General features: G+C 46.7%; 3 protein-coding genes across 10 annotated transcripts in view; 2 read left to right on the forward strand and 1 right to left on the reverse strand.

Moving 5' to 3' along the window:
• Positions 1–2,148: 2,148 nt before the first annotated feature.
• Positions 2,149–24,156, reverse strand: LOC119857073 (inner centromere protein-like). 6 transcript variants are annotated; one of them, XM_038405432.2, is made up of 18 exons: positions 24,024–24,156; positions 23,158–23,271; positions 19,296–20,071; positions 18,012–18,063; positions 17,030–17,063; positions 15,531–15,648; positions 14,562–14,655; positions 12,779–12,917; positions 12,569–12,703; positions 11,150–11,161; positions 10,109–10,218; positions 9,650–9,770; positions 7,554–7,649; positions 6,630–6,760; positions 6,331–6,418; positions 5,886–5,996; positions 3,151–3,310; positions 2,149–2,513 (listed from the first exon to the last, which is right to left on the reverse strand). In XM_038405432.2, exons 1-18 carry the CDS (start codon positions 24,152–24,154, stop codon positions 2,299–2,301), a joined length of 2,637 nt encoding a protein of 878 aa, XP_038261360.1. In that variant the 5' UTR covers positions 24,155–24,156; the 3' UTR covers positions 2,149–2,298. The 6 variants fall into 6 exon arrangements, with proteins under 6 accessions (XP_038261360.1, XP_043371932.1, XP_043371934.1 ...); XM_043515997.1 differs by having other exon boundaries at positions 6,630–6,793; XM_043515999.1 differs by having other exon boundaries at positions 6,630–6,793; positions 23,904–24,036.
• A 613-nt stretch (positions 24,157–24,769) lies between these two features.
• Positions 24,770–52,570, forward strand: LOC119857074 (inner centromere protein). Of its 3 annotated transcripts, none has more exons than XM_043516002.1 (18): positions 24,887–25,315; positions 26,160–26,270; positions 30,735–31,495; positions 36,176–36,227; positions 38,235–38,268; positions 39,709–39,805; positions 40,523–40,574; positions 42,146–42,263; positions 42,352–42,486; positions 42,813–42,824; positions 46,567–46,676; positions 46,757–46,877; positions 47,853–47,975; positions 48,786–48,961; positions 49,270–49,381; positions 49,655–49,750; positions 51,172–51,331; positions 52,228–52,570. In XM_043516002.1, exons 1-18 carry the CDS (start codon positions 25,179–25,181, stop codon positions 52,440–52,442), a joined length of 2,622 nt encoding a protein of 873 aa, XP_043371937.1. In that variant the 5' UTR covers positions 24,887–25,178; the 3' UTR covers positions 52,443–52,570. The 3 variants fall into 3 exon arrangements, with proteins under 3 accessions (XP_038261364.1, XP_043371937.1, XP_038261363.1); XM_038405435.2 differs by having other exon boundaries at positions 24,891–25,315; positions 49,652–49,750; XM_038405436.2 differs by lacking the exon at positions 42,813–42,824 and having other exon boundaries at positions 24,770–25,315; positions 49,652–49,750.
• Positions 52,571–70,395: 17,825 nt separating this feature from the next.
• The window catches only part of ODF3 (outer dense fiber of sperm tails 3), a 25,742-nt gene continuing 25,739 nt past the window's right edge, over positions 70,396–70,398 (forward strand). The window contains exon 1 of the mRNA XM_038405049.2: positions 70,396–70,398. This exon is cut by the window's right edge and continues 180 nt beyond it. The gene's annotated coding sequence lies outside the window, so the exon portion shown is untranslated.

Here is a 70,398-nt window from a genome sequence, read left to right on the forward strand (position 1 = left end):
TAGAAAGCACTTAGCTTGTATTACACAGCTCAAGGCAGGACTGCTCTTTAGAACTCCCCCACCTCCAAAAACGCATCATAACCTTCTCTTCTCTAGGGAAAGTTTTACAGAAGTGGTCTACCAATGCTTTCCTACTATCACTAACACTTGTTGAGCTTCACTAGTGCCACCAATGCTAGGAACTCCAGTGTAGACAAGGTTCCTGCAGCTGCCATCATTTTCACCCATGGGTGATTTATCTGGAGCAGAATTAAAAGGCATGGAATTTGGAAGAACGTAAGTGGAAACAGACCTAGACCACTGCTTCTCTATTGCCAGCAACAGGGTTGGGTGAAGTATCATTTACAAGTTTTTCCACCATTGTTGTATTTCCCTAGCATAGACAAGGCTTTTGTAAAGCAAAGATCTGTGTTTCCAAAGACACCCTCTGCTTTGCTAAAGTTTAAAATGACATTATCCCCACCTCTGAGTAGGTATGGCACAGCAGAACTTGTTCTTCTGTCTTCCCTCCACTTCACCAGCAGAATGGATTTACATTCTTCTTTAATTTAACTTGGTTGCCCAATGCTCTCTGTAGAAGGATGACTGTATATATCTCTCAATGATCTAGTTCACAACTGTGTAAGCTGGCAACTGGGTTAGATAAGCAGGAACGTTTCCTTGCCATAGGGGCTCTGGCTTATTAATGAAGCATTCAGCCAGCATTCAAACAAAAGGCCATTAAAGCTTTGTACCTCTGAGCCACATGTCAAGATAATTTAGGGAGAGCAAAGTGATGCTGAGCAATGAAGCCAGCCTTAGTAACATTACTGAGCCACCCTTCCCTGCCCTCAGGCTCTGCCGTTCAAATCTAGTTCAAATCTGAGCCAATATAGCGGGAGATTCTGAAACAGATCTGAATATTCAGCTTGACAGTTCCCAGCTCTAAATTACCTCTGTGCACTACAGGGGACTGGGAGAGGAGCTGTACAGAGATGGAGCCTGCAGGTTTTGTTCAGTATCTTCCTCCTACGAAGCACAGAACAAACTGTCCTCCAGCCACTCCCCAGGGACAGCACAGACAGTGGCAGGGAAAGCTTCCAATAAGACTTAGTAACCTCTGCAGCCAAAAGGAGTTTGGCTACATATGGAGAACACTTTCTAGAAACTGCTAGTGTATAAGCAACAAGCTGTTGGACACAGGTTTGTATGTTGTAGAATGATTTTTGCTCAAACATCCACCAACCACATTGGAACCTGGCCCACTGGTACATTCAGAGCAGTACAGTTCCACTCTTTCATAGCATCCAGTTATGGGTCATCAAACAGGTAACTGATGAGACTAACTGCATGGACTGCTGCACACTTGGAACATTTCACTTTGATACCTGATTTGAGCAGGCAGTAAGAAGCGTAACTCCGAAGATGCTCCTTCAGCTCTTAGGGTTTAGAAAGAAATCAAGAAGAAAGTCTATATATATCAACTGGGAGCTGTTAGAACTGCTTTTGAGTTGAGTGCAAAAGCAGCATCTGGAATTTGTTTTTAGGTTTGTTTTTTTTTGTTTTGTTTTAAAACAAAACACTGGTGATAAAATTCATTCAGGCATATCAACAGTCCAAATAAAAGTCACTTCCAGCCTAAGACCCAGCATGAAGATTTCAGATCAAAAATTAGAGGGCACTATAAAAGCTGTACATTTTAACTACTAAGGAGCAAGTGAAGAGCTCAGGCCATGAAGACAGAAAGTCATACTCATCTGAGATATAATCCTCCATGCAGCTCTTTTATTTGGGCATTTAGCGTACCTCAAAAAGATAAGCTATGTAATGCTTTCAGTTGTCTGTTAAGAACATCTGCACTGCCACCTACAGACACACCATCAGACAGGGGTTCTCAGAGTAAATCATAGATTATTAGGGCTGGAAGAGACTTCAAGAAGTCATCTAGTCCAACCCCCTGCTCAAAGCAGGACCAACACCAACTAAATGAATTGGAGTGGTCTAGAAGTGCCACACAGCAGCATGTATACACATAAGGGAGGGGGATAGAAGGAAGTAAAGTGACACTGAGGGGGCAGTGCTGTAGTTTAGTAGGGCCTTGTCTTCCCCACAGCAAAACTTGAAGTTTCAACAAAAACCCACCCCAGACAGGAAGGAAAGTGGCCCTGATTATTTTAACACAAACTTTTATTTAAGCTTTTATTCTATGCAAATATTAAAAAAAGCCAAAACAGATCTTAGAAAAGATTTTTTTTCTTTACACAAAGCCCAGGACAACGTGGAAATGGAAAGTGGACAGAAGAGGGACACTCTCCTTCCTCAGTACTTTTTCAGTTTGTAGGGCAGGCCCAGTGTAGACTTGGTACCGGGAAGGGGTGGTGAGTGCCAGACAGCAGAGCTAGTGCGTTTGAAATATCGCGGCTTGTTCTTGTAGAAAATGTCCTCCAGTTTAGGGCTTATGATCAGACCAAAGAGTGTCTCGATATTTGGAGGGTTGTAGTATTGGTATGTAACAGCTTGATTAAGCTGAGCCCCTGGGAAAATAATCACCATGTTACACTAACAGTTTAAGTAGCAACTCAGTACGCCTGTTAAACCTCACTCCCTTGGTACCATGATTACTGTGAGTCAGTGCATGAAAGCCAAGATCTAAGAGCAACCCTCCAGCTTCTATCGCCCTGCAGAAGGGCCTTACAGAGCCAGTCCTGGAAGAGATTTGGGGTGGGCATGGCAGATACTGAATTCTCAGTACTGGATCAAGGTTTTTCCTGGCTTCATATAGAAGCTTACATTCCCCCTCATGCAGAGAATATAATTGGTTTCCAAGGCATCTTTCACATTCCAGGTATCCCAAGTACTATGGAAAACCCATCACTGAAATAAAGGATTGCCTGGCACTGGTGAACTCCCTAGCCCTCCGTTTTCAGATAGGGCAAAAGCGCTTCAGCTCTAGGGATGGGCACAAGGGATTCTGAATTAACAGCTGAACAATAGCACCTGCTCAGACTACCATTCAAAGCTAGTACCACACGGCACTGCAACAAGTTGAAGTCTCATGCACTTCTGGCCAAAACTGTGGCTTCCTCTACTTCTAAGCCTCCCTGAGAAATCTGGGGTCTTCCATATTCTCATAGATGAAGTTTCAGTGGGTATAACAAGATCTGCACATACCAGTGGCCCAGACAGGGATGGGCTTGCGCGGCTGGCTTTCATCATCTGTGGAGTCATCACTGTTCAGATCCAGCCCATAGTTATTTGGATTTACCTTGGGAAATCTGGGTTCTTTTGAGCCTAAAGGGGGCCCTTGATAGGAGTCAGAGACAGGCGATTTCTGAAACCATATAGAAAAGTTAGATACATAGCCTTAAAAAACAAAAACAAAACAAAAACAAAACAAAAAAACAACAGTTACCTTATAATGATACTTCTATGTACTAGTGCTGATGAGACAGCTCGAGTTTCCAGAAAGAACCCACTGTTGATTTTGATTAGTCTATTAGTTATTTATGATAGAAATATCCCAGGTTCTAGGAGCAGGAGATTTACATTGTGTACTCCAAAAATCACTGGTGCCAACAGCAGGTGGTAGGACAGGAAATATACAGTATTGCTGCTATCCATACAACACTAGGCTTGAATCACACATTACTGTTCTGCCATGAGTCTCCATGGGCAGGAGAATTAAATAGATACTCTGCCCTGGAGGGAACAAAGGTGAAGCATGGAAGACAGGAAGTTGCAATGGTATGATTCTGGCAGTCAATGTCACGTTCATACCTGATCTTCAATCCCACTCCAAAAACACCAGCTCCAGAGATCATTCCTGTCTGTTTATGAGAAGGCAACAATAGCCACATGATAATTCAGAAGGAATACACTGCTTAAATAATTTAGGCTGGGGTTTTCAATTGATCCCAACTTCCTTAGATCCTTGTGTAGAAAAAACAGCATTCTTCCCCTGCACACCCTGTAGGGGCTGAGCAGGCTGCTTTGGCTGTGCTTCCAACCCATGCCAACGGAGAGGATTTGTGGAGGCAGGAATTAAGACTTGAACGTGGATCTCTTGTCTAGTAAGCTACCAGGCTGTGCTGAAGCTTAACATTTTAAGCTACAGGACTGCTGTATACAACACTGTTTACTCAGTTTATCTGAATCATATCAGACATTTTTTATATCAGACATTTGCTGTTCTATAATTAACCTAAACAAAAACAAACACACAAAAAAAATCAAACCAAGTGTAAAGACTCATCTAAAGCCATGTGTTGCCAACAACATTTTTTAAAAATGAACTGTATACAATCAAAAGATCAATCATCAACAATATCCTTCTTGGAACAGCAGGAAGTTGCCCTATTTTTCACCCTCTAGGTGTTCAGCAGTGGCATCTTTCGTACAACAGGAATAGTATGGCTGGAAAGTACAACTAAGAGCAGCAACAGCAATTACTCTGATTGTAAACTCACTGATGCTTGTGTCCATGCGGTACACTATACAGGACTGAGCACCATTAGCTCACAGAACCTGTTCCTTCCATCTCACTCCCTCCTCACTGCTGCAGAGGCAAGGAAGCTACTCATCACAGCCTGGTGGTGCTCCTGTTCTACAACAGCAAAATCTCCTGAAAAGCACACACACCTAAGGGGCTTCGTACAACCATAAAGTACTTCGGGAGTCGGACCTTTTTCCAAACCAAGGGAAGGAGTCGCTGACTCAGTGTTATGTATCTTCCCCACCCAAAGAGAATGTAAGCCTCTTGTATTATTTGTCAGATACTACGCATAGGGGAAAAAAGTCAACATTTGAAGAGCCACCCACTTATCCACCTTTGAATTCCTTCTTAAAGTCTCACTCTGCTGTGATGCCTCTCCCATACCAGACGGAAACGATTTGCAGGCAAGTGCCAAGAAGAAAATTGAATTTTTCTGATAGTCTCTGTTCATTGTATAACTTCATTCCCCTCACCCTCTCCATTTGTCCACTTGTCACATCCCATCTCACCCCTGGACTGTAATCTCTCTGGAGCAGGGAGTGTCACTTGTCTGTACAGTGCCTAGTACTGTGGGACTATGACAGGTATTCCTAGTGATAATAAAAGCCATAAGAAGACATGAAGTTTTAACATTCCACTCCTGACTACAGGTAAGTGCAACACCTAGTCATTTTTAGAAATAAGTGTAAGGACCCATAAGACAGTCACTTTAGGCATTGAAATTGGCTTGAGAGTTAGCTAAGATCAGGAAAAAAAATGGCTTTGTTCCAGCATGGCTGAGCAGGGACAGTGTGTCAAAATGAGACCCACCACCTGCTGAAAGGACATTTCTTATGTGAACCCAATAAAGATTCCCTCATTTTTTCAGTGAGCTATAAAATACAGTCACAGAATACAAGACAAGTCAAGTTTCAGATGGTATCAGTCATCAGACAATCAGAAGTTATGGAAGAGGTAGTAGCTGGCTGCTTGAAAAAGCAAAGCTGATCCCATTGTGCCCCAAGTCTGGTGAATCAAACTGAAAAGCTAAACACTTCTAGGCTTTAAACACAATGACGTTTTAACGCCAATGGTGGTAGTTAGAGTTCAAAGCAACTGGAGACACGTGGAAGTTTCTCAACTACCTGGTGTCACTAGTGAGAGGCTACAATACAGCATAAACTCCCAGGATTCCTCAGGATCTAGCGCCATCATGTGGCCATTTCCCATCACTTGTTTTAAATTCCAAACAAAAGAATTATCTCCATTGTTTCTGTGTTGAGCCAAGTTTCTTATGGCTGCTCAGATAAGAGACATCCTTCCTCTCTTTGAAGGAGAATGTCCTATATAAAGAGGAAGGGCCTCCATGGACCCAGGAAATTAGAGCCCAGTAGACATTGGAACCTATCTTTGCTCAGGCTCTTGGCTCACTCACCTCCACTGTTATATTCAGCCATTTACTGGGAACAATAGCAACAGATTCTGGTGGCTTGGTTTTATTTTCCTGCAGTTGCTGCTTTTCCTGCTCTTCTGGACTCTGTTCCTCCTGTTAACAAGTCCAAGTTATACACAGATCACCCTGCTTTCATTCCCATTGAATCTGACTTGTCCTATATGAGAGGCCCTAGTCTCCCATTCATCCCCTCCCTCAGCAGGATGGGACAGTACCCAATAAAGGGGATAGACACTCTCCACAGTGGAGGAACAGCAGCAATTCTTTGTTAGACTCCAACGCAGCCTTTTACTGATTTGGACATTAGGTAGGCCTCAGTGCTACCCTACACTAGGAGAATGCAGCTGGTAAAGCTAAAGTCATGCTCAAGGCCACAGACATAAATAGAATAAAGTCCACTGCATGACACAGAGTCTCAACTCCCTACCTTCTTTTGGTTTTCCTCCTCCTCTGTAACCACTGCCAGCTCCATCTGCAGGTGAAGGGCCTTCCCCTTCTCTTGCTGTTTGTGACTCCTGGCAAATCAAAACATAACCAAGTCAGTGAGAAAGGACCCAGGTCATTTCCCATTCAGGATGCTCCAATACCAGCCTTCTGCACCCAGAACCCTCTGCTACAGCCCATCGCTCACACCCTTCTCCTAGTACTGACAAGATCTGCTTTGCCATGTTTGTCGCTCCACCCCCTTCCCTCTTCTCAGGGGTGTGGAAACAGGTCAGCTCTCACCTCTCCTTTGCCTGTTCCACCTGTTGCTGCTCTGCCAGTTTCTTCAGCTCCGCAATCTTCCTCCCTTTGTCCTGCTGTTCACCTTCTCTCCTCTTCTGCAGTAGCTCCTGCTGCTTGCGTTCATCCCCCTCCTGGAAAGGCAAAGCAAGTCTACTTCTTCTATGCTAAATGGGGAGGGTGGGTGAGCTATGGGTCAAGTGCCCTTTCCTAACCTTAATGCTACCTACTCTGACCCATCTTCATCACCACCACTAGTTTCTTGGACCATAGTTGTGCAGCCCCCACTTTGCCCCCCATATTTGCTGCTATATAAAGAGGGATATCACCACCCCCAGCACCTATTGCACCTGGGTATAGGTGACAGCACAAAGTTACCCATCTCCAGAATTCATTTAGTCATGGAATTGCTAGGAAGTTAGGAAGTCTGGGATGGAATTATGCACCTGAGCTTTCCTAGTCCCTTACAGGAAATGGAGGGCCGAGTGTTTGGGAACTAATACCTACGTCTGAAAATTTCAGCCCTGTGGGAGAGGTCAGTAAAAATACCATGCACATCTATGGTGCTATGCAACTCATAATGGTGAGGTGCATTAGAACAAACTTGGTGAGTGACCTTACACTGGGAAGGAAAGTAGTGATAAGGCACCTCAGTCACAAAAGGAGTAGGAAATTGGGGGGAGGAGGAGGGGAGGAGAGGGAAAGACAGAGACACTGTGTGTGTGCGCGCCCCTCTCTCTCTCTCTCTCTCCCCCTCCCTCCGTGTGTGTGTGTGCGCGCGCGCGCGGAGGTAAATCTATTCTGACACACTCCTTGGCCTGTTCTGCCCTCTGCCCCATATGAAGCACACTGTGCAGATTTCCCATCATTCTGTTTTTCCCCCCATGAACTCTTCTCCTTACAGATGGTACCTAATCTTGCTCTTACCATTTGCAGCACTTTCTGTTTTCGGGTCTCCACATCCCCAGTTGTCTTAGCTATTTTTTTCTTCATCTTTTCTTCTACCACCTTCTCTTCTCGCACCTGTGAGAATCACACACATCAGGTCTGAACCCTGCCCAGCCTTATACAGGACAGTCTTGACATGTTTATCTACAATAGAAAGAAGAGTCAGGAGCTCTTCAGGAGTGTGAGGCCCATCACATCCGATAGGGGAAGATGCCTTTCTCTGGAACGGAGTGAAAGTCCAAAGTCCCAGTGAAGCGTGTACATATTTTAAAGGCAGATGGCACCCAGTGCAGCGAGTTCAGCCCCAGTCACAGTTCACAGGAGGAGAAGACCATCACCAGGAATACCTGGAAAGAGTACATGAAACAGCGTTACACAGAATCCAAAATACAGGATGCCATATTGCTACATGGCCTTCATCAGAACAAGGGAAAGCCAGCAGGAAGATGGGCTTCCCTTTTGCTTAAGGTACAGTTTTCTTGCAGGCAAACTGATGTGCAAAATGAACAGGGGACATGGAGGTGAGAAGACCACAAATGCAAGATTCCTTCACTTTAGCTGAGTGGCCTAGCAATAAGCAAGAACGTGTGGAAAGAAACATGTGGTTGAGAGAAGAATACTGAGGACTGTATGTGGTTCTGGTTGTTAGTAAAGGGGAAAGATGCAGTCCTTTAGTCTTTGCCAATAACCTTGAAGGATGGATCCTGAAAAGATCTGCTTTATGCCCCATCACCCAAAATGGGAACAAGCTCTGTAGCCTGTTGAGTTTTCGTCCCCATTTGGAAGAAGAAAGAAAAGGGGGAGAGGAGTTCAGTGAATGTCAATCTTCTCCCAGAATTTAAGCCAAACCAACCAAGCTGGATCCCCAGGCTCTTGGGCTGCCCCTAGAACAGTGGTTTTCAAACTTTTTTTCTGGCAACCCAGTTCAAGAAAATTGTTCATGCCTGTGACCCAATGGAGCTTGGGTCACAGCAGCACCTACTGATGAAGTGTTGGAGCAGCAGCAATACCCTGGATGCAAACAACAGTCAGCTCTGGAGCATTCTGCATATTCTCCCTGGTCTCTGTCATATGAGCAGTCTGCAACAGCGTGCCTCACAGAAGTGGTATAAATAGAGACATCTGTCACACATGCACCTTTCAGCAGAGCTGTGCGTGGTTGTCAGTAGGCTGGAACCAAAGAAAGCAGCTCTTCCACTAGGAACTATTGCATCCAGGTGCAGGGGCATTGGCCTTTGCACTGAAGGTGGATTACAGGAGTGGCCTACATGCTTTAGAGCAGTGTAAATAGAGTGACCTCCCTACTTCAAGTACAGGTCTGTTTGGACCCAATTTTAGGCTTGACCAGGACTGGAACCGAACTCACCTGATCCAAACCTAAGAGAGTTGAGTTGTTCTCTGACCTAAGCGCAACCCTTCCCATGAACCTGACTCAGCACCCACAGGGCCAGCACTGCAATGACTGAGCACACCCATGGCTGCATACTGTGGAGTGAGCGTGCCAAGGAGCTGCAGTGCCCGTCACTCCGCCGTGCACACACAGCGCAGTGAAGTGGTGGCAGCTGGCAGGAGTGGGGCACACAGCTGGCACCAGACTGACCCTACAGGCAGGTGGATGAGAGCTGAGCCAACCCAAATCTGAGCACCCCACTCAACCTGGGCTCAACACTTGTATTCTGGTTGCAGGGCACTGGGCCTGCTGATAAGACCTTGATCAGCAGAACAAAAAAGACACCACTACTAGTCCTCAAAGAGCTTAGAGTACCATAGACACTGAAATCCATGATAGGCATAATTAACACTGTTGCATAGACTTGACAGAGCAGAGCTTTTCCCTGTTGAACAGAGAACTACAGATAGAGCAAAAAATCACTTAGGACCTAATACCGAGTGGCCTCATTACCCACTCATGGCCTCTGGGGTCAGTGTCACTAGCATCAAGGATTTTAGTAACTGCCGATATGGTTATCACACAGTGAGGCAATCCATCGCTATGCCCTACTGGGTTCACTGCCCATTGCCATGAGAAAATCCAACTGTCCCCAGGGGCTCTATTTCCAGGTTGGGTTTCTTACCTTCTCGCTCTTCTCCTCAGTTTGAGAGAATTTCTGTTCCATTCGTTTTTTCTTCTCCTCTTCCATCTGCTCCACCCGTTCCCGAGCCTGCAGTGCCTTCCTCAGACGCTCTTCACGCTTCCTGGGGGATGAGTGGGGACAGTTAGCTTTGGCTGCACTGCGGATTTGCCCTGGTTACAGCTATCAATGCCCCAGCACTGGAACAGCTCATGCACTGGTGCAAACCCCCAATGCAGAGTGTAAGAGCCTTTCATTGGCTCAGCCTACCCTTGCTTCAAACTGGGTAAGTGCCACTGGCCCCAACAGCAACTGTACACCATTTACACTAGATGTTTGCACTAACGTAGCTGTAGCTAGATACCACTGGCAGTAATCAGGGCAAGTAATCAGTGTAGACAAGACCTTGAAGTGATTCAGAGCTAAGCCAGAAGAGGAGCAGGTGGAGGGGCAGCCACTCACAATTTCATCTCCTCGAGGCGCCGTCTTTTTTCCTCCTCCACTTTCTGTCTTCTTTGTTGCTCTGCCTCCTGCTTCTTCCTCAGGCTTTCCAGCCGCTGCCGCTCCTTCTCCTGGGGTGGGTGGGAAGCTCAGATTACACCCAACTGCTAGGGCTTTTTTCTGCCCCAGGCTACTTGGGCACAGGAAGCCAGAGACAACACACTGGGGAACTGCAGCTTCAGTCAGAGATACATTCACACTCTCTCTGGAATAGGCACATGTGTTAGGAAAGAGACAGTGCTGTTTTGGCAGCAGTGCTAGTTCAACCACTCCATTTCCTGAAGAAAAGGCACTCGGAGGGTGAGTGGGGCAGTTCCTGTGAGTAAGACACCTCAGGCCCAATATCCAAACAGAAACAGTTACTGCAGAGGACGCAGTCAGGCAAAGACAACATCAGTGACTGTACTGCTGTATTCACTACAAACCATCTAATGCTACTAGCCAGCGTCAGTGCTACAAACATGAAGATTCCTCCATTTTTCTGAGAGCCCTGAAGAGGACCCCTTTATATCCTTTTTAGACACATGGGTTTTAGTCTAGAAGATAGAACGTGAGACCCTTTAAGTCATCTAGTTCATTCCTAGTGGCCATACCATGATTGTTCCCTACAGTATATTCTCCAGGGCTTTGACCAGACTAGTTTGAGTGACATTAGTATCACTTTCATCATTTCCCTTGGAGATCATTTTACACACCATGAGATGTCCAATAGCAATCCCCTTCATCAGAGATTCTCAGTTTGTATTTGCTATGGCTGAGCTTTATCCAGGTACTCTTAGATCCCCTCTGGGCCATTCTGAACAATTATACTCACTTCCTGGTGAACACACCATCCACATGCTGCCCAGTACATCATTTCGCTCTCAGGTGAGACTCGGAAGAAATATTAGTTCTGTGTGCAGATTAGCGACGAGATTAAAGAGCTGACAGTGCCCATTACAGAGGTAATAAATGTGCCCACTATGAACCCACAGACCCTGTGATTAAAGAGTCATTACTTACAACAAAATCCCCCTGTTTAGATATAAAAGGAGAAACAAGGATTACTGCTTCTGGAACTAGCCAAGTAAACCTAGAACCACAACGATTGGACTCTAGTCTCATCTTGCCCAGTGGTTAGTTATGATGATCCAACAGCTTTGGTTCTCAATGTGCTGCTTGTCTTACAACTGTCCAGCAGCCTGCTGGGCAGCAGAGACCCAATTTCAAATTCAAAGAAGTGTCCACTGACCCTCCTAGAGTTTGGCAGTCCCAGTATATGAGGAGTTTGGGCTGAACGTGACAGGGTAGTCAAGATTTCTCTACATGCATAGGAAAACTTTAAGGAGTTGATGTTCAAGGTCACAATATGTGTTGAGACTTTGATATCAGCTAACTGATAAGGGTAATGGAAGACCAGATTCATTATGATTCTAAGGTACTCCTATTCCATGAAGGGATTATAAAAATACACATTTTCAAACATGCAAAAATACATCCAAACCTTTGTTTCCCTGCATGATCTTCCCCTCACCCCAATGCAACTGCTGATGCCACCACCACTACCCCAGGACCAACCTATACTCCTGTGGGAATTCTGTGCCATGCAGAATTTTGCAGAAATTTTATGCAGAATTTCCTTCCCCTCCACACAGAAATCAGCTACAGAGATGTTGGCCACCACTAGGGGCCGCTGGACCAGCTTGCAAAAAGAAAACAAGGCCAGGGACTGAAGGGAGTGATCTGGAAGGTTCCCAGCAGCTGCAGTTCCTAGCACACCCTGTAGGAAGGAGGTGGCGGCATGCAGGAAACTCTGTGCAAGCCCAGGACCCAGCATCAGGCTGTTTCTCCCTCTGGATCCCTGTGCCTGTGTGGTTTTTTGGTGCAGAATTCCCCCAGGAGTACTAGGCAGCCATAAAGACAACTGCTACAGGGGAAACTATCCAAACCCAGTACTTAGCATGGAAGAGATTGTCAAAAGGATTTTCAATGGGTTAAGCTAAAAACTACAGGCAGTCAGTTTCATGCTGATGAAAGATACCAGCATAGCAGTGCGCTCCTATACATCCCTTACCCTGACACGGCCTATGCTGTACTCTTCCTGGGGACAGAGGACTTTGCTCTCCCATAACACCAGTGCATCTCAATCTGGAGGGAGCATCTCCAGACATCAAAGGGGAAAATAATCTTCATGGCCCATTCAGTTTTTAGCCTCTCTGCCAAGACCACAGAGAGGAGAGTTTGGGTGCTGGATTTGACATTCAGGTCAGCATATTAGAATGGGAAGAGTTGTGATTTAAGTTTGTTCCTTGGTACCGTTCCTCATTTGGAATCTTGAATCGCTTGTGATGCAGATTTGCAGTGCACATTTCAAAGCGGACAACCCTGCCCCACACATTTGCTCTTCCCTTCTCACCCTCAGGGAAAAGGGATCGTCTCTACCTTGGAATCAGGTCGGGTCGGAGTGTTGCGTTTGATAAGGTTTTTCATGACACTACTGTGCCCTGCAGACCCTGGGGTCACGAGCAGCTGGTTCTTCTGCACCGTCTGCAAAAAGTGTTTGAATGGACGCATGACCTACGAGGAGAGCAGAGGGCATCAGAAGGGGATCCAGAACAGGGAGAGTGATGTGGGGCCATGGAATCTACTTACCTTGCTGGCTGGGCTGGGCGAGGCTAGAGTCTTGCTGGCAGGAGAAGAAGTGGTCTTATCATATGAAGGAGAGAGGTCACAGTCTTCTAGCTGCTGCCCAATACACAGCTCATCCACTGCTTGCTTATAACTCTGTCTCCTGAAAGAATAAAGGGTGGGTTATATTGATGCAGCATAGGAAACATCATTCCTGGCCTCCACTTCAGCCTTTAATTCATTTTATACATCCCCTCCTGCCTACTCAGCACCATCAAGTGATTCATAGATATTAAGGTCAGAAGGGACCATTATGATCATCTAGTCCGACCTCCTGCACAATGCAGACCACTGAATCTCACCCACCGACTCCTGCGAAAAATCTCTCACCTATGTCTGAGCTATTGAAGTCCTCAAATCGTGGTTTAAAGACTTCAAGGAGCAGAGAATCCTCCATCAAGTATTAATACAGTTATTCTTGTACAGGTGCCAGAACCATTCATGTTGTCAGCACAATGCTGGTTAACTGTTGCTACAAAGCCAGCAAGGGGAACACACCACACTGCTTTTTTTGGTAGGGCCTATTTTTAATTTAAAAAAAAAAAAAAAAAAAAGAACTTTGTTGCTCAGCAACTAATAGATTAAAAAAAATATTTAGAATCTGAAGGACCTTGTTCCCTCTGATTGCCGGAGTTTTAAGAAGGGTCACATTTGGAATCTAAACTACTGGGACAGTTAAAAGATTTTGTTTTAGTATTTATAAATGGAAACATCTGCACTCCCAATGACTAAGCATTTATCTGCGACACCTATGTGAACATACCACATATTCAGAACACACAGCCATGAAGATGCTAGAAAAAGGGGATGGGAATAGGTGCAAAGGATGGAGGGTTACTAGACTTACAAAACAATAGTTGAGATAGCCTATTCTCCAGCCCCAGCTTCAGGAAGTGATAGATGTGAGTTTCTGATAGATGCGAGTTTGTCACAGCCAGCATCAGTAACGCAAGGTGGGCCAGGGCATGCGGCATAGTTGAAAATGTGTTGTGTACGGTCCATACCCAGCACCATGCGAAAGGTGTTAGTTTGCTTTGAAGAGTTTTTGTACATTAGCTTATTTGTAGTGCCAGAATTTGCTGCCACTTTTCCGAGGTACCCCAACTACAGGAGATGCTGTAGATTTCACAAGATCAAACAGAGCCTGAATAGGGGGATAAGGTTGAAAAAGGACAGAATTGAGAGCAGTAACTGCATTTAAATTGGCTTTAGTGGATCTTTTCTATCATTCTCTTGTGTATGTATGAGAATCAGCAGCTGGGGAAGCGAAGGAAAGAGCCAAGCCATTAGATATTTTAGGCACTTGAGAAAAGTCTGTTCAAACTATTCTATGACGTTGCAGCACAGCCATCCTTAGCCACGCCACTCCTCCCCTCCAAGCAGCACTTAGAGACTTACACAGTTCCTTACTATGTCCCTGGGGGGGGGGGGGGGGAAAGAGGGTACTATTCCCATCCCCAAAATGGAAAGCAGATATAAGTGACTTGCACAGAGTCGTACCTAAGTTCCAGTCCCATCTGGGCCTAATTCACTAGGCCAGGCCACCTTTCAAGAGACCCTATTTTGTATTAAACCGATGAAAATCTATTACCCAAAAATGTTGGCACATTCTGTGGATTTGAAACCCTCTTTGGCCAATCATACCAAAGCTTTCAACCAAGGTACTTGACAGATTACCACTTAGTCATTCCAGATCACTAGTCTATTCCTTTTCTCTCCCCCAGCCTGAGGCCAAGGAGGAACATACCGGATACTCGAGGGCTGTTCTAGTGGCTTGGCATTCTGGGGCTGCTCCTTTCTCCCTCTGCTCTGAGAAGTGCCACTCTTTTTCAAATGGCTCTCTGTGAAGAATACTATAGTTAGTTCCACATGAAAGGTTTCCTACAGCAGAGGTCCGATGCCAGAGGTTCTTGTCTTCATGGCTCCCAAGACAAGCCTGATAAGCATAGTGCAGAACACAATTGCTAAGAGCTGTGCCAATCAGAAACCTTATACTGAGATAAAACAGGAGCACACTAGCTATTTTAAACACAGGTTTTGTATCTGTGCATTAACCAACATCAAAGAACAGTATTAGAGTATGCACTTGTATGATCACACGCCCCTCTGTGTGGAGACCCTTGATGAGACAGATAGCATGCTAATCCATTAAAGGATTTTGGACACTCCACCCCCACCCCAATAAAATGCTCTAACAGGATCCTCCAACCAATGCCTCTTATGGGATTACACATTTCCTACAGTAAAAGCTGATCTCACCTCATAACTCCTCATTTTGCAGCCCCTCCCATCTCACTCTGCCTCAATCTCATCTTGTTCTGCCTCAGTTTGTTTCATGTATCTCAAGATAGTGTTACTAGTCCAAACACTAATTACTTTTGCTCTTTAACACTAGATACTGAACTAAACTGAAGCTTCAAGGTATTTTCTTCTACAGTTCCCCACCCATTAGTTGCTCAGACTGAAGTTGTTTGTACAGACTCTGTCCAATTGCTTATTTATATTTTGCACATTTATGAAAACCCCCGCTGAATGATCTAGCACAGGACAAATCTTACTCCCCTCTGGAGACAGCAAAGAGCCCTTGCAGGATAAGTTTGGTCAGTAGGTGGCAAAGATGCAGGACAGACTATCAGATCTTTCATAAACCCCCAAGGGACCTCCACAGTCCCATGCTTCCTTGCTGCTCCACCAACACAGTTTCAGCAATATTTACCTTTACAGTTTCCTGCCTGCTGCTCTGCCCCATTTGGTGGTTCAGCCTGAGCTGACAGTTCTGCAACAGGGCTACCTTCACTTGGAATAATGAAGGTTTTCTGCAGGTGTTTTGGAGCCTGTGGGAGAAGGAAGCAGACTTTAGCAAGACTCGCCCTGACAGAAACAGGGCTTCAACAAGCATTGTGTGTCCTGGGAAGGGGGAAAAGAAGGATTGCAAAGCCAGTGACTCTGGATGCACTCTGCACTGGTTGCAGCCCTGCTGCTAACAAGCCAGGAACTGCTCTTTTCCTCTTTGTAATGGCAGGAGGGCAGACCCACAGAGTGCTGTTCTGGCTACTACGGACACAGGATGCCTGCTCATGGAGCAAAGGCACAGCAAGGTGGGAGTGTTACAGATATCACCCCCAAAAAGCAGAAGAGTCAGATTTGTCCTTCTTCCACTGGGACTTTAAGGTCAAGATTTTTATAGACTGACTAGCAAGTCTGGGTGAAACAGCTTAGAGAGGTCTGATTTTCAGAGTCGGTGCTCAGCAATTTTGGGGGGGGGAGGAAGAGAATCCCTTCAAGAGTTTCTAGATGGACACCCACAAACTGAGGCATCCAAGATCACTAGTCACTTTTGAAAATCTTGTCCAAGCACCTTTAAAAGTCAGTTTTAAACAGCCCTAGATTGAGGCTGCCAGCCAGCTAGTGAGGGGGGCAACAGCCTCCCTGCACCAGAAGGATTAGAAAAGGCACAATCTCCATAGGCATTAGCACCTCTCCTCTCCTTATAAAGAAGGCCCTACACTGTAACACTCACGCCACACAGCTCCCCTGCATAGACACATGTGAGAAGTCAGGAAAGCAAATGATTCAATCAGAAGCCTACACAATCTGGGTGCATAGGTCTTCAGAAGGGTCTTTCAAAGCTCAATGGAAGCAAGTTGTAAAACGATGCTGACTTGTGAAATGAAATTATAAAATGTTCTGATACAAATCCCTAATTTTACTCATTTGTATTATTATAGCGCATAGAGATTCCAACGGAGACTAGGGCCCAGTTATGTTAGGTGCTGTACAAAACAGTAGGGCCCTAAGGAGCTGACATTATAAACAGACACAGAAGGGTGAGTAAAAGCGATACAAAATAAAAGCAGAAGATTAGAAACCAAGACATGGAGGATAAGGGACAGATTTTTTAAATACAAATATCGATAAAGATCTGTCCCTAAATGACTCATCCAAGGTAATACAGGAAGTCTTGTATTTGAAGCCAGGTCTCTGACATCATAGTCTAGTGCCATAATATACTAAAACCCAAGTTGAGGTGCCTTTACTTCCTCAGAAATTTTGACTCAGACAGTTGAGAAAGAAAAATCCCAGACACATTCTCCAGTTTCAGTGACAGTGATTCTATCAGCTCAGCAGAGAGATCTAGACTCAGGAGCTGGCAGCTAAGAAGCAGTACAGTTAACTTACTGCATTTGTCCTAGGAAAGCCCGACCTGGGCCTTACCTTGTCACATTCAGCATTTGGTTCCAGTTCAGGCCTGAAGAGAGAGAGGTGTTTTGACAAGTTATCTGCTCTTACAAAGGAAGTAAGGAAATTATGGGTTTTATTCTTTTGGTGCCTCTGTCAGAGGCTTCTGGGCACCTTGGAAGAGCACATTATAGGTGACCAAGACCACAATCTGACTGTCTGCTTCAGTATATTAATTTTATCTAAGTGTAGTGGGGACAAGATATTCATTCTGATCAATGGAGGAACTGTTCGCACATCCTGGAGTCAAGACTCATGCACTGAAGTCTAACTCCACAATCTTCAGGCAGAGAGTGAATTTACTTTAGCATGAGACCCACAAACATAACCCTGTTTGAACGGGCCAGATGGGGATGGCATAGTAAGTTGCTGAGCTATATGCTAGTGAGTTTATGCCCCTTGTAAAAGGTCTTAGCATTGCTCAGGTCAATCGGTAGGATATGACAGAGCCCTGAGGCACAGACAGATGAGCCTGCCCTACCCTGCAAGTCTTGGAGACTACAAACTGCACCCCTCTCCAATTTGGTGATGGGGGTGGAAAGGGAAATTAGTTCACACGGGTCAGGAAGTTATTAAGATACATGGGACACAGCAAACCGGAACTATTCACAGACAGAGCCTAAGGGAACAGTTTCTCAGTTAAGCTGGCCAATGTCTTGCAGCGCACTGTCATTCTGCACAAGCTGAAAACAACGGTTCAGCCTTTTTAGGTAGCTCAGTGTAGATATCGGAGAGGAAGAACAGATCATACCAGTCTTGCTGTTAGAGGCTTGCAAAATGGTCAGAGAGTCTGACGAAGGACCACAAATACACAGCATAAAGAGTTTAACTACCAACCCCAAGCACAGGTGAAGGTTACAGAACAAAGTATTCATTTAGTGCCTCGGCACTGGAACGACCTGTACAGTTTCCTGCAAGATTTTCCATAGCTTCTACCTATTTGACAGAGCAGCCTCACCTGACATTGCTGGTTGCATCTTCATCCACAAATACCTCCAGGGAGCTGTGGCCTGTAAGAAAAAGGATAAAGCAAGACACTAGCTAGCTTGGTGGTCTTAATCGGATGCATCCTATAAGCAGTTATTCCTGTCCAATACAGCCCCTCTCTCCAAGGGACATATTGCATTCCCACCCATAGATTTCCATACGAGCTCAAAGCACCCTTGCTTGACTTTCTACAGCTAGAAGTTGCTACATAGTGCGATGAACTTGAGAAGCACCATAATGGCCCAAAAACCATTTCAGTACCTCCCAAGCTTCCTTCCATATCTGCTGGAGTAACTCTGGAAATACAGAAAGATGTACTCAAGTCTATTATGGAGAGGTCACTAGTAATTCCATAGTTGAAGCTGTGGAGAATTTCAGTTAGAAAAGGGTTTAACTCCTCATTGGGGAAGAAAGCAAGTGTGTTTTGTATTTTTGGTAACTGCCCCCAAAGAATAAAGTGTGCAAATTCAATATTCTGCGGCATTAACAAGGAACTTCAGTAGGTTAGGACTCGGCAACTACTATCTGAAGTTTCAGGACTGATGTTTCTCTTGCCCATCAATTTACACATGGCTTTAACTTTAATTGGCTCTCCTCAGTGTCTCACATATAGGTTAGGTTTCAGAGTAGCAGCCGTGTTAGTCTGTATTTGCAAAAGAAAAGGAGTACTTGTGGCACCTTAGAGACTAAAATTTATTTGAGCATAAGCTTTCGTGAGCTACAGCTCACTTTATGAAGTGAGCTGTAGCTCAGGAAAGCTTATGCTCAAATAAATTTGTTAGTCTCCAAGGTGCCACAAGTACTCCTTTTATTTATTCATAGGTTAGGTTTCTTTTTTTTTAGTTACAGTTTTTACTATTACTGTATGATGACAGCGTGCCATAGCAATTAGTTTTCTTTGCCTAAAATCCATGCGTTTCAGCACTTAACTGACGCAGCTGGAAGCCACTTTGCTTCTACAAGCAAGAGAGTTTAAGGAACTGAATATCAGCAGACACTTTCAAAGCCCAGAGACTGTGCAGGAGAGGGGTGGCCTGGAATTTGAGCTAGAGAGACAAGAGGACTGTTAGGCCTTGAAGCTTTAAGACACTGTAAGGTGAGCTTTAAAAATTTCAGTTGTACTGCCCCTGCACAAGCAGCATTGCAGGTGGCTCCAAGTCCCTCTGAGTCAAACAACACACTGATGGACAGACAGAGCAGAGAGGTTCTGAATAAAAGGACACAGCGAATTGCTTTTCAGAATTCACAAACTTACAGCTCATATGGCTGGAGGCTGAAGAGGACTCCTGAGCTGCTTTCTTCTTAGAGATAGCCCTGCTGATAGATTTCCGGATCATGCTCTCTCTTTTGCTGGCCAGAGAGTACTTCTCTGCTAGCGAGGTCCTGCGGTGCTTATGGGACTTACCCCTCTGACTTCTGCGTGCAGAGGGACGGCTCGATTTGGAGCCTGTTGAGGTCCCTGTGCTGTCCTTTAAGTCCTGGAAAAGCTCCTTTTCTGGCTCCTGAGCAGAAACAACATTCTCAGCTCCAGGCTCCTCATTTACAGCAGCTTTTGGCGTGGATGTCTTTGCTATTCTAAAGTTGGGGTCACCCCGGTCTCCTCCTGTCCCCTTTGCCTCAGGAGTGTCAGGGATCACCAGTGCTGAGGCTGTAGACATAGGCTGAAGTTCAGTAACCTTAGGCTTCTTGGGAGCTTGGTCATCTATACTCAGGGAGATGATCTCCAAGGCCTGGTCTATTATTTCAGGCCTACTCCCCTTCAAATACAAGTCAGCACCACTGTGGTTGTCGACATGGATTTCTGTCAAGGGAACCCGCCCTTCTACTAACAAGATAGTTGGTTTCTCAGCCACTGCCTCCAATGAAGCAGGAAACTCTGTTTCAACCTTGGAGTGGAATCTTCTTGTTGAAAATGAAGCATTGACTCCCTGTTGAACATCACTGGGTTTTTCCAGTCCCTCTTTGCTTCGGAGCCTTTGGGAAACTTGCTTAGAGGATGCTGGCTTGAGGCTGCTTCTCCTTCTCGATAACCTTAAAACAAAGACATATTTTTAAGTCAAATGAGGCAGGATTTTTCTCTCCAGCCATTTCAGAACCTAAAACTGACATCACTGATTGTAGACATGACTCAGTATTTTTTACATGCAACTATGCTTATTTTCCAGGTACAACTATTTATAATGAGATTAAGTTAATAAAACACTGCACCAGAACTCGGGAGACCTGGATTCTATTCCCTGTTCTTCCTGCTGGGCAACACTGGCTAGGCCTTCCTTTGGCTCAGTTCCCACCCCACATCTATAAAATTGGTATAATGATACTTATCACTTTTGTAAAGCACTTTAAGATCTACTTATCATAAGAGCTAAATAGTATCACTATCAAAGTGTTTAGAAAGATATTATAGGCTGAAGACCCCCAGTTATAAAAACAACCATTCCATTTAAAACCTCATTGTCTTTTCCTGGATCATCTCTCACTCTTTACTAGGGATACTAACATGCAGATAGGATCTCGATCCTCAGGAGTCCCAGTTGGGGATACCATGAAACATGGGGCAGCTTGCTAGAAAGAAGCAAAGCGGATAGGCTCCAAAGAATTAAATGTATAGCACTTGGACAGGAAAGGGGAACATAAAATCATGCAGCAGTATCTGAAGGGGCAATGCTGGGTATGTGGGAGGAATAAGTACAAATAGGATGAAGTTGCCTAAAGAATTTTTACCCGCATTATCAAAAAGCTTTTCCTGCAGAATGAGGTCTGTCTCCAGCATCACAGCTTAAATTAATCACAACTGACTCAATGTACAGAGCAAGCAGTGAGAGCAAGTGAACTTCTGAAATGAGATCTTGATTGCACACAGAAGTGTCCTTGTGTTACTTGAGAGAAACAAAAAACCCCAGCATCATGTGATCAGATCTTTTTCTAAATGGAAAAACGCAGAGTTCAGGGATAATTTCCTCATATACCTTGAGATTTCCTTAAGCGGGAGGGAATGTTTCTGGAATGTCAATTTGTCACTCTTTAGAGAGAGGCCTAATTTTGAGAAGGTGGGTTTACAGCCTTTAAGGGGTCTCAAGATGGGCATCAAAAAAAAAAAAATCAAGTCAGTTTTGAAAATCTTGGCCTAAGTGACTAAGCACAGGGAAGTGTGAATTTCTTTAAGACAGCACTCTTTTTTGAGGGGCAGGAGGGTACTAACAATGTAATTAAGCAGCTAGCTTCTATCTGGACATTTATGATTCCTCCCTGCTCTAGGCTCTGGGCATGTTCTCCTCCCCTCCCATTCTTTACCATCCAGTTTCAGCCTCATATTTAGTTCAAATCTCTCCTCCCTTCCTTCCCCCCACAGGTTTAACTGTGGTTACTGAAACAATACTGAGCACAAGGTATCCTATGCTTGCAGCAGTTCAGCTGCATACAATGCAGACAGCTCGTCAGGTGTAGGCAGTTTTTCCTATTGTACACAGATCATCAAAAACACGTACCCCTCAAATGTCAGGTATCAGACAGCACACCTATCCTAGATGGATTAAACCAGGGGTGGCCAACCTGTGGCTCCGGAGCCACATGCAGCTCTTCAGAAGTTAGTATGCGGCTCCTTGTATAGGCACCGACTCTGGGGCTGGAGCTACAGGCGCCAACTTTCCAATGTGCCAGGGGTGCTCACTGCTCAAGCCCTGGCTTTGCCACAGGCCCTGCCCCCACTCCACCCCCTCCCCTGAGCCTGCAGTGCCCTCGCTCCTTCCCCTCCCGCCCAGAGCCTCCTGCACACCATGAAACAGCTGATCAGGAGGTGGGGGGAGGGAGGGGGAGGTGCTGATCAGCAGGGCTGCCAGTTGTGGGGAGAGCTCACTGAGGGCTGCTTACGTATTACTGTGGCTCTTTGGCAATGGAAATTGATAAATTCTGGCTCCTTCTCAGGCTCAGGTTGCCCACCCCTGGATTAAACTTTGTGAACTTTATAGAAGTGGATTGGAAGGATAGATCTGAATGGAAATGACTGGTACTTTGCAAATGAGATACAAGATATAAGGTTACAGGCCTACGGAGTGATAGAGAAAAGAGTCAATAGAGAATTTAGAGGGCACAGCAAGGCTGGAGCAGGCAGCCAGCAAACATCCTACTTACAACCCATAAATTTAGTTTTTGCATCAGAAAGTAAGATGAAAATGGTTGCTGGGCCATAAAGAGAGAAGGAGGGTTTGACAAATATTTGAGGTATTAAGATTTCCTGACTCTGTGGTTTTGTTTTCCTATTTTCAAGCGTTTCTTCCCTCTGTAGTGCATGTGTGTTTTTCCCCCCACAGAGCAATCAATAGCAGAAACTGACAAGTGATACAAGGATAACAGTGAAACTGACTATACACAAATGCTGTCAAATACACAAAGTAAACAAACTGAGAAAGCCTTAGGGTAAAGAAGACTAATAGAAATTGACACATTAAGTTGATAGTGTACCCTTAGTTTAACAATATTTGAGAGAGAAGAGATGTTGGCTTTTTCCACAGTTTTCTTCTTAGGAACTATTGTTCATCTTGAAGGACAGGCGTATAAAACCCCTCTTCCTATATTTTTTTGGAATCACACCCTAATTAAAAATGACATTTAAAAAGCCAAACATAATCAGCTATGTTAGACACTTAGCTTATAAAAGTGGATCCTAGAAATCCACTTTAAATTTAAATCCATGCCCTTTGAATACTTCCTGATTTCTCTCACGTTGGGCAATTAAAATAGAAAAGTCAGTTTCATTTTTAATTTATAGCTTCTAAAAATTTCACTTTCAAGTTATCATGCATTAACACAAAGGATTAGATTGCAAGCAGTTGAAATAATGTATTTTTTAAAAGCATTCATTGAGATAAAAAGACCTAGGAATATTTCTATTTGTCTTACGTTACTGTAAACCACAAGCTTATACAAAACCGAGATTTTGAACTAACTTTGACCTGGTAGAGTCACATTAAGTATATTAATAATGTTTAAGTTAGCACATGTATTTAGTTATCGATACAGGTGTGTATATATATTTTTTTAATGGATAGTTTACTTTTGCCTCTGGCTTGTTTGGTTCTGTAGTCTGTTGGCACGGGAGCTCCAAGATAACCACCTACCTTTTTCTGGTCGGTTCATTGTTCTCGTCCTTAAGAGATAAGGAGCGCTTCTTCCTACGATATTTCTTCTGTGATGGTGTTTTGGGCATCAGCTCAGGTTCAGTGCTTAAGTTGCTGTTAAAAAAACAGAACACAAGAGAAGGAATTTATTTCCTTGCCTGAACACCATGCTGTTCAACCCTTAGCAGCAGCATGTTGTTCATTACAGTGGGAACAAGGCCAAGAGATGCCAAAAGTCCAAGATATCTAGGGAGGTGATGCAATCTCCATCCTTAGAGGTTTTTAAGGCCCGGCTTGACAAAGCCCTGGCTGGGATTATTCAGTTGGTGATGGTCCTGCTTTGAGCAGGGGGTTGGACTAGATGACCTCCAGAGATCTCTTCCAACCCTAATCTTCTATGAAGTCTTTCTGATCAGCAGGTTAGGGACAGTCTAGCAAGACCACAGACACTGAACACTACAGGCTAAAACAAACTGCCCAGCATACAGATAAAGTAAATCACTAGTAAGCGGAGGCAAAAAAAAAAAAAAAAAAAAGTTATAGTAGCAACTGGAAAAGCCAGGCTCCCCAGTGGCCTTTAGTTTGAAATCTCACTGAGACTGGCATTAAAACCAGTCCCTGAGAACTCTCAGTTGCAATGGTTAGAAGTTCCCACTGGCTAATCCTATAAAACAGTAGGAGAAAAAATGTCAAGCAAAGGCTGCTTTCCACAGGGGAACATTTGCACAAAGGGGCTCAAGACTCATGGGACGCACTGTCGCACACATCAGAAGGATCCAGAGTACTGACAGCTGAGAGAGAAGGAACAGCCTGTGGATGAGCCCATCAGAGACAGCTCCACCCTTCTGCCACCCTGATGGTCCTACCTATCGAACATCTTCATGGCCTCCTCCTCAATTTCCCGCAGCCATACCAAGTGCTTGTGCTCAACATTGCACAAGAACTCGGACAGTTTCTGACAGCAAACCTCCAGCAGGTGAGTGGGACCCTCGGCCATGGCTCTGCCTGAAACACAAGGGAGCGTGGGGGGGGGGGGAGAAGCGGGTGTTCATTAGCACCTGCCTGCAGCACCGTTCACCTGGGACGTCAAAGCCACCCGCACTTTCCCCCCAGCTACTCCCCACAGGGCGGGCAAGGATACATTGCCTCAGTCCACACTGGAGGCAGAGGGCGCCCACCTCCCTGCCCGGCCCTAGGGCACAGGGCTTGGCCCCGGCTGCCAGGGATCCCCAGCCCTCACGCGGGGGGTGGGGGGAGAGGGAAACAGGACCCAGCAGCTCCATCTCCCTGCTCAAAAGAGAAGAAAAAGGACCCAGGCATCCTGCCCTAGCCCCGCCTCCCTCAGTCACGGGGATGCAGAGCCCCACCAGCACAGCGCGCGCACAGGCAGGGGAAAGGGCGCCCCGTGCAGGTAGCTCCCCTCCCCCCCGCAGGTACCAACCGTCCCCCAGCCCGGGCTCTTCTCTGCAGCAGCTAGTGCATTCCCCGCAGAGAAGACCTCCAGACCACAGAGAGAACGGCTAGAGCGGCCCCCGTTGGGCTTTGAGGGAAACCACGTTCTGTCTCAGACACCACACAACCCTCCGGATGGGTCAAGCGATCCCTTCGTTAACTGGCACACCCCCCGACCCCCAGGTCATCCGAGTCCGCGCCAATCACAAAGCGCCCTGCCCGAGCGCCATATTCATTGGCTCCCGCCTCCGTCCGTCACGGCTGGGAGGGGCGATACTGCTAGGATCCCGCCCCCCTATCCTTACCAGCGAGCTCCTCCTTGAGGCGCCGCATCGTAGACTCTCGTGGCTAGAAAGGCCTGCTTTGGTCTCTATGATGCAGGTTGCGTACGCCCCCTTTCCCCTCGTGGGGCGCTATGTGATTGGGCAGGAAGGGTGTGACGACACGCGTGTCGGCTGACAGTTAGATTTGAAAATTGAGGCGGGTAGCGGCGCGGCGCGCACTAGGAAAAGGAGAGTTTCTGCCACGGGCCTGCCCTAGGAAAGCGCCGGCTGCGGACGGAAGGAGCCATGGAGGCGGCGTCGGGCCCCGCGCACCTACCCGCGGTCTGCAACCGCAAACTGGCCGAGTTCCTGCGGCAGGTGGACGCCATCGACATGGTCTGGCTGCGGGAGATCCGCGAGGAGGCCGCCAAGATGTTCAGCAGGTAGGAGCCGGCTGGGGGAGGGGGGATCTGGTCCAGCGCCGGGCGGGGGGACGGGGGGAGGAATGGTGGGGGATGGGTTCTGGCCCAGCCCTGGGCGGGTTGATCCAGAACCGGGGGTAAGAGTGTGCTGGGGGCGGGGGTTTGATCCATCACCAATTCGGGGGGAGGAATGGCCTGGAGCGGGCTGGTGGGTGGATTGGTCCAGCCCTGGCTGGGCGGGGTGGGGCATGCCACGGAAGGAGGAGTTTGGCCCGGGCCTGGCCAGGGGCAATGGAGCGCACCGGGGTGGTGAACACTGGCAGTGCTGTCCGCTTTCCCCTGCTGCCCAGCCTTTCCCTGCACCCCGCCAGCCACGCAGTGGGGATGGGGGCAGCCCCCTCCACTCCCCAAATAGAGATCGACGAACATGTGAAGACACCCCGCCGACAGATTGAGGATCCCCACCCTCCACAGAGACGGGCGCACACCCGCAGATAGAGACAGATACACAAACGCAGAGACCCTCCTCTCCCCCCCGCCCATGGATCTAGACATACAGAGACACCCCGCCCCCCTCTTCCCGCCCCCCCCCGAGACGGACAGAGAACTCCCCTAACGAACTCTGATACATAGCTGGTGCCTAGTGATTGGCTCTGTGACTGGCTGGAGCCAAGCCTGTTCGTGACCTGTAGTATCCTGTTGGGCATGAACCCTGCTCCTCACCTGGTAGAGGCAAGACTTTGTGGACATACCCTTTGTCTGTTTGCCAGCTGGAATCCTGCCATGGCAGATGTCCCCGGGTACAAGTACCATCTTGCCCTGGGGATGCTGATTTCTCTTCCTTGCCATCTTGTTGTTAAAACAGCAGCTGCAGCGATGAGCCAGAGCTGATGCCAAAAACACCGTCACAGAAAAATCGTCCGAAGAGGCGACTTTCGAGTGTTCAGGATGAGAACAAAGACCCAATCCGGAAAAGGTGAGAAGGGCTGTATCTGCAGGTGTTAAAGTAGACTCTCCTGATTTGGGATATTAGAGATTGTGCGTTAAAAATTTTTTGTCCCTGCTGCCTCCCTCAGCCACCCACCCATCACTTTGGCCCCTAGCGCCCCCCCGCTGGGTCCTGCTGCTTCCCCTGCCCCGCGTTGCCATGAGCTCACTTCTGCAGCCTCGCACCCCAGGCTCACCCTGCTCCTTGCCCACGACATCCAGTGAGGCCAGCCATCCTGAAGCCCTGCCACCCTGGGCTGAAGCCCAGAACAGGAGCCCCACGGCAAGAGTGGGGAGGGAGGGGCTGAATCCTGGAGCTCGCTGACAGAGCCCTAAGGCTGAAGCCATGGGGGTGGGGGAGAGGGTGAAGCCTGTCCCCAGAGTCCTGCGGCTGAAGCTGGAGGGGAAAGGGTGAAGGCCGCTCCTGGAATCTTGCAGCTGAAGCTGGGGATGGGGGTGAGGGGAGGGAGGGTGAAACCTGCTTCTGGAGTCCCCTGGATGAAGCTGGGGCAGTGGAGCTGAAGCCCACCTCCAGAGCCTCTGGCTGAATCAGGGGAGGGGGGGTGAAGCCCAGCCCTAGGGTCCTGCAGCTGAAGATGTGGAGGACTGAAGACCTCCCCTGAGCCCCTTGGTGTTGCAGGGAGGGACTGCTGCTTTGCCCCCTCCATCTCTGGCCAGGAGACTGTCGTGGCCTCAGGAAAAACCCCTGGTGGCCACATTTGAGAAACGCTGCTTTAAAGTACAATGTTGAACTGCACAGTAAATGTTCTGCATGCACACTTATTAATATTCTCTAACTATAGCAGCCCTAAACAAACTACACATGCACTGTTAGTGTTCTGCAACATAGCAGTGCTTGTCAGACTGCTCAAGGAGTTGCACAAAGGGCATCTAAGATTCTGTGACTTTTTCAATAACAAAAATCTCAGAATCCGTGCCAATCAACCAGTCTTAACTATTGCATGAGAACTTGTGTGAAAACAGGATCTTGCTTCATTAATTCCCTTACTCACATTGCTCGCTACCCACCTAGAATCAGTTGTGACTACCTCAGGACAGAGTTGGAGACATGTCATGAATCTGATAGCTGTCTTACAAAATATCCATTTTTCCGATGGTTCAGCCTACATTTGACTTGCTGAAAAGATGTGTCCACTCAGTTTTCCAAGTTGGGGTGCCTTTTACACTGCTTCGCTGTGAGAGCAATCACTCTTGGTCTGCTCTCACACAGTGTCCAGCATGTAAATTGCTTCCAATTACACTGCATGAGTGCTATAGTCAGCCAATCATGAATTACACTGCAGAGCAACACCAGCAAACTCTCCAGTCCCAGACTTTGCCCCAAAAATATGCATCTTGCACTGTCAAGCACTCTCCTGGACAATACAAGCTCATATTGTGTCTATCATTTATTAATAGAAAATGATATGCACAAGCCTTGATACCCCAAGTGGAGTTTTTCCAAACACGCAGGTTTAGATAAAACAATAAAACAAGTTTATTAACTAGAGAAACAGATTTTAAGTGATAAGTGGTAAGGCACAAAAGTCAGAATTGGTTACAAAGAAATAGAAAGATAAAACCGCAAGCTAATTCCTAAACTTTACCAAGCTAAATAAGATTGGAAACAAACATTGTTCTGACCACACCAGATGCCTCAGGCAATTCTCAGATCTTCGAGTCCTTGCTCATGTTCATTCCATGTTAGGTGTGTGTGCTTGCCACATGCCCTTGTTCCCAGAACTTTTTCCCCTCTGGTATCTGTAGGGGATGCACACATGCTGTTGTATAAGGGGTGCCGCTGGCTCCCTCCACCCTCAGTTCCTTCTTGCCACCAGTGACGGTGCTAGAACATCTGCTGCTTAGGCTAGCTTCTTTGCTTGCTCAGTAGTTAATGAACTTTTCTTTAACAAAAAAAAGTTGTAAATAGTTGCGAATAGTTTTAGAAAATCCTTAGTGTAAGATAAAAGTTAGTCCCATGCGGGACTCAGCCGGGGATTGGGGCATGCCCTGGTTCCCAGGCTACAAACTCTGCAATTCCTGCAGAAAACCTATGCCCTGCATAGCACTTGTCTGAGGTGCCTGGGCGAGTCCCACATAACCAACAAATTTGTCAGGCCTTCAAACCTTGGACGAAGGACTGAGACATCCATCTCAGAGCACTCCTAATGGAGTCTGCGCTAACTTTGGCACCGGAGCAGCTAAGGGTCCAATTCTGCTCCCAGTACTGCGTCATCCGTGCGGAGCGCCCCACCACCCCGCACCTGTCAAGTGACAGAAGACCAGGAGAGGAAGATCTCCTATGTCTCACAAAGGCAAGGAGAGGGTGGGAGGTGAGCCAAGATCCAAGGTGGGTGGCTCTGATCCTCCTCCTGTGGGTGGGGCCCCAGCTCAGAGAGAATGGACTGGCCCTTCCCAAGCCATGCCTGCCTCACTGGGCAATGATATGGGCCTCAGACAACTGGATGTTCCTACAACACCTGAGGCCCTTCAGGCAGCACAGGATATCATGGTGCTACCAGTGCCACCCACACCAGCAACAAGGTACCATGTTCCGGGGATAAATTCGCTTTGGGACCATTCCGCAAGTCCCCATCTGTGCGGCACCGCTCCCCATCACAAGTGCCCAGATCGGTGACAGGGGCCTTGGGCAAGCCGTCGGCTACGGTGTCTCTCCCTCCTTCAGAGACAGTCATCCCAGGAGGGGGAACCACTCAGGTCCACCTGAACCCCAAGGAACGACCGCTAGGACCACCACCGGAGGTGGCGGAGCCCACAGTACCGGCCTCATCCTCTGATGAGGCAATTTCAGCCCCCCCCCCCCCCCCCAGGTTCCATAAAATGACGCTAAGGCACATCAGGAACTATTGAAACACGTCGCCTCCAGCTTGGGGCTCCATGCTGAGGAGCTGGAGGAAACATAGGACTCCTTGTTCGACATCCCCTGCTTTACGCACCAGCTAGGGTGGCGCTGTTCCTACATGAGGGGGAATCTAAAATTATTAACGCCTTGGCAGACCCCTTCATCCCTGCCCCCCTATTTCAAGAAGGGCAGAGAGAAAATATTATGTGCTGGTGAAGGGTCATGAATACTTATACACCCACTTGGCCCCAGGCTCCCTGGTAGTTGCGGCCATTAATGAACGAGAAATGCCAGGCCAGCAGGGAGCAACCTGAGGGTGGAGGGAGCCAGTGGTGCCCCTTATACTGCGGCATACGTGTGCCACTCCAGGGGGCACCAGAGCTAGTCCCCTACAGATACCACTGAGGGGAAAACTTCCGGCACCGGTGCATGTGATGAGAACACACACCTAATATGGAATGGACATGAGCAACACATCTCAAACATCAGTTATGGAATAGGTAACTGTCTTTTCATAGTGTGCAGTTCACAGGCTGGCTTTTCTTTCAGCTTGGGACCAGTCCCGTTAGTTCAGTGTTCTTCAGGTATTCATTGATGTTATCAGCAGAGAGATATAAGGTGGAGACGAGAGGAGGCCTTCTCTTCCCGCCCTCCTCTTCCCTCCTTATACTCCAATCCTTTGTACTGGAAGAGTCTTTGCTGGGTCATGGGGTCAGGCAGTTCCATTGAGTATGTGAGCTGCCAACTATCCTTCAGGTGAATTGTACATACTTTGTACACCCCCCATGCCCCACCCTGGACTTGTGAATGTCCAATTAAGTATGGAGTATATATATGGAGGATAGGTTCATCAATGGCTATTAGCTAAGATGGGCAGGGATGGTGTCCCTAGTCTTTGGTTTGTCAGAAGCTGGGAATGGGCAACAGGGGATGGATCACTTGATGATTACCTGTTCTGTTCACTTCCTCTGAAGCACTGTTGGAAGATGGGATATTGGGCTAGATGGACCTTTGGTCTGACCCAGTATGGCCGTTCTTATGTAAGTAGTTAATGACTCTTTAACACCTTGCTGGCGTGGTATCTTTGTGTCTGAGAAATTGGCTTGTGGGTGTTACCCAGAATTACAACCTATTTTAGTAACCATCATACAGCAAAATCTCATAATTTTACATGTAGTGTTGTTGAAATGTGTGCAACAGGACAGTAATGATCAGCAAATCATGAGTTTTCAAATGATACCTCAAGGTATACTTTGTACAACTTTTATCATAGTCTTGTAAAAGGGGTGCACATGGGGTACAGACTGTCACACACGCCCACCTCTTTCTGTTAATTTGTTGCTTTTCTCTAGATCATCTCAATTTTGTCTTGTAAGTGCCCCAAACCACACATCATCACCAACACATGGATGTGTATACAGCAAGATCAACTTTTCCATAAATGCCTAGGTAGTAAAGAATAATGGAATCATCCACAGAAAGGTGCTTTTTGATAAAAAGAAAACTGTCATCTCCAATTCTAGCCTGCAAATGTAAATGAAATGTTGGCTTTTATGTGGCTCTGGTTTGCTTCACTGTTTCTGTTATTAGGTTATCAAGGAGGAGTATTAAGCGAGCATCTGCTAAGCGATGTTCCAGAAGACTCCGAAGCAAAGAGGACCTGGAAATAATCAGGGCTGTGGTGGAAGAGGCCTCCCCGCCTCGAAGGGTGACAAGATCCCGGGCTGTGGTATCTGATATGCGCTCTGTGGCACTTCCTGAGAAGTCAGCTGTCCAGCCAGTGGAAGGAAGGGTCCCCTTAGTAGATATCAGTGTTAATGATCGCAATAGTGCTGAGTTACATCTGAAGCGAAGTCTGCCCAAGACAGGGGCCGTGGTCTCCAAAGTCATTGTCCTGAGCTCAGATGATGACTCTCCCAAGAAAGCTGGGATGGTAGAATTGCAGCCTATGTCTGCAGTCTCTGTGATGTTGATTCCTGAAACTACTAAGCCAAAAGGGGAAAGAGAAGGCCGGAGTGCATCTAAATTAAAAATAGCAAATACAGTCACTAGGACAGCCACTGTAAATAGGGAGCCTGCTGTTGAGGAGATGGAAGATAACCAAGGCTCAGTAAAGGAACTTTTCCAGGATTTAAAGGATGGCATGGGGACCCCTACAGGCTCCAAATCAAGCAGTCACTCTGTTCGTCGAAGTCTGATGTGCAGATCCTCCATGAGCTGCCGGACCTCATTGGTGGAGAAATACTCACTGGCCAGCAAAAGGGAAAGCATGATCCGGAAGTCTGTCAGCAGGGCGAGATCCAAGAGAATTGCAGCTCGTCAATCATCGCTAGCTTCCAACTGCATGATCCGTAAGTTTCTCAGGCTTACAAGGCTATTTTGCTTTGATCCATTCCCAGGCACTCTGCCTGTTTTTTTTCAGCATTGGAAAGCTATAGTATGGAGTTAAGTATCAGAGGGATAGCCGTGTTAGTCTGGATCTGTAAAAGTGGCAAAGAGTCCTGTGCCACCTTATAGACTAACAGATGTATTGGAGCATAAGCTTTCGTGGGTGAATACCCACTTCTTCGGATGCATCTGACAAAGTGGGTATTCACCCACGAAAGCTTATGCTCCAATATGTCTGTTAGTCTATAAGGTGCCATAGGACTCTTTGCCAGTATGGAGTTACCTGTTGCATCCACATTGAAGAACAATCCTTGGGCTAGATACATTTCAGTTAAATGTCAGTGTGTTTAAACTGGCTCGTTAAAAATAAGCACAAGTTCTAGAGAGACTCAGCTGAGTGTGACACCTATAGTGCAGTATTAACTTCACAAAAGCTAGCACTTCTAGCCAGTAACTGGTCACCTAAATAGTCAGTATCCATGTAGATCGGGGTGGGCAAAATACCGCCTGTGGGCCAGATCCGGCCAGTCTAACATTTCTGTCCAGCCTGCCATGACTAATATTTCTGTTCGGCCTCCCCTGCCCCCTCGTAATATTTGAGTCCAGGCCGCTGCACTGTGGGACTTTTAGCGGGGCACTCAGGCAGGTTGCCTGCCTGCTATGGCCCCATGCTGCTCCCGGTAGTGGCCGGCTGCTGCTGGCATGTGTCTGCACACCCCTGGCGGGGGGGAGGCGGCTCTGTCTGCTGCCCCCTCCCCCAGCGCAGTCCTCACAACTTCCATTGGCTGGAAACCGGCCAATGGGAGCTGTGGGACCAGTGCTTGCAGGCGAGGGCAGTGCACAGAGGTCCACTTCCCTCAAGGGGCACGCAGAGACCTCCCAGCAGCAGCCGGCCACAGCCACTTCCGGGAGCGACGTAGGGCTATGGCAGGCAGGCAGCCTGCCTGAGCCCAGCTGTGCTGCTGGGAGCCACCTGTGGTAAGCACCTCACGGCCAGAGTCTGTACCTCGCACCCGCTCCTGTACCCAAACCCCCTCCCAGACCCTGCGCTCCCTCCTACACCCCAGACCCTAGTCCGGAGCCTGCTCCTGCACCAAACTCCCTCCCAGAGCCCACACCCCTCTCCTGCACCCCACCAATCTGCACCAGGTCAGAACCCCCTCCTGTACCCAAACTCCCTCCTAGACCCCACACCCTTCCATTAGTATAGTAGAAATGTGTGGCCCATGATGACTTACCAAAATTCGTGGAGTGGCCCCCCTGCGAAATTATTGCCAACCCCTGGTGTAGATGGTGAGAGTGTGAATTATGAAGCCGTAGTCCTGGTATCTGTTCCTCTTGAGTCTCTTGCCATTGTAAAGTTGCAGAAAAAGCCAATGGACATGATTCCCCTTCTTAAAGTGGTGCTGCCAGTAGCTGACCAAGGGGTGGTGTGGGCTCTCATCAAGGCCTGCACCTTATTGGAAACAAAGTAGCAATTTTTGTGATCCAGTGACTTAAACAGAAACTGGCTGGTGGTTTTGGAGCCCCCATTTTCTGGGAGGGCAAGGAGGGGCTGGGGTTTTCAAGACCTAGTATGACTAGAAATGTACTCCATTTTATTTAATTTATTTATTTATTTATTACTTGCAATGGGAACTGCTGTTTGTTTGTGGGGTAATGATTGGATTTTAAAGATCCCTTTTTTGTCTTGCTGGGAAGCAAACATTGTTTTAGTGCAAGAGTTTCACTTTGACTCAAACAGATCTCCCTCTGTTATGGAGCTGAGTGAAATGCAAAAAGTAAACACCAGGTGAATGACTCTTGAAGTGTAAACGCCACAGTCTTTCCCTTGCATCTAAAGAAGGTTGGAAATAAGCTGTGTGATGAGACTAATTGTGGAAAATAGGAAGAATAGATTTGGCAGGCTTGTCAGTTTATAGCCTGTTATTTGACCATGATCAAATATTGCCAAATATTCCAGCAAGAATGCTCTGATTTAGGTGCTGACCTCCTTTTTTAATTGCATCACGGTGCCATTCTTGCGCTTTTTATAACTTCACTTCATTGTGTTTTGCATTTTTGAGTTAAAACAACTCAAGTAAGTAACTTGTTTTTTGTAGAAAGAACGAGAAGTACTTTTAGCACCTTAGAGACTAACAAATTTATTTGAGTGTAAGCTTTCGTGGGCTAAAGCCTATTTCATCAGATGCATGTAGTGGAAAATACAGCAGGAAGATAGATATAGATACATACAGAGAACATGAAAAAATGGGGGTTGCCATACCAGGCATAACCAGTCGATTAAGGTGGGCTATTATCAGCAGGAGAAAAAAAACTAATTAGGTGCAACTATCTAAGGCTATTAGCTTGTTGGAGACTAAAGTCCTTATTCTTTAGTTACTGTTCTAATAAATTAGTGCTTTAAAATATGAAAGAACGCTGCTACACTTACATTCTTTCAGTTCTATTGTTCTACCTCAGGGGGTTCCCAAACTTTTTGCCATCACAACCCTATTTTAATGAAGTACTTCCTGTGGGGATCCCAGAGAGCATGGTGGATGTAGTTTTGTAGTGCAAAATGGTGCCCCTTGTGCATCATGACCTCGCGTGCAACATACGTGCGAGAACACGCTGTGTGAAGCAAAATGGCGCCCTCCACACAGGGGTTACAGCTGATGGCCCTCAGTTTGGGAGCCACTGATCTATGTTTTCTAGCTGAGGACTTCCATGACTCTTGAACATAGATCTGTAACACAAACAGAAGCGCTTTCACAAACAGTTTAACATGCACCATTAACACAACTGCTAAATTGTTTCAATTAAACCATTTCTTTAGAATCATGCTAGAGGCTGTGGCCTTGTCTACACTGTGGTTCTCATGTGTCCTGACAATGGCTCAGCTGAATCTGGGGAATTCTGTATAAATTTCTGCAGCACAGACTCTGCCCAAATCACTTTGTAGACAAGGAGATGGAAGCAGTGCTGACAATATTCTCAGCATGGATCCCCATGATCCAGTTTTGAAAATAGTTTTGTCCAGTTTATGCTAGCACTTAAACTGGGGTGGGCAAACTTTTTGGCCCGAGGGCCACATCTGGAAATAGAAATTGTATGGCGTGCCATGAATGCTCACAAAGTTGGGGTTGGGGTGCGGGCTCTGGTTCAGGGGGTGAGCTCCTGGTTGGAGCCAGAAATGAGGAGTTTGGGGCGGGAGGGGGGTGAGGGCTCTGGGGTGAGGCTGGGGATGAGGAGTTTGGGGTATACGAGGGGGCTCCGGGCTGGGACCGAGGGGTTTGGAAGGCGGGAGGAGGATCAGGGCTGAAACAGGGTGTTGAGGTGAGGCTCAGGGATGCAGGCTCGGAGCGGCGCTTACCTCAAGCGGTTCCCAGAAGCAGCAGCATGTCCCTTTTCTTCTCCTACGCATGGGGGTAGCCAGGGGGCTCCGCTCTGCATGCTGCCCCATCCGCAGGCACTGCCCCTGCAGCTTCCGTTGGCTGCAGTTCCTGGCCAATGGGAGCTGCGGGGGGAGGCACTTGGGATGGGAGCAGCTTGCAGAGCGGAGCCCCCTGGCTACCCCCATGCGTAGGAGCCGGAGAGGGGCCATGCTGCTGCTTCTGGGAACCGCGTGAAGGCTGGAGTGCCGGGCAACCCCCAGACCCCACTCCCCAGCGGGTGCTTGAGGGCTGGATTAAAATGGCTTGTGGGCTGGATTCGGCTTGTGGGCCAGATTTGGCCCGTGGGCTGTAGTTTGCCCACCCCTGACTTGAACAGTTGTCATCAATTGGAATCCGTTGCTGACAATTTGGCCTTCAGTAGAGTAAACCATGAGTAAGTCTCTTGCAGGGGTTAATGCTCTTAATGCATTTGTAAAATGCATGCATTTAAAAATCCATGTAGGTTGGACTGGGCCTTGACAGAGGGATAGCTCAGTGGTTTGAGCATTGGCCTGCTAAGCCAAGGGTTGTGAGTTCAATCCTTGAGGGGGCCATTTAGGGATCCGGGAAAAAATTGGGAATTGGTCCTGCTTTGAGCAGGGGGTTGGACTAGATGACGTCCTGAGGTCCCTTCCAATCCTGAGATTCTATGACAATGAATAGAAGAGACCAAATCTAAACACTTTCTTTGATATAAATACACAATGTGGGCATGGGAGGTTGGTAGCAGCTAGATCTTGCTTTGCTGAGCCAATCTATCTTTATGTACATTGCTTGTACTATTCTATAGAGAGAACTGCACTATGGGAATCTAATTCAGATATATAACTGTCAGCAAGTATTGAATGCTTATCACAGTGCTTCACAATCACAACAAAAATAAATACATCAGTTGCTGGGGCACGCAAAAGTTTTTGTTCAGTAGTTTACTCATAGACCTATGTATAAATCAGGCTGTTGTCTTGATTGAGGAGAGTCTGCTATTTAAATCTGAGTGATATCGGGATTGTTTCCATTTCTGGGGCAATAAGGGAAAGCAGTCTCGCTGTATTTCCAGAATTAGTTCAGCCCATTTGTAAAGCAATTTGTCTTGTAGCAGGAACCGTCTCAGAATACCCTTGCCTGATAGATGTGAGGGTCCCAGGTTCTGAGCTTGATTGACAGGAATAATCTTTGCTGGGATTTGTTTATTTACATTTTGTTTTTCACCCTCTTTTTTTCTCTCAGGTCACAGCTCTGTGGAGAGCCTTATGGATGAAGCAAAAAATGTCAAAGTCAGGTAAGGTTTCTCCATTCCCCAAATATTCTTGAGGCCCATCCAGCTATCCAGGCCACATCCTGAGGACCTGCTCAGGTGGCCAGAGCGACTACAGAACCAAGCTTTTCTCTCAAGTTTGAGCTTGTAGAATCTAGTGTAAATAGTTAAGCTACCTGATATTAAATCTAAATTTTAATGTAGTGGATTTCTTACCATTTCATCACATTTTGTTGCCTTCTGTTTTGGCCAAGGTTGCAAACCCATGTAAGAAATTAGGGTTGACAAGATGTTCCCCTTGCTCCACAATGTTCCTCGGTTTCAGATGGGCTTGAAAAGTGCCTTTTAGGCATTGGAGAAAGGCATTTGGCTAAAGGCTGTGATGTTTGTGAAGCCTTCTCTAAAAGGGCCCAAAAGAACTATAACACTCTGCTCCAGAGCCTGCTCTTCCAAGAGGTTCTGGGAGATCCTGTTCTGAAAGGGAGCCTCAACACAGGGAGGGTGATCTCTAAGCCTGTGTTAGAGCTGAAGCCTGATGAAGAATCCCAGGCTAAAAGGGTTCATTCTCTAGCAAAGGTGCTCCATAAGAAACTAATAAAATGGGTTCTGCCAGCTAAAGTCCCAAAGTCTGACCGCAGCTGAGAAAAGCAGCTCTCAGTTACAGGAGGGTGGGTGGCAAGAAAGGTGCCCTGACAAAGGATCCCCCTATTGCATTTGGCTTCTGTGGATTTTAGGATCCCAAGAAGGATAGGGGCCTCTTCAGATTCAGGCCAGTCAGATCAGCCCTCTGCATCAGGGCACCTGTCAGACCCATCTGGCTAAAATGCTAGGATTCCTTACCCTGTGGAGGCTGTAGAGTAGGGGTAGTCAATAGGCAGACCGTGGGCCAAATCCAGACCGCCAGATGCTTTTGAACGGACCGTGAAATCTTTTTGTTCACTTATTATTATTATTATTATTATTTATTTTATTTTATTTTATTATCATCATTGTTTTTGTATTTTCTCTGGAATCTGGAAATTGACTATGCCTTGTCCAAGGAATTTGGACCTTGACAAAAATAATTGATTATCTCTGCTCTAGAGGAAGAAATATCTGATTCTCCAGAGCAGTGGTTCTCAACCGGGGGTCCGCGAGTCCATTCAGGAGGGCCACGGAGTCCCGCGGCTGAAACCCAATGCCCCAAGCCCCAGCACTGAAGCCGGGAGTGGCACGGGGCTGAAGCCAACAAACCTCCTCCTCCCCGCCCCCCTGCCAAGCCAGGAGCGGGGGTGGGGGCTGAAGTTGGGAGCCCCAGTGCCCCCTTCCCAAAGTTGGGAGCCGTAGCACACCCCCATACACAGCCCCTAGCTACCCCCTGCTTGCACCCTGAGCTACCCATTCACTTCACGCAGCCCCTAGCTACCCCCTTTCTGCACCTTGAGTGGTTTTCAAACTTTTTGAATTGAATCCCCCCCTTTGAGTTATATTTTTTGGTTGTGTCCCCCCCACAGCCCAGACAGGCTCCTGAGTGAGCCAGGGGGTGGAGGTGGCGCTCCCTCCCTGGACCTCGCTGTGCAGAACTGGCTCAAGCCCGCCTGCTCTTGACCCCCCACCCCCAAGTAAAACTATGCTTATGCCCAAGGGTCCCAGCCCTAAGTTGTCTGTCCGTCTGTCTGCCCCCATCCCCCCTACAGGGCCCTGGTGTTTTTATAGCATGTTGAGGGGGCTTCAGCAACAAAAAGGTTGAGAACCCCTGCTCCAGAGCATTGAGTAACTCCTTCATTTGTGCTCTTACCTGCTTCATTCTTCCAGAGATTGGGAAAGGAAAGATTTCGGTGGTCATTTATTTTTAAAAGCAATGTCTGTTTGGAGTGGAGTTATTGTGCAGAATGCAAGTGATGAGTGAAGGGTGCAAAATAAATGCATTGAATTTCACAGTTGGAGGATACCTTTCTTCAATGGTTATCCTGGCATAAAATGTATTATTGCCCGCAGACAGCTCTGAGCTGATACTGTTTTTGCCACTAAGCATCTAACTCTTTCTTCCAGGTCTGAGCTGGGATCTACCATCCCCTGCAAGGAGGTAAGATCTGGGTAGGGCTGATGCAGCATAAATAGTGGGGGAGAGCTATGAAAAGATATTTTTTGTCCAACACCTCCTTAGTTCAACTTGTCCTGGGCAAGTTGATGGCATCACCGTTCCAGAGCACAGCAAGGATTTAGGGTGGGGGGAGATATACTTTTGGCTCCTGTTTCCTGGTTCAGTTTTATGTGCTGATGGTGATCAGAAACTTGGTGGGAAAACAAACGACTTTTCATGGTGGTGGAAAGTGTTTTGACTGAACTGTTGTTCAGTCTACACACTGTTACTAAATTGGGAACTTAAACTGAATGCCACTTTGAGAACTTTCCTGTTGACCTTTAAATAATATTTAGGTCTAATGGAAGGGCCTGTTCATTTCTGCATATTAGAGAACTACTGAATATTGTAACTACCATGTAGGCTGAAACCACCCCCTCACTGATTTGTGCTCCCTTCAGTTGGTCTCATGAGGAAAAGCTCCAAGATTGTGTGAGCACTTGTTTCAGAATCACTTGCTCTTTCCCCAGCTGTCCTCAATTCCTTAAATCCCTGGCCCAGCACCAGCTCTTCTCTCAGGGTAGAATCCTGTGATTCATCCCATTTTTAGACTGGCTCATGGGGTCACAGCATCCCTGTTTACCAACAGTGTTTGGCGCCTGTCAGAGACTTCCCTTTGGGGCCCTGTGATCAGCTTGAAAATGTAGTGACTTTCAACAGCCTCTCCAAAGCAAAGTATTTTTCTCCAATTGCCATAGGAATCAGAAGGGTTAAAAAAACAACAACAAAATCCTACAGGCATATTGTCTTACCTAAAGTCTGAGGGAAATGCTAACTGTTAGGGAGGTCTGACTTCTCTCTCATGCCCCTGCTCTTCTGAGGACCAGGTTCTACCAGGACCTGTGTAGGTCATTGGTTCTCAAACTTTTGTACTGGTGACCCCTTTCACATAGCAAGCCTCTGAGTGCGACCCCCCCTTATAAATGAAAAACACTTCTAAATATATTTAACACCATTATAAATGCAGGAGGCAAAGCAGGGTTTGGAGTGAAGGCTGACAGCTCGTGACCTCCACGTGTAATAACCTTGCAACCCCCGAGGGGTCCCGACCCCCAGTTTGAGAACCCCTGGTCTAGGTTGTCAGATGGTCTGTGTTCAGCCATCTCAATATGAGCAAAAAAATCCCTGCATATTGTGGCCACTCTTGTGTTCTATGCGAACAGCTGCTATTTACTTCTGTGCTAGAGTGTGCTGCAGCTTGTTACTCAGGTGGGGTTTTCTCTCTCTTACAGTTGCAGGGAGGAACTTCACTTGAAGGGTCTGTACCTGTTGTATTCCCAGTGCTTTGCCTTGTGTCAGCAGGACACAGAGTACTTTAAAATGCTGATTGAGTTTTTATTTCTCTCTGGGCATCACAATGAAATCCCGTTGCCTTTTCTGCAGAGTCCCCAAGGCCCCAGGATGTCCCTTCGTTCTAGGAATGCCAAGACAGCAGTTGGCAACCTTGTCCAGGCAGAGCAGCAGGAGGGGAGCAGTACAGGTAACTCTCTTCCCTTCAGGAAAGAGCAAGACTCTGCTTTAAGAGTTAGTTAATTTGTCTCACATTCTATTGACCAGGTTCCTTGTGCAAGAAACTGGTCTGATCTCTGAAACCGGGGGTAGTCAGAAACATTTTTCACACTGCAATAACAATAATGATGATAAATAAATAAAAAGATGTTGTGGTCCGTTCAAAAGTGTCTGGTGGTCCAGTTTTGGCCCACAGTCTGCAAATTGACTGCCCCTGTCTCAAACCAAGTGACATTTGGCTGTGCTGGACTCTTTTGTTACCATTTTTCCTTCAGAAAACGTGGTAAATGTGCTCTCCCATTAGACAGTGGGAAGACTGTTATATCTTACATGGGTAGGGAAGGAGGATCTGAAACCTCTTGTAGTCTGATGCAAACTGCTATCTCAGTGGGTCTACATGCAGAAGGCCAGAGCATAGTGCATACCACAGACAATGTTCATGCGCTGTTTCCTACAGAGTTTCGTAAAGATAACACTTCGTATTGGTCAGAGTGCTCAGGTTTGAAGGTGGCTAAGTCACTTTCTGCCAAAAGCAGGAAAGTCCAGTTCTGTTAAGTTCATGGCAACAGCAGAAGAGGCTCCCAGTAATGTTCTGAGGGGGCTGAGCTGCTAGGCCTGGTGACTCTGGCTTTGGACTCTCCTGAAGGGAACCTTTTAGACAGAACTAACTGTAACTCTTTCTCTGCAGAGAGCCAGTCCGATAAGAGCGATGAGGCGCAGGAACAACCCCAGAGTGTCAGGTACATTCTCATCAGAGGGAAGGGGAAATAGCCATTATATGGCTTCAATGAAAGCTTGTCTGTCTCTCTGAAGAAGGGTTTTAACCCACATCTCCTAGCATAGTGTTATAATACCTAATTAGCTAGGTATTTGCTTTGCTTCCTGGAGGAAGGGCCCTTGACTGATTCTCTCCTCCTTCCCCCATCCCCCCCAAACCTGGATCAGGAGGCCTGGAGACAGAGCCACCAAAACTATATAAAGAGTCAACCTGGTCTGACTCGGACAGACTCACCCAGGAACACAGAACTGACAAACTTTTCTGTACAGACCTACCCAGATCCCATGTGGGTGATGGGTAATTTAGCATGCATAAAAACTGTTAATTTCATTGTTTTCTGTCTAATGCTTTTATCCCAGGGGTGGGCAAACTTTTTGGCCTGAGGGCCACATCGGGGAATAGAAATTGTAATGCGCACCATGGATGCTCACAAAATTGGGGTTGGGGTGCGGGCTCTGGTTGTGGGTGCAGGCTCTGGGGTGGGGCTGGGGATGAGGAGTTTAGCGTGTAGGAGGGTGCTTTGGGCTGAGACTGAGGGGATCGGAGGGCGGGAGGGGGATCAGGGCTGGGGCAGGGATGTAGGAATGGGTGCAGGTTCCGGCTGTGGGTGTGGACTCTGGGGTGGGGCTGGGGATGAGAGATTTGGGGTGCAGGAGGGTGTTCTGGGCTGGGATCAAGGTGTTTGGAGAGCGGGAGGGGGATCAGGGCTTGGGCATGAGGTTGGGGTGTGGGGAGAGGCTCAGGGGTGCAGGCTCCGAGCAGCACTTACCTCAAGCTGCTCCCGGAAGCAGTGGCATATCCCTTCTCCAGCTCCTACAAGGAGGCTTGGCCAGGTGGCTCTGCACGCTGCCCCATCCACAGGCACCGCCCCTGCAGCTCCCATTGGAGCGCGTAGGAGCTGGAGCAGGGCCATGCTACGGCTTCCAGGAGCCGTGTGGATCGGCTTCCAACCTGGCCCCCTGGCTGGAGCGCCAGAGCAGGGCCAAGTTGCGTTGTGCGGCCCCCAACTCTGCACCCAGGCTGGAGCCCCAAAGCGGATCCTAGGTGCGTGGTGCGGCCCCCAACCCAGCACCCTGGCTGGAGAGCTGGAGTGGGTCAATGCCAGACCCCACTCCCTAGCGGGAGCTCTCAGGCCATCTTAAAACAGGGGTGGGCAAACTACATTTTATCCTAATAAACATTTTATGCTTTGGGAAAGCTGGCTGGTTGCTGATTAACTGTGTAATTATTCCTGAGAGAGAACTGTAAATGCTAAATTAAAGTCAGACTGGGTGGGATAAGCATAGTGGATTGCAAGGGAACTGCAGCCCTAAAAGGATCTGATCTGGAGGAAGAGACGTGCATGTTCCCTTCCCGAGAGAGGAGCTGACTAGAGGTCTGAGTCCTCAAGGAGGTGCTCTTGAGACCACAAAGGAGACTGAGGTGCAGTTAATCCTGGAACTGTGACAGTGTGAATCATGAGTGCTGCTAAGATCAGGAGAAGAATTTCCTCTGTTGGGTCGCTGTGTAATAGATATGTATTAACTCTTGCAGGAGAAAGCCAAGTTACAAGAAAGCCGTGGATGAGCTGTATGATGGGCAGCAAGCAGAGGAAGGCGGGCTCTCCCCTCCAAGAAAAAAGACTCCATCTCCACTCTGTCCAGCCAGCAAAGTGAGGCAGAGTCCCAGCCGCAGCATGTTTCCTCTAGGACTCTTCCCTTCTCCTTCAGCTACCTGTACTCTCTTTGCTCTCTTCACAGGTTGTGCGTCCATTTAAGACCTTTTTACACACTGTGCAGAAGAACCAGCTGCTGATGACCCCAGGTTCGGTGGGGCAAAGTAGTAAAAAGAAATCCTTCATCAAACACAACACTCCATTCCGAACCGATCTCAAGGTAAAGCCCTTTCCCTCTGCTAGTGGGATGGAAGGGAGAGAGCCAGAGGGCTGCAAAGGCCTGAGTGGGTCTCAATGAAGTGTGGTAACTGTAACCAGCTACTGACAAGGATGGGACTAGGGTCCTTATTCTGCAAGCTGCTCCATGCCAATGGATAGTTGCATCCATGTGGTGCCATTTACTGCGCGCCGCCTCCCAAGTCAATGGCATTCTGGAGGCAGACCCCTGTAGCCACCTAGATGAGTCAAGGAGGGTCTGGTTCTAGGTTTATGTGGTGATTTCCAAAGAGAGTAACTGTTGTTTTTCCCCACGTTCTGTTTACACAGGGTGAATTTGTCGTAAGTAATGACTTTCCTTAATCATAGACTGGGCTTTATAGTGCACTTCACATCACTAACGGGCAGTGGGTGCTTTTTAATTTGCTCACTACGTGCACACAGTCCTAATATTTTTGCTTTACAATAGTGAGAAGAGAGGTCAGCATTCAATGGGCAGCAGGAGCCAGCCAAAGTGACAGTTGTTTAGAACATCAGTAAAGTACAAAGGGATCAGGTTCATGGAAATGCCCAGGAGAGGCAAGGGTGCCATGGATGCATGCCTCTTGCTTATGCTCACTAATACAAGGTGCCTTTAAAATAAACATGAGATCTGCTTGGGATGGTCTCTTGTTCCATTGTCTAAAACTTAATTGAAAGTACTAAAATCTAAATTGTATGAAATCAGGCCTTGCTTCCAGAAACCTAGACCACTGACTCCTGTCTGTCATCTACAGCCCATTTCCAGTAACAGATAGCAGAGCTGCTAGTGCGTTGCTGGGAATCTTTGGGCCTACACCAGTTAATAGGTTCTGCTGTACTCTGAAGGTGGACTTCTCTTCTCCACACAAGCAGTGAAGGATTTAATCTCCCTGGTGTACTGCTGATGACTCACACAAGCTTACTCTACAGATGGTGGTGCCACCTGATGTTTTAATTAAAAAACTAGAATGATATAAAATTAACATGGCACACACTAAATGGATTAAAAGCTGACTAACTGGTAGGTCTCAAAATGTAATTATAAATGTGCAATCGTCATTGAGCGGTTGTGTAGCCAGTGGGATCCTGCAAAGATCTGTTCTTGGCCCTATGGTAGTTTATCATTTTCTTTCAGGACACTGATTAAAAAAAACACAAAATCATCACTAATAAAGTTTGTAGCTGACCCAAAAATTGGGGGAGTGATAAATAATGAAGAGGACAGATTGATGATATAGAGTGATCTGGATTGCTTGGCAAACTGGGGGCAGGCAAACAACAGAACCATAGAAACAAAGGGTTGGAAGGGACTTAGGTTATCTAGTCCAGTCCCCTACACTGAAGCAGGATTAAGTATTTTCTGACCATCCCTGATAGGTCTTTGTCTAACTTGTTCATTATTGGAAGTATTTAACTAATTCCACAACCTCCCTAGGTAACTTGTTCCAGTGCTTAACTACCCTTCAGTTAGGAAGTGTTTCCTAATGTCTAGCCTGAAACTCCCTTGCTGCAATTTAAGCCCATTGCTTCTTGTCCTGGCCTCAGTGGTTAGGGAGAACAATTTATCACTCAGTATTTATCAAACAATATACATCTAGGAACAGAGAATATAGGTTAGACTTGCAGGGTTGGGGGATTCTGTCCTGAAAAGCAGTGTCTCTGAAAAAGATTTGGGGGTTATGACTAATAATCAGCTGAACATGAGCTCAGAGTGTGACGCTGTGGCCAAAAGGGTTAATGCAATCCTTGGATGCATGAAAGGGAATCTTGAGTAGGAGAGTACAGATTATTTTATCTCTGTATTTGGCACTTGTGCGACCACTGCTGGAATACTGTCTGGTTCTGGCAAAGGATAAATTGGAGAGGGTTCAGAGAAGAGCGATGACAGTGATTTATAATCTATTTAACTGAACAAAGAGAAGGTTAAAGGGTGGCTTGATTACAGTCTAGAAGTACCTCTATGGGGTACTAATATTTAATAATGGGTTCGCCTATCTAACAAGAAAGATAGAACATGATCCAATGGCTCGAAATCGAAGATGCACAAATTCAGACAGGAAGTAAGGTGTAAACTTTTAACAGTGAGGGTAACTAACCATTGGTTATGGTAGATTGCCCATTTTTCCGATGCAGGAATTATTTTTGGGAAGTTCTCTGGCCTGTGTTATACAGGAAGTCAGACTTGTGATCACAATAGTCCCTTCTGGGAATCTGATTCACCTGCTTGGTGAATGTTTTGTCATCCCTGCATGGGTTATGGTACTTTGTGCTTCACTCCAGTCACAGCCAAAGGTGATGCAGGATTCCACAAGTCTAAACAATGCCCCACAGGGCAGGTTGCCTGTGCAGAGAGTCCTCCCTTTATCAGATGGTCTGTTTTGGCACAATATAGGTTTTTGTTTGGTTAAGATAAGGGGTGAGGGGGGGTCAGAGGAGTTATGTAAGCATCCTGGGATGGACTGTGACATTAATACAATGAGAAGAGACTTGTGAAAGTAGTGGCCAGAGCTGTCCCTTGAGTAGGGCGAATCAGGGCAACCGCCCAGGGCCCCACGCTTTGATAAAATCGTACTGTCCCGATATTTAGCCCTTTGTCCCACATCCCAACCGATATATGATTGGGATGCCATTTGTCCTGATATTAAGGTGAGGAGGTGAGTGGGGTGGGGAGGCGAGTGGCAGGTGAGAGGGGATTGAGGCGGTGGGCGGAGGGTGAGGAGGAGAATGGGGGGGAGGGGGGGCGGTTGGGCTGGACAGACGGTGAGGAGACTAGCAGGGAGGCGAGGAGGCAGGTGGGCGGGCGGGCGGACGGTGAGGAGATTAGCGGGGTGGCCAGCAGGCGGGAGGGGGATGAGGAGGCAGGTGGGCAGGCAGATGGCAAGGAGGAGAGCGCCGGACAAATGGTGAAGAGGCTTAGCGGGGAGCTGAGCAGCGGGCGGGCAGGGGCACGCTGGACGGACGGCGAGGAGACAGGCAGGCGGGTGGACGGCGAGGAGACAGGCAGGCGGGTGGACGGCGAGGAGACAGGCAGGCGGGTGGACGGCGAGGAGACAGGTAGGCAGGAGGGTGTGTGTGAGGAGGTGAGCGGTGGGTGGGAGCGCTGGCGAGGAGACTAGCAGGGAGGCTGATTTGTCCCAGGCCCCGCACTCCCCTAGGGACAGCCTTGCTAGTGGCCTCCATTTCCCTCATCCTGGCAGTTGCTTTAGTTCCATGGGCTCTTATTTGGAATCTAACATTACAGTACTGGGAAGGATCAATTTTCCAAGTCTACAACCTCAATTCTACTCTCCTCCATCTTCTTCCTTGCAGTGGGGCCAACCCACTGACCTAGTGTGCTGCCCTGGCAGTCTGGGACTGATGGGTTGGCTGGTTCTCTTGCCCTCCAGACTAGCAGCACGTTCAGCATGGGTCACGTGAGATGTGTGCGAGGGGACCTGAGTGCTCTGCGTTGATTTAGTTTCAGTTGGTATAGGGGGCTCACTGCTGTAATTGGGAGTCAATTCTAGTCTGCCTCAGCAGGAAGCATGGAGGCCACGATTTGAACCTTTGGGTGGAAAATAGGAGCAATGGGGGATCTTGAGGTGTGATATGAGCAGAGGATTACCTAGGACATCACATTTGTGCCCTTGTCTCATGCTGAAGTCTAGCACTGACACTGGCTAGTGATAGTTGAATTTCTGTAGTGAATGCAGCATAGAAATCATGGACAGTGCTGCTTGCTCAAATGCACCCTATGCAGTAACATACTGATCTTGGGGTAATGCTTCTGACACACAAGAACTGCCCCACAGGTCCTCTCCTGCTCCTAGAAAATGGGGTAGCTGAATTAGCACTGCTGCTTTGTCTTTTCCCATTACAGCTACTTCTACAGGTTATGAGGGCTGGGCTGGCCACCTCGCTGAACCACTGTGGTATTGGGGCCCTTTGTGCCCCCTTCCGGGGAGGTTTGTATCGGCTGTGGTTGCAACTGCAAGTTGCCTGGTGTGTAGTTTCTGGCCATCCAGACTGCGCCAGAAACAAGCCCCAGCAGCTGTGTATAATCTGGGCTTCCCACCCATTGCAGGAGAAGGAGCGGCAGCGGCTGGAGAGCCTGAGGAAGAAACAGGAGGCCGAGCAACAGAGAAAACAAAAACTGGAGGAGGAAAAGAGACAGCGTCTAGAGGAGATGAAACTGTGAGTAGCTGTCCCTCCAGCTGCTCCATCTCTGGGTCATTTCAGAATTGCTTCTAACCGGCTCTCTGTGTGTCCTACAGGAAACGGGAAGCGCGTCTGCGCAAGGTGCTGCAGGCTCGGGAGCGGGTGGAGCAGATGGAGGAGGAGAAGAAAAGGCGGATTGAGCAGAAACTTGCTCAGTTTGATGAGAAGAGTGAGAAGGTAAGAGGGTCCAATCTGACCATGGAGCCTCTTGGGACAATGGTTTTCTTATGGGAGTGGGTAGGATGGAGGGGTCCCCTCACTTTGGGTCATGACCTCTCTTGTATAGAGGCAAAGGGGACTGACATTGCTAAGACCCAGGGAACCAATGGGGAAATCTTTCATAAAAGGTCTGACTTGAACCTTCGAGCTAAGGGGGTTTGAATTGCTGCTGTGTTTTGGGATTCTGATAGGTGTCTCTGTTGGCTGGAATGATGAGGGAGAATGCAGGGGGGAGGTGCATTTAGGTCAGCAGAGACTCCAGTGTCAGTTAGTACCTGGTCTGGTTAATAGCCAAAGAATGTGCCAAATAAACCATCTCCCCTGTAAGCCTCCTGTGTCTGAGGGTCTTGGGCTATTACAAATAGGGCAGGGCCATTCAGATAGGTATGAAGAACCAGAGCAGCCTTGTCTGTGGAGCCCGCTCTCCTCTGTCCCCTTTTCCACCGTGGGCCATGTTTCCTCTTAGGAAACCCTTAATTTGAACCAGATGGAAACTGGCTTACTCTTGGCCTTTGGTTTGCCTTGCAGCTGCCAGAGTCTCTGCTAAGTAACACTCATTCTATTTCAGATATGCTCTGTGTGTTCTGAAGAGCTTCTCATGTGAACTATCCCAGGTGCTGCTGGACTCGCTGCACTGGGTGCTGCCTGCCTTTAAGATAAGGTAGCACCCAGAAGTTTCAACTGGGATTGGAATCCCATTGAGCAAACCCAGGGGAAGACAAGGTCATTGCCCCAAAGAGCTTATGCTCCAAGAAATATGCACAGACCCCACTAGGCCTCTAGGCTCTCTGGTACAGGGAAGGGCATCTTTTACCCTTTGGGGAAAGATTTCTCTGATGACCTTGATGTATCCGAGAGGACATAATACATATAGAGGAGTTGTCCCATGTGCAACAGCAAGGTCCAGACCCGATGTATGTGTGACTGTCTCAGGTGCGGGAGGAGAGGCTGGCAGAGGAAAAGGTAAAGAAAAAGGTAGCTGCCAAGAAGATGGGAGATGTTGAGGCCCGGCGCAGACAAGAAGAGGAGGCCCGAAAACAGAAAGTGCTGCAGCTGGTGAGCTGTGCTGGGGTCCTGTATTTCAGGAAGGAAGGGTTTGGGCTGGGGGAATGGGTGTGGTGACAGTGCTGCACTCTGCCCGATACATGGCAGGGGAGAAGCCAGAGTAACACTGATCTGCCACAGTCCCTGTACATGTGGAGGAGGGCAGGACTATATAGTGAGCAGCTGAGGGAGAATTAGCCTACGGGAGAGAGAAGTACAGTCTTCTATCCCCCAAAGTCCCTTGAGTCCCTTTGGGACTTCTTGTTTCCACCCCATCCTTCCCTTCACTACAGACCTGTTTCTGTGCTTTTCATGAGTGTCTAACCATTTCTTCCACATGATCCATGAGCTGCTTCATTCCTCTCTGCATCCTCAAAAGTCATAGTATTTTGGGGAGGTCAGTGCTTGTTAATCCATCTTCCCCAGTTCTTGGGGCTAGGCAGGATGTAGATGGGGAGATCTCAGACATCCGGTAATCTATAAAGAATCTCAACTGCAATTAACAGAGGACCAGAACTCGGGAACCACTGTGATCCTGGGGTTGAGGGCCATCTACATTCAGGGTGACAGAGCTGAGACCTAGTAGGGGTACCACTCTCTGGTTCCTGTGGGATGGGGAGAGCTGAGCAAGTGATTGTGCATCCCCGAAAGGGAAGCAGAAACTACACTGAAAACTTCAGTCCATCGCATTTCAGAGTCCTTCGTGACAATGCTGTAGTGATGAGCTGCAGAAAGGCATCAGGCAGACTGACTCTCGTGCTTTTCTACATATCCCCCTCTTCCCTTGCGAGGTGGAGGTAACTACTTCCTTTTGCTTGTCAGGAGGAGGAGGAGCGCCGACACAAGGAGCGAATGCAGAAGAAGAGGGAGGAAGAAGAGCAAGAGCGAGTGAGGAAAATTGCAGAGCAGAGACAGGCGGAACAAGAGAGGGAGAAGCAGCTGGCAGCAGAGAGAGAGCTTGAGAAGAAGAAGGAACAGGAGAGGATTCAGGCAGAGAGGTGAAAAATGACCCTCCATGTACTGAAGCTTCTGCCATGACCTTGCAGAGAAGAGCAGGGGGCTGAATGGCCCAGTGAAAGGGCCTGGCAAAGCCCTGTATTCTGTCAGCACAGCCCTGGAGTGGAGGATGAGTGATGAGCAGCCAGAAAGAAGTTCTGGGCCCCATAGTGGGAGGTATGCACTGGGCAGCTGGTGAAGGCCCTGGACACTGAGGTGAAGGAGGAAGTGCAATAGGCATCATGGGGAAGATGCAGTCTGCACTCTTCTTCTTTCTGAGCGTGACCTGGTGTGTTTCATTGGTTCCCAGAGAACGTGAGCGGCAAGAGAAGGAGAAGGCGGCTCGCCTGCAGAGGGAGCTAATGGCAGCTAGAGAGAAGGAGCGGCTCCAAAAGGAGATGGAAGAAAAAGAGAAGAAACGGGTAAGGAGACTCAACATGTATCTGGCTGCATCAGCCATTATAACAAGTGCTATCTACAGGAGCAGCAACTTGACCACCAGCCTCAGGTGGGCTGTGGTGCTCCTGGAATAAATTGTCATAGAGTTTAACCGCTGGGAGAGTCCTAGCTATCCTGTCCATTGCAGGCAGTGGTGCTTGTTCCCTGTAGCAGGTGGCAGCCCACCCATGCCATGGAGGTGGTTGGTTACTCCTAAAATCTTACTACTTTCACATTGGTGATTTCTGCTTTAGCAAGAGGAGCAGCGTCTAGCAGAGCTGGAACGGCAGGAGCAAGAGAAGAAAGCCACAGCTGCTGCCAGTAACCATCTGAATGTAACTGTGGACGTGGAGGTGAGGGGGAACATCAGTGAGATGCAAGCCTGAGCACAGCACTCAGGGAGAAATGAGGCTGTCCTGCTGTCTCCATTTGTTTTCATGAGGGGGGTGGTGCTGGTAGTGGTTACAGCAGGGGATCTGGCTTCTGTTCCTGATGCCAGCGCTGACTTGCTATGTGACCTTGAGCAAGTCATTTAATCTCACTTTCCCCATCATTAACATGGGGATGAGCTAGATTTGTGGACTATGCTCATGACTATGGAACCTGAGCACCTTCTCACCTCTGTAAAAGGCTTTGGTTCTCAATGAAAAGGCCTTTCAAGGAAAAAAAAGTGTTTGTCATTGACCTTCAGCAGACAGCCCCATAGTGGAGAGGGAGGAGTCTCTTGATGTTCTCACTCTTCCCTGAATTCTTCCATTTGAAGGAGACTGAGCCTCACAGAGAGCAGGAATGTCATCAAATGAGGGTGAAGCTTTAAAAAAGAAATAGCCACATGATGGTGCCAGAGCCTACAGGATGGTGCTGGAGGTCTGTCCTATAGTGTAGCATCTGCAACTATGTGGCCGAGAAACTGCCACTGAAAACTCTTCTCAGTTGCTGAACTTTCCTAAAGTGCTTCCCTCCTGGGCTGATCGTGGAGGGGAATAATTGTGGCTGAAACATTAAAATGAGCACATGATGTACATACTTGATTTTTTTTTTTTTTTTTTCCTGGAGTGGGGCTCCTTTTAAAAAACTTTAAATGCACAAAAGTTAATCAAGTTTGAGGCTTTAAATCAGGAATAAATGCTCTTTTCACAGTTGCTTGGGGTGAGAATTTTGACTAAAACAGGAGCTTTTAATCCTCATCCTAGGAAAGGATTGACAAGAATGTTTGTCTCTGGGTTAGTACCTTTTTTTTTCAAGGTTAAATTAAGGCTTCTTCATTTTAGCTACACCTTCCCCAGTTTAAGTTGTCCCGGTCAACATTCCAGTAACTGTCTTTACAGGATTATATAAATCCTGGCATATGTGCTTGTGATGAAATATGTGTAGTGTTAAAGATAATCAAACACGACTTCAACTTGGCTTTGGGGGAGAAGAATGAATATTCAGTTTAGATAGATAGTCTGCACCCTAAAATCCCCCCCATCTTTGAGAGCAGAGGAGTCATCTGTGATTTAAACCCCATTTACTGTGTAGAATTGCTGCAGCCATCTGTTAAAGCTAGTATGTCTATCTTACCAATATGATGCTTAGTTAAGTTAGAGAAGGGAGTATGAAACCTTGTTTGTACCAACACTCCCACTTTAGGATGTTATGATTTCAATACAAATAACTGAGCTACCACCCAAGATGCACTGTTAGGGGTGCCTGGGGCTCAGTGTGTCACTAGAACCCTTCAGTGTGGTGCTGCTATTACAGTGTAAGGTTTTTATCTACTTTCTGTTTCTAGAATTCCCCTGTCTGTAACTCCTATCAAATGACCCCGCAGGGCCCAAAAGGGCCTAAACCCCCCACCATCAATCCCAATAATTACGGGATGGATCTGAACAGCGACGACTCTACGGACGACGAGAGCCAGCCCCGCAAGCCCATCCCTGCCTGGGCCAATGGTATGTGCCAGCTCCCTGTGAAATCTATCCCTGACCATTCAGAAACCCCTGCTGGGTCCCTTGGACTGTTGCTGAGACTTGGTGGTAGCTTTCTCTGCCCACGGCATAAGGAGATGAGGTGTTGCCTGGAGCTGTGCAGATGGAATGTTATACCAAGATGTACTGAGCCTCTCTGGAGGCTCCTGGGACAGCATCAGGATAACAAATCACTTCCTTTGAACTAGCAGCCTTGGCTATGGTGTAGCATCAGGATAACAAATCACTTCCTTTGAACTAGCAGCCTTGGCTATGGTGTAGTAACACATAGCGAAAGGATGAATTTTAACGTAAGTTTTTGAAACCTACATTTTGGGCCAAAACCTGCTTGCCGGTGACTGTTGTTAAAGACCCTGTGCTCCTTTGTAGGGTTAATACCAGTGTCCAGGCCACCATTCCCTCTGCGTGCTTCTTTCTAAGGCTGAGTGCTACAGCTGAGCTCCAAGCTTGCTGCTGCTGTTGCACTTCTGTTATCTCACTCAGTTACCTTATTAACCCCCTTTGGGAGCAGGACTAAATAGATAGAAACCTTAATTTTCTCTGAAGAGAAGGGGTAGGGTTCTGCTGAGAGATAGGCAAAGTTTCCTCTCCACCTTCCCCAATTTACTGCAGATCCTTTTGATAAGCACAGTTCAATGCTTAGCACATTCACCCTCTGTGCTCCCTAAGTCCATGCTAGGGTTCTCATTTCCTAGTGGGCCATGGCGAAGGTGCTCCTCCCCAGGGATCTGCAGCCTTGGAGGCGATAGGGGGATGGGGATGTACAGCTTCTAGAGCAGTCTGAACACACCTAAGTTTCACTGAAGGAATTAAAGGCCAGTTCAATCAGTCTAATAAACTGTTCACTCTTACTTCTGCAGGGACTCAGCTTAGTCAAGCTGTCATCCACCAGTACTATAACCCTCCTGATGTCACCACGCTCTTTGGGGCTATCATAAGCCCTAAGCTGGAGAACATTTTCTACAAGAACAAACCGCGATACTTTAAGCGCACTAGTTCTGCTGTCTGGAATTCCCCACCTTTTCCAGGTGCCAAAGCTGTGCTAGGCCTGCCCTACAGCCTGAAAAAATACTGAGGATGGAGGAATGTGTCTCCTATGGAGTAGTGGGGTTTTAGTCTTTGTCTATGGAAGAAAAAGGATTTTATAATAATCAATCTCTGTAAATCTCTTAACATTTGTAGATTAATAAAGGTCAGATGTTACTGGGGCTTTTCATGTCTGTTGCACATGGGATTTTTGTTGAATTTTCTCTAGTGGGGATATGGGGGAGAGACCCAAACCTACAAGAGAGATTCTCTCTGGTGCACACTAGTCTCTTTTGCACACCTTTGACTCACTGGATGTTCAGTCACTGGAGAGATCAAGGTGTATCCTTAACTAAACTGCAGGAAACACCACTGATTTAGCTCTGTCCTTATAGAATTTCGCAAAGTTGTGGGTATATGTGTTAGGCTAATTCTCTTCCACACTTTCCAGCAGACCCTCTTCTATAGAAATACTTCAACATAAAGGACTACTATAATTTTAATAAAACATTCATTTTTTTTTAAACCAAATGCAAGATTTCGCATAGAGCCTGAAAGAATTCTAAGCGGAATGAACTGATGACAGCAGACAAGGTCCACAAGACAGGAATTGAAAATGAACACAGCTTTGTGTAGTTGATAAATGTCTAAAACTAATTCCACACCTCGTCATAGGCTAGAACAGAAGTTATTAATCTGTGACTCCCACATCCCAGGATCCTCTTCAGTGTTTCAGGAAAAAAAAATATTGTAGTGTACAAACCTAATTTACATTCCCCAGTTTAATAACCTAAAGAGCTAGACACTTTTCTTAGTGGAAGCATAGCTCCTTACCAAAAACTTTTCCCCCATGAAAAGCAAGTTTGACAAACTACCCTGCAGGCACGGTGGTTTGAGTTTTGCACTGGTATGCCTTAGTCTTTACTAAAGAGAGGCTGATGCACATTGAGTAGTATAATTAGGTAGTACATGTTCACAGACCAAGAAGATACACTATATATCTACACATATTCAGATTCTTAATTTTATGTTGAAGTGATGAATTATGCATTTATTTACTATTTTTTTAATCATGACTTATTTTGCACTGCATTTAGATGGCACCTGCAATTTTAAAACTGTTTATTCATTTAACAAAACTACCTTAGATATGCTAGATGAACACACAAATGTTTATCAAAACATTTTGCATTTTAAAATTGATTTATTAATATTTTTAGTTCTCTGCACTCACAGAAGAAGCTATTGCTGACAAAAGCTGGTTTAACACCTAAAACTGGTTCCACATGATTAGCTAGTGAATTCCAGTAGTTGAGCGGTTTGACTTTAAAACTTTGGCTGCAAACATGTACTGCAGTGGTATTCAATTATAGAGTGTGGGGGGGCTGGATAAGGCAATGTCCAAATCTTGGTGGACCGCAGGGCTCTTCAGGTGTTTGCTCTCTTGAGCAAGTATGCTAATTCTTCACAAAACTGGCAGGGATTGGCATCCTATGGCATGTGTGTGATGTTCTGTACCTCGTGTGAACACGCCATGTTCATCCTCATAATATGATTGTCTGGTATCTAATGCAAAGTTTGTCATGTCAGGTGTCTTCGGAAGGCTCATAATGTACTGAGCATTGTTGTTATGGTAATGTTATAGTAATCGTTGTTATACTAATGTTATAGGTTATAATTTCATGTATATAGTTATGAGGCTGAAAATGTGTCCTGATGGCTTAAAGCAAGCCCAGGCAAAAACTCCCAAGAGGGGCAGTTCACACCTCATCAGGGCATATATGGAACAAACCCAGCCCAGCCGCACAGGAACAAAGGACACTAACCTAGGCAACAACAAAGGATCTCTCTCAAGTGAGTCACCCCCTTCCTTTAGTCAGTTTGGGACTGCGATGAGGTAATGCTCACCTGACTATGAATGGATGGGGCAAAGCCAAGAGGGAAGAAAGAACATGATAAAAGGGAGAGACGTTTGCCATGCTCTTCCTCCTCAATCTACAGACATCTCCATCAAGCACCTGAAGCGCTGATCAAAGGGGAGAGCCTGGTGAAGAGCAAACAGCCAGCCTGTTGTGAGAAGCATCTAAGTTTGTACGGGCACTGAAAATGTTAAGATCAGCTTAGAATGAGTTTTGCTTTTATTTCATTTGACTAAATCTGACTTATGCTTTGACTTATAATCACTTAAAATCTATCTTCATAGTTAATAAATCTGTTTATTCTACCTGAAGCAGTGTGTTTGGTTTGAAGTGTGTCAGAGACTCCCCTTAGGATAACAAGCCTGGTACATATCACTTTGTTAAAGTGATGAACTCATATAAGCTTGCAGCATCCAGTGGGCGTAACTGGACACTACAAGACAGAAGTTCCTAGGGTTGTCTGGGACTGGAGATATTGGCTAGTGTAATTCGATTGCAAGTAGCTGGCAGCAGCTTACATGCCAGAGGCTGTGTGTGAACAGCCCAGGAGTGGGGGTTCTCACAGCAGAGCAGGGTAAGGCTGGCTCCCAGAGTCAAGGATTGGAATGACCTAGCCTATCACCGGTCCAGATAACACCAGGGCAGTGGCACAGTGAGTAGGGTGTATGTGCAGCTTGTTACTCCAAGTGGAGTTTACACTTTAAGCACTGATATTTGTGATTTTTAAGTGAGTCATGCAGTGACTAAGAACAGTCAGGAGGAGGTCACAGTTTTGTTATTTTCTGTTTGTTATTTCAGGAAAAGGAAGTAAGAACAGGAAACCAGGAAAATGAGTATGTAATGTTCCCCTGGTGTTATCTGGACCAGTGATATGCTAGGTCATTCCAATCCTTGACTCTGGGAGCCAGCCTTACCCTGCTCTGCTATGAGAACCCCCACTCCTGGGCTGTTCACACCCAGCCTCTGGCATGTAAGCTGCTCCCAGCTACTTGCAACCGAATGACACTAGCCCATATCTCTGGTCCCAGATACAACCCAAGGAACCTCCGTCTTGCAGTGTCCAATTATGCCTACTGGATGCTGCAAGCTTATATGAGTGTCAATTGAACAAAGAAATTGATATGTACCAGGCTTGTTATTCCAAAGGGAGTCTCTGACATGCTTTAAACCAAACCCACTGCTTCAGGTAAAATAATCAAATTAACTATGAAAGATAGACTTTAAGTGATTATAAGTCAAAGCACAACAAGTTGGATTGGTTAAATGAAATAAAAGCAGAACACATTCTAAGCTGCTCTTAACACTTTCTGTGCCCTTACAAATTTAGATACTTCTCACCACAGGCTGGCTGGTTGCTCTTCAGCTAGGCTCTCCCCTTTGATCAGTGCTTCAGGTGCTTGGTGGTGGTGGCTGTAGATAGAGATGGAAGAGAGAGCAAGAGCATGGCAATCATCTCTCCCTTTCTTTCTTCCATCTTGACTTTACCCCTTCTCTGCCCCCCTCCCCCCCCCCCCGGTTCCGAGTCAGGTGAGCATTACCTCATCACAGTCCCAAACTGACCAAAGGAAGTGGGGTGACTCACTTGAGAATCCAACAGATCCTTTGTTGTTGCGTAGGCCAGCGTCCTCTTTCTTCCTGCTCTATTTCTCTTCTCTTTTTCTTCTGTTGCTCTTCTATGTACTGCTTCTACCTCCATAGCCCTTCTGTGTGCAGCCTCCTCCCTGGCTGCGCCTCTCTCTCTCTCTCTCTCCCTTATCTCCAGTTCTTTCAATTGCAATAATCTCTGGTGCTCCCTCTCCTTTTCTACAACCTGCAGCTTAAAAACTCCAACTTTGCAATCACGTCACTGCTTTCACTCTGTGACATTCTGTACCTTGGGGGAACACCTAGCACCCCCATGTTCATCCTTTATAATATGATTGTGTGGTATCTAATGCAAAGTTTGTCATGTGGGCGTCTTCAGAAGGCTCATGATGTACTGAGCATTGTTGTTATGGTAATGTTAGAGTAATTGTTGTTACAGTAATGTTATAGGTTGTAATTTCATATATATAGTTATGAGGCTGAAAATGTGTCCTCGTGACTTAAAGCAAGCCCAGGCAAAAACTCTCCAGAAGCAGAGGGGCAGTTCACACTTCATCAGGGCATGTATGAGACAAACCCAGCCCAGCCTCACGGGAACAAAGGAGACTGGCATCCAGTGAGCATAACTGGACACTGCAAGATGGAGGTTCCTATGCTTGTGTCATTCGACTGCACAATCGAAGGAGCAGCTGATATGCCAGAGGTTGTGCATGAACAGCCCAGGGGTGGGGTTTCTCACAGCAAAGCAAGGTAAGGCTGGCTCCTGGAGTCAAGTTAAAGTAAGATTGGAGTGATCTATCAGATCACTGGTCCAGATAACACCAAGGGGATGTCACAATGTGTATCAAAGAGGGGATGTTGGTTGATTTCTGAATAGTATACAGACTCCTAGTTCAATTGGGCACATTTTGTACAGGGCATGATGGTAAAAGCCCATTTATCCAAATTTCAATTAATGGAAAATCCTGATTGTCCAAATGAGCAGTGTACTCCCCCTGCTCAGATGGGTAATTGAGATTTTTAGTCCCAAGGGTGGAGAGAGGGAGCCGCTACAGGAGACAGGAGCCTTCTTCATACTGCTTGAGTGATGGGAGAAGGGGTAACTCTCTCCAGAGCCCATCCCCACCTGCTCCCAGCTGGGGACTTTGCATATGGATGGCCCTGCTACTCAGCTCTGCCTCCTGTGCCCCCCACCAGACCCAGCTGCAGCATCTCTGCATGCTGCACCCTGCTGCCAGGGCCAGCTGCAGCGGGCTCAGAGGAGGCGCTGCAGCCGAAGAGGGAATGGGGCTGACTGGCAGGGAAGCACAGAGGCTGGAGGTGCCTCTGAGGGCCTGCTGGACATCAGCTGGTTCCCTCCCTGCTAGGGGCTCTATTATAAGGCAGTCCAGGTACCTGGCTCCAGCTGGTCCTTTTTGCTCCACATCTGCAGAGAGGGAAGAGGGTTGCTTAGAGGAAAGTCAGCATGGGAACACTGCAGCTGGAAGCAGCAGAGATCCCCAGCAGACCTGGAGCCAGGTAGCAAGGCCCCTCAGGGGAGCAGGATGCAACAGCTGAGGGCCAAACAGAAGGCTCTCATGGACCAGATAGATTTGGCCCTCAGGCTGCTAATTGAAGAACACTAACAAAAAAGTATTCAAGCAGTACATCAAACAGTTTTAATTAGGTAATCAGTTTAGGCCTTAACATAGGCTGGCATCGTTTAAAATTTCACTATATATTTTTCCAAAACTTGTATTTAAATAAAGTCAACAATTTTATTCACCCTGCCTGTTAGTCATGACACCAAATGTTAAGAACGGCATTTGCTAAAATGAATAGCCATCCCACAATCCTCAAATGGATCAGACCATGATTTTTACATCCTTATCTTTAGATTACCTCTGTGACCTTTCAGCTCTTTATAAAGATGAGTAACTAAAGGAAAGGGCAGGTTGTTAAACTATAGATGCAGCTATTCCAGGGAGTGGTTTATACTAAAAGCAAATGATAAGTTTCTGATAGAAGCCTCTGTGAGATTGCAGCTGTCCAACCTAGAGAAGACAGAATATGATTGCCTAGTGTCTCTTCCCCTTCATGGACGTTAATACGCCTTAAGAAATGTTATCTTGTGCACAAAAGTCTTCTAGTCTTTATGAGAGCAGAACAATGTCACAGGTGCCCACTGCAGCTTGGGGAAGCACCTGGGGAAGAGGAACAGGTTTTTCTGTAAGGGCAGCGTTTGTGTTACATCGTAGAGGAAGGCCTTTGACAAAGCAGTGTCTGCTCTCATGAAGAACAGTATCTTTGTGAAAGTGCCCTGCCCCGAAAGACGAGCTTCTCTGCCATCTGGGGGGCTTCACAAAGATCTTGTTTTTGGTGAAAGTAACAACAGCTGGGCGAAGATCCTTTTTGAACCTAGAAACGCTGAGACATGAGTCCACAACCACTGCGCTGTGTGGTCAGTTCAGGTTGCACTATATACAACATTCCTAGCAGAAAAGCAAGGAAATGAAAAGCTAAGGTAGTTGACAGGACATACCTTCTAGACAGAAAACACACACACACAGCCTTAGCTCGGCCCTAGTGAGGATGCCAGCTTTCCAGGCACCCCACTTCCCAAACATTAGTAAGTCTGACTTTCCAGAACTGCACAGAAGGACTAGGGATAGGTGAAAGTGGGGATGAGTCATGGTGTGGAAGGGGAGGTATAGCTCCCTATGTCTCTCCGGCTCACATTGTAGATGGGAAACTCAGCCAGGTCCCCAGCACATTGGGGTTTCCATCTTTGTACAGAAGGAACCTCACATTCCGATACGGTTCCCAAGACTGGATGGTCATGGCTCCTCCCAGGGCAACGCCCCAACTGGACTCGGAGATGGAGGGTTTGGGGTAGTGACGTCCGCAGTGAGAAGGAGACAGGCTGTGAGACAGACCCCAGCACAGTCACTGCGCCCTGTCTTCACCACATGGTCCCAGAGATGGAGCCCCTGGGAGAAAACCCAGCCAGAGGAACCTCTCCGAGATCCCAGAGATTACTGGGAGCTATGCCCAAAACTGCCTAAAATCCAGAGCACCCCTCTGTACCCGTCTATCCACTTAATGGGGCCCCACAGCCTGGGAGCCAGAACTTCTGGGTTCTATCCCAGGCTCCAGGAAGGGGGTGGTCTAGTGGTTAGATCAGGAAAGGGCTGGGAGTAAGAGGTGCTGGTGCTGCACAGACATGGTGAGAAAAAGCCCCCACCCTAAAGCCAAGCCCTGACTATCTAACCAGACATAAGGTGCAGGAGGGATGATTATCCCCCATTTATACAAGGGGAAATGGAGGCACAGGCAGGTTAAGTGACACCCCAAGGAGTGTCTCATCTGCCTAGAGACCATCATGACGGTCTGGCTGGGTGTGGGGCTAGGAGCAGAGACACTGAGCCTGGCCCCTCACCTACTACAATGATCCACACAATGTCCCTGGGATACGACCAGTTGGGAGGTTCCCATGTGGAGTGAGATTGGCAGCTTTCAAAACCTCCGTCTTCCCATCTGGCGCTGGGGATGGTGAATTCACCCCCTCTCAGCATTTCCCTACACTGAATATGGGACACCTGGTAAAATTACTTGTATTCAAGCAAGTTCAATGGCAATCACTCAGAACTATGCAGTACAAACATTCAAATTAACATCAAGTTGACTGAGCCCCTGTTAAAAAAAATTCTGTGTAGTTGGATTTTTTTTATTTACCTTCTTATCTTTAAGGCTTTAGGATTCACATGGGGCGGGGTAACACACACACACCCCTATTCCCCCCCAAGGGGAGAGGTTACACACACACACACACACACACACACACAAACACACACTCTCCCATACCCCTCTCTCACACCGGGGGGGGGGGGGTGACTGACCAACTCGAATCTCCCTGCCCCGTGCTCTCCACCCTGCATGCCTGGCTGGGCCCCTGGGGATGGACCCACCTTTCCTGGTACCTGGCACCATGTCTTCCCGAGGCAACGTGTGTGTGTGTGTGTGTGTGTGAGAGATTGGGGGGGTTACGCCCCACTTCCCCAGATTTCTGCTAGGGTTCACACCAGAATGTGGCCAGCAGCAGCCATTTTGCGCTGTGCGGGAGGGAAGGGACGGGAGCTGCTTCCAGCCACCAGGGAGGAACGTGGGGGGGGCGAGGATGACATGGCCCATGTCTTTGCAGAGCTCATCTCTCCTCGTCTCCCCCATGGATGGGAGCATAGAATCATAGAATAGAATAATAGAATATCAGGGTTGGAAGGGACCTCAGGAGGTCATCTAGTCCAACCCCCTGCTCAAAGCAGGACCAATCCCCAACTAAATCATCCCAGCCAGGACTTTGTCAAGCCTGACCTTAAAAATGTCTAAGGAAGGAGATTCCACCACCTCCCTAGGTAACACATTCCAGTGTTTCACCACCCTCCTAGTGAAAAAGTTTTTCCTAATATGCAACCTAAACCTCCCCCACTGCAACTTGAGACCATTAGTCCTCGTTCTGTCATCTGCTACCACTGAGAACAGTCTAGATCCATCCTCTTTGGAACCCCCTTTCAGGTAGTTGAAAGCAGCTATCAAATCCCCCCTCATTCTTCTCTTCTGCAGACTAAACAATCCCAGTTCCCTCAGCCTCTCCTCATAAATCATGTGTTCCAGTCCCCTAATCATTTTTGTTGCCTTCCACTGGACGTTTTCCAATTTTTCCACACCCTTCTTGTAGTGTGGGGCCCAAAACTGGACTCTGCTTTCAGACACACCAGTGCAGCCCCAGCGCGGGGTGAATTGTGATCCTGTTTACTCTGGTTTTACACCACTGACTTCAACAAAGTTACCTTAGATTTACATTAGTGCTACTCCGCGGGATCACAACCTCGGGACACATTTTGTAAGACAGGCAGAACAGGGCTCCTTCCTGGAGACCTCAAAAGGTACGTGTAATAAGCAGCCAGACCTTCTGGGGGTGTCTAGTCCTTTTGACTTCACTGGGGCTACCCCTATTTACACCAGTGGCAGATCTGGTTCAGGGTCTTGCCAAGGCATCCTTATAACCCGGTGATCCTCAGCTGCCAGAACAGCTCTCTGTGGCTGTGGGCAGCCAGGCATAATTTAGAGCAGCCGTGAGGCAGTTCTAAATTGCTCTGCAGGACTAGTCCAGCACTGGGAGTAGGCCAGTATCATGAAGGCCTAAAAGGGGGCACAAAGTTGCCTTAAAATCCCTCATCTCTCCTGAGTTGCACTCAGCACAGCTCCGGCATGGCCAGGCCCTGGACTAAAGAGTGAAAAAAAAGTTTTTAAAAAGAAAAAAACACAGTCTTTCTCTTTGGCATGGTAGGTATTGAGGGATTACTGAAGCCTGATCTACACTAGAAAATTAGGTCCGTTTAATTACATTGGTCAGGATGTGAAAAATCCTGGGTGGTGGTGGTAAACCGACCTAAGTCCCTGTGTAGACAGTGCTGGGTTGATGGAAGAATTCTTCTGTCAACCTAGCTATCGCTTCTTGAGGAGGTGGACTACCTACGTTGATGAGAGAACCCTACTGTCGGTGTATGTAGCATCTACGCTGAGCCACTACAGCAGCCCAGCTGTGCCGCGATAGTGTTTTAATTGTAGATAAGCCTTCAGAGATAATCTAACTCAGCCATTACTGCTGGGTTTGGGAGCTAGGGAGAATGAGGAGGGGATGTCTGCTGTAATGCTGGGCCTTCTAGAAGACAGAGCATTACAACTAGCCTGGTCCAGGGTCTATGTCTCCACACAGAATTGTGCTTGGCCATGGTGCAGGCTTCAAGTACGCTCTCTCCCCAATTTACATGGTGGGGCCTAATCTGTCCCATAGCATATAAACACAGTAACAATGACCCTGGGGATAAAGATCATGCAACTTATTAAAACTGCCATTCTCCTTCCATCTGCAACTTTCCCTTTCCACAGGTCAAGAGATATCTCCTTCTCACTTGTTGTGACCTTTCTGTTCACCTTTTTCCTTATGACAGGTTTCAGAGTAGCAGCCGTGTTAGTCTGTATTCGCAAAAAGAAAAGGAGTACTTGTGGCACCTTAGAGACTAACAAATTTATTAGAGCATAAGCTTTCGTGAGCTACAGCTCACTTCATTGGATGCATTTTACCCCTTTCTTTTTCCTTATGTTACCCCAAACGATTGTTTGGGTCACATAAAGCACCAACTCTCAGAACAACAAATAAAAGAAGAACTCCACAAGCAGCCTGCCATACCAAATCCTGGTACCTCTTGCCAAGAGAGCACACTGCATTTCTGGAGCTTTTTTCCCCACTCCTAGATATCTATTTGCCTCCAGGTTAAATTTTTTCAACTCTTATTCTTCTTTGCAACTCACGGATATGACAGGGATTTTTTTTTTAGCCATGACATCTTCAGTGAGGGGCTATTGCATTTAATTATTCCATTGCACTTTTGTAGCATGCAGTCCTGGGGAACGCAAATGTAAGTCTGACGGTTTTTTAATGGAAATGTTTCTGAAATTATTTATGAAGGAGAACTATTTTTTTGTACTCCATGACCAGACCCTGCAGTTTAAGCTGTTTCTTGACGAACTGAAACCGTCAGGACATGGAAGGGACATGATTGTCACATATTTAGCTATGATAAAAGCAGAAAAAATAAGCAAAATCTGAGTTATAGAATAGGATTCTTCATCCAGGGTTCATCACCAGCACAGATAAACTGCCCAGTAGGCTCAAAGGGAGTGATCCTTTTCTCAGTTAAGTCAATGGCAAATCTCATTGATTTCAGTAAGAATAGAATTGGCTCCACAGGGTCAAGTTCTTAGATATGTGCCCACCTAGGAGCTGGGCTGGACACTGGGCAGATAAGTGAGGTCAAGCGAAGGAATCCTCCCACCCAGGCTGTGGTGTGGCTGCAGAGCTGCTCCCTGGAGGCTATTTCTGAAATAGCGCTCTGTGGCCGTAGTACTTCTCTCTTGTTCCTGGGGAGTGAGTACTGCAGGTAGGGTGACCAGACGTCCCAATTTTATAGGGACAGTCCCGATTTTTGGGTCTTTTTCTCACATAGGCAACTATTACCCCCCACCTCCTGTCCTGATTTTTGACACTTGCTATCTGGTCAGCCTAACTGCAGGATCCAGGCAACACTTAGGGTTGCCATCTGCCCTGGTTTTCCCAGGGCTGATGCATGGCCAGAAAGGGTTAAACATCCTACAAAATAAATAACGTTTGTGTTTTTGTGTATTTACATATGTATGCGTAGAGTCGACAATGTAATCAACAGTCCCTGTCTATGCTGTATTCTGATAGTTCAGAGATCAAAAGAACATCCTAGCGATTTAAATGAAATGTAAACAAGGGATATCTCAGTATTCATCTTTCTTTGAAATATACTGTGACTGGTGGAGGAACAAGCAAATTGCCTTATGTTAATTCTTCTAAGTCATCCTATTGACCTTTTGACAAGTTGGAATGCCTCAGGAAACAAAAGACATGAAATTGTATAAAAGATCCTTGGGTCCTGATTCTGTCATCTCAGATCTGCTCTTCACCCCTCCTCCTGGACCCTGCAGAGTTCTTCTTTGCTTCTTTAAGCAGAGTACTGCCTCCCAGGGCTTTGTCACTTGAGGCCCTTCTTCCCTGCAGGTTTCCCCAACTGCTTCCCCTGCCCTGAGAACTCCAGCAGCTTCTCTAAGGCGCCTCCCTGCTTCCAACAGGCCCTACTTCAGAGCCCCCACAGCAGCCTATCCTGCTCCCTGTAGGCCTTCTTTAGGCTGCTTTCACCGGGCCCTTTTAGCTTCCTGGGTCATCTCCCCCAACTTCTTTTCTCCCCCATTCAGTCTCTCTGACACTTTTACAGCAGGGATCACCAGCTATAATTCAGTCCCTAGATCCAGTGGTGGTGAACTGCTAAATCACAGGCAAGGCTGAGCCCGACTGCCCTGAAAGGGCCAGACAGCTTGTGACAGAACCTCACAGAGGAGCAGGTCTCTCTGGCCGGGGTCCACAAAGAAACGTAGGTGTTGTGATGCTGAGCATCGTAATGGCTAACTTTTAGGCACCTAGAAATTCACTGGAAGAATGAACAGTTCCACAAAGCCTGAGTTAGGCAACCTGTCTCCCTGTTCAATGAACGGGGAGAGACAGGTGCCTAAGAATAGGATCCATAAGAGGCAGAAGGCTAGATGGATCCCTGCCTAAGGTAGCCAATGGGAGATGCTGATGACGGGGGGGGGGTGTGCTGAGCCATGCTCTTCTTACAGAGTTAGGTGTCTGCGTTGGGCTGCAGGGAGGCGACACTCTCTAGTTGCAATCCACAGCCGGGAATCCCTCTCCTGGAGTGAAGCAGCCTCGGTGCCTGAGCTGTTTCTTGCAAGACAGAGTTAGGCACTTGCTAAGAGCCGGACCCAAAGCCCACTGAAGTCAATGGAAAAACTCCCAATGACTTCAGCAGGCTTTGGATCAGGCCCTCAATCAGACTTTTCTTGTATTTTCTGAATGGTTTTTCCACCCTTTGCCCTAAAGTAACCTGAATGATTTGGGTTAGACATTTTTATCACATTCTATGGTAGCAGCTTTCCTCCAGTCTCTGAAACATTTCCCTTGCAGTATGTTTTGTGTCATTTATTTTTCACTTCTTCTGGGGTTTTATCCAAAGCAAATTCAGCCACAGGTGATTCCCATTTATGTACTGAATTGTACCCTTCTGTCATCCCAGCACAGGGACTCCGTGAGGGGAGAATCCATGTTTGATTTTCTTTTGCAGGAATGATTCCTAAAGTTGATTTGTGATAGAGAGACTTTTCTACATACTCTGATCAGCGTTAAACAAAGCAGCAAAGACTTGAGACCCGATCCAAAATCCACTGAAGTTTATAGAAAGAGTCACACTCAGTAGGCTTTGGATCAGGCCCACGGAAAGTGTGTTATTCAGGTTTTGTGAGACAAGCAGAGAAAAACAAGCAACTTTATACTGAGATTGTTCAACCCAACACGTACCTCATTGGCAGCTTGATGGAGTGTGATTAAAGCTCCCAAGGAGGCCAAGAAAGAGCAGGAGTGAATAATGTATGACGTGTTTCACAGGTATTGGTTTCAGAGTAGCAGCCGTGTTATTCGCAAAAAAGAAAAGGAGTCCTTGTGGCACTTTAGAGACTAACAAATTTATTTGAGCATAAGTTTTCGTGAGCTACAGCTCACTTCATCGGATGCAGGTATTGGTATCTCAACCAGACATTTGCTAAGGAGCTTAATTGCACTGTCCTGGTCAGATTAAACAGATACATAAAGCCGAGTGTCATCAGCATACTCCATATAGACTGAAGCCCATGTCTCGTCATTAACCAGCCTAACAGCTCCATTTACATATTAAATAAGATAGGGAACAGAATGACTGTCTGCAGAATCCCATATCTGAGGGCCCTTGGGAAAGCAGAGCAATTGCCAACAACTACTCAACACAACTCTCCAAGAAAAGAAGAACAGAGCTACATTAACACAGCTCCATTTAATCCTTCCAGGGGCCACATGAGAGCCACACCTCATGATCAAGAGTATCAAATGCAGCTGGTAGCTGACACCTGGTCTTCATCCACCACCATCTGCCAACACAACCAAGTCAGTCTTTGTGTCAAGCCAAGATGCACCTTTTGAGCAAGGGGCTAGCAAAGGCTTGTTTGAGGGTTGCTAGCAGCGTACTCTTCTTGAGGCATTCATTGTCAACAGCTGACAATACCTGTCCACTTGATTTGAGCAGCCAGGAGAGTCACAGATCCAGCTTACCAGTAACTGCTCAAACCTCCAACAGAACATCATGAACTTCAACCGGAGATTGCGTGCATTTGTCCTCTCCTGATACAGATCTGCTTCCATGGATGTCGTGAGTCCAGTCTGAACATGAGTGGTCTAATCTGTAAAAAAAAAAACAAAAAACAAAAAACAGAAAACTCAGTGTAGCAAGTCACAAGGATTAAATGCCTGAAAACTAACACCATAATAGAGGCTCAAAATTAATGTGTGCCCCAAATTAAAAAAAACAACAGTAAGAGGACCAAACAAATGCCAACGTGGCTAAATAGCAGAGTAAAATAGGTGGTTAGAGACAAAAAGGTATCCTTTACAAGTTGGAAGTCAAATCCTGGTGAGGAAAATAGAAAGGAACAAACTCTGGCAGCTCAAGCGTAAAAGTATACAAGCACCAAGAGAGACTGAGGCACATACCAAAAATACAGAGAAGGAAGCAGTGCTCTAAGAGGAAGAAGAAAGTGTGGGAGTGGGTGTTCTGGGGTGGAATCCAGAGCACCAGGCAAAACAAGCATTGAAGTGCTACAAAAATATACAGGATTGCTGAGGCCAAGGTATCAGAAGTCATGCAACCTACCAAACTGCCTGGAAGGATGCATAAATCATGTAAAGGATAGAGAAATAGAAAGAGCTGGAGCATTGCAGAAGCACAGCTAACTGGGAACTCCTCCACCGACAAGAAGGAACTATTTGGAATGCTCAGAGGCAGCACTTATACCTATAGGGAGTGGAGGGCAGTGGCTCACCATGCTACAGCTATGCTTAGAGGCCAACATTTTTTTAACAACCGTAGGAGTTCCACTGGTCCCCTGCTAAGGAGTTAAGATCCAAGAGTGAGAATCTAGGCAGATGGTATCTTAAGAGACCACCTGTCTCTCTGAAAGTGTAAAAGTCTATTCGGTTTGCACATGCTGTTTGCTCTGTCATCAGACTAAGTTAGGGGAGGTCAGCACAAGTAACTCAGGGGGAAGTTTATTTGTATTAAACCAAATATTAAACACAAATACTGCAGACTCATAGAAATTACAGATAGAAGAGACCAGTTATGTGGGGTCACCTAGTCCATCAGAACTATCCTTTACATGCTGTCCTTTACGTAATGTGTGACTCTTTCCTGCCCTTTTCTTGATCTCTAGTGCACATACTGCACCTTTACATAACAAGAACTGGAGATGTTTAACTCTTCAGACCATTCCATTCCCAAGAGAAAAGAAAGAAGAGTAACTTTTACATTTTTTTTTCTTATTTCCACTCCATTGGCAAACATGGGATAGATTCCAATGTTAATGAGGCCATGTGGTGTGGCATAGACTCTGCTGGCAGGAACAGGTGTTGCTCCTGTGCTTATATATTGGATCTCTGCATGCAAAGTTCCTAAGTGAGTTCATTGGCTCTTGCCATTTGAGTCGTGATACGCGATAAATAATCATCTTCACTATGAAGTTGCCAGTTGCTCTTCCGCTGATCAGCCTGACACTGTGCTGCTACTCTAGCGAGTATTACTTACAGGCCAGACTGTAGAACATTTACTGACTGAAGTCAATGGGATGATTTGTGTGAGTAGGGGTTTCACAATGGAGCCTTACATAATTGGCCCCTCTTTATATGAAACCTCAAATTCTTGAAGCCTCAAGCATCAAGCTATTTGAAATCCACATTAAGGAGTTTATAAAGTTCCCACAGCAAATGCATTCCAGTTTCTAGACTGGAAAGAAACAATTCAGGTCAGTTACACTATTTTGCATCCGATGAAGTGAGCTGTAGCTCATGAAAGCTTATGCTCTAAGTGAGCTGTAGCTCACGACAGCTTATGCTCTAATAAATTTGTTGTCTCTAAGGTGCCACAAGTACTCCTTTTCTTTTTGCGAATACAGACTAACATGGCTGCTACTCTGAAACCTATGCTCTAATAAATTTGTTAGTCTCTAAGGTGCCACAAGTACTCCTTTTCTTTTTATGGATACAGACTAACACGGCTGCTACTCTGAAACCTATGCTCTAATAAATTTGTTAGTCTCTAAGGTGCCACAAGTACTCCTTTTCTTTTTATGGATACAGACTAACACGGCTGCTGCTCTGAAACCACTTATTTTGCACTCATTGAGGACCAGATTCTGCCACCTTAGTCTATGAAATCAACAGGGTACTCAAGGAGTAAGGTACTACTCAACACTAGTGATGGTGGTGAAATCTGGCCCTGAATGTCACATAGTGGAAGCTACACAGCTGTGCAATTTAATCTACCTACACCTGTATTCTGACCATTTGACATACATCTGTATTTTGACCGGTGCATAAGTTCTACCGCCTTTGATTAAGAAGCAGCATGATATAATTCTGATCTAACATTGGCTTTAGATTAATGCAATTCCACGGACTTCATTGGAGCTGCTCCTGATTTACATCAGGTAAACAGGGAGCAGAATTAGGTCCACTAACTTAAGTATATATGGGATTCAAAGCAGTGTTGATAAAAAGACGGGCATTAGTATCAACTTAGTATTGTAGCCTAACATGTAACACTACCTTACATATTATGAATTTGGGTTAGCAAGGGCTATTCGTTAGAGTTTGATTAAAATAAGGATGAGCGAACTTAGGGGGAATTTAAGAGGTTAAGGGATCCTCATGCATTGCTTTGTTTCTTGAGGTTCACAAAATTAGTTTGAATATACAAAATGTTTTGCTCTGCAAACTAAAACCAAGGTGGTTTCCCCACTCTCCCAATGAGATTCAGTTTTAAAAAACTGAATGGCAGGGTGATTTGGTAGAAGAAAGCCTATACTATGTACTAGGACCCCAACCCAGGTCCTAGAGAGAGCAGACGCTCTCAAAAGTTTGGTTGGGATGAGTCGGTGTCCTAAGTATTGTTTAACCGATTTTAAGAAATTATGAACAATTTTTATTCCCCATCTCATCTCCATTTTTCAGTCTCTCTCTCTCTCTGTATTTGCATTTCAGTCTATCTTTTCATTTTTCAGAGTAGCAGCCGTGTTAGTCTGTATTTGCAAAAAGAAAAGGAGTACTTGTGGCACCTTAGAGACTAACAAATTTATTAGAGCATAAGCTTTCGTGAGCTACAGATCACTTCATCCGATGAAGTGAGCTGTAGCTCACGAAAGCTTATGCTCTAATAAATTTGTTAATCTCTAAGGTGCCACAAGTACTCCTTTTCTTTTTATCTTTTCATTGTTCTCCTTCCCGGAGAAGTAGGAAGGCTGGGGAAAGGCTGACCATTCAAGTAAAGTTCATTTTTATGGAATTTGAATGTGTATATCCCACTTGTGTACATTGAGACATCTACACCCATGTCTTGCTTAAAACAGTAAGATAGTAGACATGCCCACAGTGCTGCACTCAACCAAATTTCTTCAAAAATATCCAAGGCCCTTGGCCTTATTGAGAAAAAAAAATACCTCCATGGTCTGTTTGAGTTTCAAAATATAATCTGATTTGGAGTTATCGCTGTTAGGATATAGATATTCAGTCCTGTCTGTAAAGGCCTATACACTAAGAATTTAGATGTATGTTTATCATTTAGCTAATTATAGAGGTATAAAAGAAAGAATCAAAATCACTGTCTGACTGTATAAGGCCTTTTCTCACTGCGACAGTCTGAGGCCCTGTGCTTAGGTCAAGGCCTTTGGCTAAGCAGCAGAGACAGCCACAAGCTGGGAAGCGACCGGTTACATCCTCACATTCCAAACTAGTCACATTGAAATAAGTTGCTATTGGGCTGTTAGGAACACACTCCTATCCTGATAATGCCTATCGCCTCCAGAGAAAGGGAAGTGCCTAGAAGATGTAAAAGGAAACTTAATTTGATAACATCCTGTCTGGCAAGAACTCACCTATCAATAGCTGGGATTTGAAATCCTCATTTCTGTGTTGTTCTATCACTATAGTACCCATTTCCCTATTATTTGTCTGTATAATCTCTGTCTGATTCTGTGATTGTTTCTGTCTGCTGTATAATAAATTTTGCTGGGTGTAAACTAATTAATGTGCTGGGATATAATTGGTTGGCTAATCATGTTACAATGTTAGGATTGGTTAGTTAAATTTCAGTAAAATGATTCGTTAAGGTATAGCTAAGCGGAACTCAAATTTTACTATATAGTCTGCAGTCAATCAGGAAGTGGGGGGGAACGGGAACAGGGAAATTGGAATCATGTTTTGCTAAGGGGGGGGGAATGGGAACAGGGACACAGGTAAGGCTGTGTGGTGTCAGAGCTGGGAAGGGGGATACTAAGGAAGGAAACTGGAATCATGCTTGCTGGAAGTTCACCCCAATAAACATCGAATTGTTTGCACCTTTGGACTTTGGGTATTGTTGCTCTCTGTTCATGCGAGAAGGACCAGGGAAGAAAGTGGGTGAAGTAATAAGCCCTCTTACAATTTCCAGGCAAGAAATCATCCACAACAGGACAAATTCTGATACCCTTACTCTCATTGAGTAGTACCTTATTCTACAAGTATTCACCATTCAATGAAAACGAGGAAAAATTTCAGCCTTACGAACACAGTGATAGAAGTATAAGCACAAGATCACAGACATGTAGAATGGAATAGCCATCACAACCTCCGCTATAGCATTGACACCATGAGTTTTAAGACACAATAGAGAAATTGCACTAAATATTTGAGCAATAAATAGTTTAAAATATTTTGATATTATCCTGCTTAACTCTATTTCATGCGTTTGCATTCCAGTTACTGCT

This window comes from Dermochelys coriacea, chromosome 6 (assembly GCF_009764565.3).
Source record: "Dermochelys coriacea isolate rDerCor1 chromosome 6, rDerCor1.pri.v4, whole genome shotgun sequence".
NCBI classification, from domain to species: domain Eukaryota; kingdom Metazoa; phylum Chordata; order Testudines; family Dermochelyidae; genus Dermochelys; species Dermochelys coriacea.

Bases quoted from the DNA above. Each gene is read 5' to 3' on its own strand.
- LOC119857073 (XM_043515997.1), bottom strand. From the start codon at position 24,154: ATGGCCGAGGGTCCCACTCACCTGCTGGAGGTTTGCTGTCAGAAACTG. The intron at 18,064-19,295 runs GTAAGTTTGTGA...TTTTTCTTACAG, and splicing joins AGCCTCCAGCCATATGAGCT to GCCACAGCTCCCTGGAGGTA. The intron at 15,649-17,029 runs GTAAGGCCCAGG...CTTCTCCCACAG, and splicing joins CAAATGCTGAATGTGACAAG to GCTCCAAAACACCTGCAGAA.
- LOC119857074 (XM_038405435.2), top strand. From the start codon at position 25,179: ATGGAGGCGGCGTCGGGCCCCGCGCACCTACCCGCGGTCTGCAACCGC. The intron at 40,575-42,145 runs GTACATTCTCAT...TAACTCTTGCAG, and splicing joins GAACAACCCCAGAGTGTCAG to GAGAAAGCCAAGTTACAAGA. The intron at 46,878-47,852 runs GTAAGAGGGTCC...TGACTGTCTCAG, and splicing joins TTGATGAGAAGAGTGAGAAG to GTGCGGGAGGAGAGGCTGGC.